Source organism: Crinia signifera, chromosome 4 (assembly GCF_055691185.1).
Source record: "Crinia signifera chromosome 4, ASM5569118v1, whole genome shotgun sequence".
NCBI classification, from domain to species: domain Eukaryota; kingdom Metazoa; phylum Chordata; class Amphibia; order Anura; family Myobatrachidae; genus Crinia; species Crinia signifera.
The window spans coordinates 10,108,315-10,180,403 of NC_139220.1; the positions used below are offsets into that span (position 1 = coordinate 10,108,315).

General features: G+C 50.4%; 3 protein-coding genes across 3 annotated transcripts in view; 2 read left to right on the top strand and 1 right to left on the bottom strand.

The window, feature by feature from the left end:
• Positions 1 to 30,255: 30,255 nt before the first annotated feature.
• On the top strand, positions 30,256 to 37,260 carry PTHLH (parathyroid hormone like hormone). Its single transcript, XM_083179554.1, has 5 exons — positions 30,256 to 30,518; positions 32,324 to 32,387; positions 33,208 to 33,316; positions 34,875 to 35,273; positions 36,745 to 37,260. The coding sequence occupies exons 3-5, from the start codon at positions 33,216 to 33,218 to the stop codon at positions 36,752 to 36,754; spliced, it is 510 nt and encodes a 169-aa protein (XP_083035680.1). The 5' UTR covers positions 30,256 to 30,518; positions 32,324 to 32,387; positions 33,208 to 33,215; the 3' UTR covers positions 36,755 to 37,260.
• An 11,875-nt stretch (positions 37,261 to 49,135) lies between these two features.
• On the bottom strand, positions 49,136 to 63,609 carry KLHL42 (kelch like family member 42). Its single transcript, XM_083181033.1, has 4 exons — positions 63,343 to 63,609; positions 62,157 to 63,027; positions 55,123 to 55,316; positions 49,136 to 51,136 (listed from the first exon to the last, which is right to left on the bottom strand). Exons 2-4 carry the CDS (start codon positions 62,990 to 62,992, stop codon positions 50,703 to 50,705), a joined length of 1,464 nt encoding a protein of 487 aa, XP_083037159.1. The 5' UTR covers positions 62,993 to 63,027; positions 63,343 to 63,609; the 3' UTR covers positions 49,136 to 50,702.
• A 6,352-nt stretch (positions 63,610 to 69,961) lies between these two features.
• MANSC4 (MANSC domain containing 4) overlaps positions 69,962 to 72,089 on the top strand; it is a 16,087-nt gene continuing 13,959 nt past the window's right edge. Inside the window, exon 1 of the mRNA XM_083179555.1 lies at positions 69,962 to 70,061. The gene's annotated coding sequence lies outside the window, so the exon portion shown is untranslated. The remainder of the gene's footprint in view (positions 70,062 to 72,089) is intronic.

Consider the following 72,089-nt stretch of genomic DNA (forward strand, 5'->3'; position numbering starts at 1 on the left):
CGCTTCGGGCGGGCTGCACTCGTCACACTATATTAAATCAACTCCATGCGTAGTTGAATAGAGGGGGTATGAAATCACCCATGGGTGACTATACAATTAAAAATCGGGTCTTTACAATGAAAAATCGCATAGCATGAATTGTATGCCACTATATTGCATGTGATGCGATGCAATGAAATACAATGAAAAAATCAGGCGCCCAGATATTACACAAGTACCCAGCCGCTCCCCATGTAATGATTCCCCAGTGTGTGCAGTCTGTGCGTAGCCCAGGACTTACTCAGCGGCTGTGATAGAATCAGGCTGATCGGGGGCGGAGCTGATGTCACATGACTTCCCCTCACACACCTGGCCACGCCTGCGTATTACCTGACACTTCCAGATAACAGCCGCTCACCATGTAATGATTCCCCAGTGTGTGCAGTCTGTGTGTAGCCCAGGACTTACTCAGCGGCTGTGATAGAATCAGGCTGATCGGGGGCGGAGCTGTCATCACATGACTTCCCCTCACACACCTGGCCACGCCTGCGTATTACCTGACACTCCCAGATAACAGCCGCTCACCATGTAATGATTCCCCAGTGTGTGCAGTCTGTGCGTAGCCCAGGACTTACTCAGCGGCTGCGATAGAATCAGGCTGATCGGAGGCGGAGCTGACGTCACATGACTTCCCCTCAGACACTCGGGAAAGCCTGCCATGGTCTGAATAACCCCCTATATCCCAGAACTCATACTGGTATATTTATCCAAATAGAGCTTTCCCCCATCTTCTGACTGGGGAGGGGATGCTGGGAGGCGCAAGGGCTGCTGGGAGACGCAGTTCTCCCAGAGGCCGGCTTCAGGGAAGTTTATACTTATACCGAGGGTCACACGCGCACACTCCCACACACACACACACCGCACATACTCACTGCTGCTGCGGAAGACCCAGCTCCCGGATAGACTGAATAGCAATATCGGGGTTCACGTGCGGGGAATCCCCATAGATTCTGCAGTTTACGTGGGATCAGTGGGTTGCGCAGGTAATCCCAGATTTTAGGCATAGGAAAAGCACTATACAATTGAATAGCTTTTCCCCGCACCGTGGCGGGTTAGCCGGCAATTAGCCAAATATGCCTGACTATGCAGGTGACCCTTTCTATGCACAGACATGACACAACGCGTTTGGGTGACGTAACCATGAACAAGAAGAACAAATGAATGGAGAAAATTTGGAGTCATTTTCCATCTGGTTCTTGTCAAACGCTGCTTAATAATATTTACGTCTGTGTAAGGATAATCCTTCAGGGACGACACCTTAAGTCTCACTTATACATTGTAGCAGTAATGCAGCGGTGACAATGACAAACTGATCAGGGTAAGAATGTATTACTTATCCTGTCCGCCACATACCTGAGGCCCATACGTCGCCGTGCACTGCACCAAAGGTCAAAATAATCTGTCGCCATTATCGCATTACTGAAACTGGGGGAAAGGCCAATGTGTTCTGGGGGGTCGAACCGCGGGAGAATGACGAACACGGGAACTGTAACGTAAAAACATTTACAGTAGTTGGCTTCTGCGCCAATCATTTCTGTCTTAGTCCACACATGCATGTGAGTGTATGGGTGAGAACGTGCCAACTGTTTGCGAATTGGGCTCTTTATGAACCAACCTGAATCACCCCACATACCACAGCCAGTACCCTCGTACACCAAGTAAATGCGCAGGTCTCGGAATAAAATGCATCCAAACCCGTTACAGACCCCAACACGACATAAAGATCTATTTATCAAGCGTTGATGACTCTTGTTTTCTGCAGAGAAAGATGTCATCACCGTCCTCCAAATTATCAACCGGGTTACCGCAGAGAAACCAAAAGGTTCTGTGGCGGAGCCGGTGTCTGAGGATTCCGCACCTCCACACTCAGATACGTCCAATGCAAAGTCTTGTCATTTATCACAGTGCGCTAAGCTCTGCCCATGGCAGACATGATATGTAAGAGATGTGCGCAACGCACTGACCACGCCAAACTGTATGCACAGTGCAAGAACAGTCACAAGTCTTAGCGGGCAGGCTTGCTTTTATCGGCTCATGTTGGAGATGATGGTGTATCTGTATTGGGAAAGCCTGTACACACTGATATATTAAAGGATTTAGGGCCACATTTATCAAGTAATATTTGCGGCTAAATCCCCAAAAAACAACCATTTTTGGGAGTTAACCACAAATATTAAGTATCTACCAAATGTATTAAAGGGGTACCGCAGCAGGAATCTCAGATTCCTGCTGCGATCCCCCCTGCAGCGCCGCCAGCTGCATCCCCCATAGGTTTCTATGGGGGATGCGAAGCTGCCCGATGTATCAACATCGGGCAGCCCGGCTTCGCACCCCTGGGCTATCGCCACTCTGGGATGGCGATAGCCCATTGTAGCCTATGGCTATACATCGCACTGCCCGTGCGGTCAGCAGGGTCACGCGAGGGGGGGGGGGTCAGCGCATAACCGAGCATGCGCAGACCCCCCCGGCTTCTGGGTCAGTGCTTCGCAGGGACGGGCTCCTTTTGGAGCCCTGTACCTGCGACCTTACATTGATAAATCCCAGCGGTATTGCACGATACCGCAATGCGATGTCACCGCGCCGGCATCGCTCTGTAATGATAAATGCGCCCCTAAGCCTTTACGTCTTGTTGGATAAGTTGAAGCTGTGCTATATACAGCAGATCCGCAGTATAATGTAACACAGTGTGATAAGTGACAACGCAAATATGATAATAACGACAACTAGACCTTTTTGGACCATTCACATTTCTTTTACACCACTTTAAAATTCCCAGGGTTTTTGCAAGTGAACGCACACCAGGAGTTTTGTCAGTGGAAATGTTGACCGGGTAAAAATTCCATGCAGGGTTTTTAGCGGGTTAAACCCGGGAAGGTTGGTGGGACAATACCTTGAAACAGGGGTTGTCCAACCCAAAGCGGGGCAGTTGGGAGGTATTGCACATCATTGTATGTAGTAGTTTAGCAGTATCATGAATTGGGGTGTGGGAATTAGGGAACCCACAGTGCCCCCTGATGCCGGCCTTTGCTCTGCTCCCTCCAGCACATTCCAATGGTTCCACCAACTGAACTATCAGGAGCTGATTGGCTGGTGCTTTATCTCTCTCCAAATCTTAACACGGACGCCAACGCAATATTGGTGCAAATGCTGTGTATGAATCGTCCCCCAAAATTGGGAAATGTAGTCAATATTTAGATCTCAAATAAATTGCACTTTATATACAGAGAGTGAGATCCCATTGTGCATTTAGCTCCTCTTGAGCACGAGGTATACTGACAGGGACAGACCCTCTAATTCCCGAAGTTCCTGTGAGAATTGGGGGGCGGAGGTAGACATCAGGGGGTGATCACTCCCGGGGTAATGAGAGAACGGGGGCAGCTCAGGACTGCAGCATGTACAAGAAGCAGAAGCCGCCTCTGACCTAATGCTCTGTGGCACGGCAGGAGAGGAATGGGGATATTACACAAGACACAACAGCCCCTTGGAATATCTCCTGCCAGATAGGGAATCGCTTACACTGCTGGGATCTGCTATCAGGGGCAGAGCTGCAATTGCTCACTTAAAGGGAAATTACCGAACAGGTTGTTAATGAAGCAGATTTTAAGGCTCCTATAGGATCAATCGTCACACACACATGAAAAAAGCAAACAAAATAAAGCATGTATATAAATGTGCAGCTGGGTAACACAAGGCTGCACTGCAGGGGGGCAGGTGTAACATGTGCAGAGAGAGATAGATTTCTTAATTGCAGCATTAAAATAAAGCTGTCGAACATCTGTGGGCTACAGGCAAAAGCAGCCAATATTTACCCTGAACAGAAAAATATAACCGTATAGGAGAATACACAGCTGGGCAAACAGATCTGAATAAGTTGCATAGTTTGTTCCAGACACAAAGGTACTTGTTTTTTTTATTTCTTTGCTTAACTTAAATCACTGTGTACCCCACATTCTAAGGCAGGGTTTTTCAATTCGTGGCGTACCAAACAAGATTTTAAAATTGCCACCATGAAACCCCCACAGGGAAAAACACATTAGCCCCCCACAGAAAAAGAAAAAAACATTGGCTCCTCTACGAAAAAAAAAGTTACCAAAAATAAAATACATTGGCCAAAAAAATAAAAAAAAGATCTCACATTGGTCCCCACATAAAAAAAAATACAATCAATCGCAATGTTCGATCAAAGAACACAAAAAGAGACCACATTGACCCCCAGATGAACACAGTACAGTGACATGGACAGTTAAATGATAAAAAACACAATGGGGGAAATTTACTAAGAATACGAATACAATTTTTCGTATTCGTATTCTCAATACGAATGAATATGACTGCATACGACTGCATACGGCTGTTTTAGCCGTACGCAAATTCGTGTTTCGGAGGGTAATTTACAAAGCAGTCAATTACGACTGCTTTGTAAACCCCGATGTCGTATTCATTCGCCGTATAAACGTCCGTTAATACGAATTTGTATCGGCAGACTGCACGGATCAGTCAGATCCCTGCAGGCTGCAGTGTAAAAAAATAGAAAAATAAATATATAAATATAAAAAACGGAGTGGGGTCCGTCCCCCCCCCCCCCCACGGCCGTAACCAGCACCAGGCTCAAAGAGCCGGGGCTGGTATGGGCTCAAGATAGGTAAGTATCAGTATGTGTGTGATTTATATGTATTAAACTTTTATTTTTCATCGGTGTCAGTGTGTGTTTTTTTTTTTACTATTTCTATTACTGTGGAACTACAAGTGCCAGCGGGCCCTTTAATGCCCCACATGCTGGGACTTGTGGTTCTCCAAGTCCCAGCATGTGGGGGATTCTTGCTGGGACTCATAGTTCCACAGTTTTAGACAATAGTTTTTAATTCTATTTTTTACACTTTAATCAGCCCGGTACCCAATGCCCAGGGGTACCGGGGACAGCACCAGGCTTCAGCCTGGCCAGGTAAGTCCTGGAGGGGGGGACCCCTTTATTGGGGGGTCCCCACTTACCCAGGCCCTCTGGCCATGCTGACTGGTCGGTAGGGATGAATGCTTTGGCCAGGGGGACTTGTATAAAAAAGTCTCCGCCCAGCTGTGGCATTACCCTGCTGGTTGGTTGGGCCTGGGGCTGGTTCTTAAAATACGAGGGACCCCTATTTATTTTTCCCCCGTATTTTGGGAACCAGTCCCGGCCCTGGAGCCTGGGGCTGGTTTTAAAAATTCAGCGAAGCCCTATCTGGTTGGTTTCCTGATTTTTTAGAACCAGCCCCAGCTCTTTGAGCCTGGTACTGGTTATGGCCTTGAGGGGGGACCCCACGCCGTTTTTTTAAATTGACTTATTTTTCTCTTTTTTTTTTACACTGAAGCCTGCACGGATCAGTCCTAAGGCCAAATACGTCAGGAAATTGAGGTCTCTTTTCCTGGCGTATTTGGCCGACAATTTTCGGCATTTTTCCGATAATTACCAGACGTATTTTAATACGGCCGCTTAGTAAATTAGGAATCACCATTCTTTTGAATGGTGATTAGTATTCGTATTTCCTGAAGACGTATACATTCGTATTTGTAAATAGAAATACAAATGTGCCATCAATACGAATACGAATATGCGCATTTTTGGCATAGTAAAATGCCGAAAATAGCTCCCTAGAAGAAGGCAGAAGCCGAAACGCGTTGGAGGATATACACTACTACCACATCTATACCTGTTAGCAACCAAGCTAGCAGCATCTGGAAGGATCCCACGTCGAAGCGGCCGGTGGGTGCACACACCGCCACGCAGCGGAGACCTGAGCGAAACTGAAGGATACCAAGTGTACCGGCAGTGGTGAGTATCGGAAGGAGGGTGAGCCAGGCAGGTCATACAGGGTCTTGTATAGGAGACCGAACGGTCACCGTGAAGGATCTCCATCCAGAAACGGTGAGCCGCTCCATCTCCAGACATGGAGCAGCGTCTGCCTCACTGCAGCCCGGTCAGCCGTGTTACGCACGGACCTGCCGGTGCCACGTAGTAGACGGGCGCAGCACCCAAGTCCAGGACCCTGCGATCCCAAGCCACCTCCCAAACGAGAAAAACCGCGACCGAACACGAACGCCAATCTACAGGTACCAGCATTAACCGGTAACTCAGTGACAGGAGGAATACAAATAGCGGGACGCCGCTTGACATTGTTCTAAAGCACAGACTAAGTACAAACACACCTTTTTTTCTTACCAAGGAACCCTGAATTTACTGCAATTATTGCAAAATATTGTGACAACTGTGTACACACCGTCCAATTTATTGGACAGATAACTGACGACACACTTGTGTTGATTTTTTCTGCATTTTTTTTTCATTTTCATTTTTTTGATTGATTTTTTTCATTTATTCTTTTCTTGTATTTATTCACCACGAGCAATTGTAAGAACCTTGAAGGAATACAATATTTCTGTCTTTCAAGTCAGGCGTTTGTATTGAAAAGGTCTATTGCCGCATACACATTTTCTATTAATTACAAATAAAGAACAACAATTTATTCATTTTAAAACAGACTGTAGAATTTTCATTAACGGAGCGCAGCACCACAAAATTATTCTCATATCTTGCCCATTTCTTAAACGGGATTAGTCACCCGTTTAGGTGCAGCTGCTAGTTAAAGATTATCAAAAAGATAGATTCAGTGCGCAGGTACAAACCCCTCGTTCTCTACCTAAAAAATTATATTTTACTATGAAAATACAGATTTTTTTAGGCGTATTTGCCTTAGTAAATTTCCCCCAATGTTTAATTAATGATTTTGTAACAGCCTGAGTTTGTGTGATCACAACCAAATGGATACAAGTCCTGTGATCCAGTGTTCTGGAGGCTGCATCTGCTGAGTTCCAGGTTGTTCAGTAAATATCCCAGTTTCAGTTAAACAGTGTGATGAGCAGGTGTATTTTTTAAAGACTATGTAGGCACAGAGCGAATATTGAACTTATGTGGGGAACCATTTTGATTTGTAATGTGTCTGGTAAAGGTGCAGAATAATGAGTCTCCTTGCCGGAAACCAAATTGGAAATAAAGATTGGCTATGAGTTTTGCTGCTGTCCTTCGTGTGCCTGGGCAGTGAACAGCCAGATGAGTGAGCCTTTCGAGAAGTCAGCCATCAATAGTTTTTGGAAAAAATAAAAGAGTAGGTCTGCTGTTGGCAAAGGTATTATGATTATCCCAGGAATCATTCAGGGAGTCTCTACCAATGAGAGCCTACAAAACAAATATAGAGTTAGAGATATAGATGGAAGATAAAAGATAAGCTGAAATCTGCTGTTGGCCGGAGCTGAGGCTGATGGTGATCCCAAAGGATACAAAGCTGACTGCCAATGAGAGCCCTGGAATTACAGTGGCGTGGGTTAGGCAGGGTATAGTGTAAACCTAAAATATAGGTTTTCTGAAGGTGGGCAGAGATAGTAGTTGCCCACGGTACCTGATCTTCACTGAAGGTTCCCCAAACAGGTACTGGTCAGGCCTTCTATGTAGTTGCTGCCAAGTTCGGATGAGACTGGGCTTGTCCCATAGAGTTTGAGGATGAGTCTCTTGCCACCGTATTGTGTCGAACAGATAACCGGTAGGCATTGATATCATAGGCTTAATGGCTCATAGTTATCCACAGAAATTTAAGATGACAGTGTAGATCGTATTCATGTAAAGGCTTGTTAATAACATGCTGTAAGTCACAGGTTCTCAAACTTGGTCCTCAGGACCGAGTTTGCTCCACCTGTGGCTCTTTTAAAATGTGCCAGTGAGTAATAAGTGCACTTGTGCACCTGCCGGGTGACCTGGAAAATGTAAACAGTGGGGCAGATGTATTTTGGCCCCCATTTATCATTGATCGCATTTATGATGCGATCTGGGCGGAATATTACCGCCCAGGATCGCATTGTAAAATGCGATCATATCACCTGGATGTATGATCTGCCAGGGCGCAGGAGCCCGTCCCTGCGATGCCTGGAGCCGGAAGTCGGGGGGTCTGCGCATGCGCGGTTATGCGCTGACCCCCCCCCCCCCCCCCCCGCGACCCCGCTGACCGCACTGCCGCTCGGGCAGTGCGATATGTAGCCATAGGCTACAATGGGCTATCGCCATATCAGAATGGCGATAGCCCAGGGCTGTGATGCCGGGCTGCCCAATGTTGATACATTGGCCAGCTTCGCATCCCTTATAGAAACCTATGGGGGATGCGGTCGGCGGCGCTGCAGGGGGGGGACCGCAGCAGGGATCGGAGATTCCTGCTGCGGTCCCCTTTAATACATTTAGGTGATACTTAATATTTGCGGTTAACCCCGGAAAACATCCGGTTTAGTGGCAAATATTGCTTGATAAATGGGCCCCTAAGCCTTAACAAGAGATAAATGCAAGTATGATAAGGAGAGATAAACGTCCAGCCAATCAGCTCCTTACTGACTTTTTTCAAACACAGCCTGTAACATGGCAGTTAGAAGGTGATTGGCTGGACATTTATCTCTCCTTATCACCCTTGCATTTATCTCTTGTTAAAGCTTAATACAGCTGCCCCAATGTCGGGTCCTGAGGGCTGAGTTTTAGAACCACTGCTGTAAGTTTAGTAACTCTGCAATCAGATGACGGTATGATTGGGGATGTGTACAATCAGCAGCATAACTAGATTTTCTGCGCCCCCCTGCCGACAATGCAGGAGGCGCCCCCCGGTAAGAAAAAACGGAGCGGAGGGGAGCTGCGCCGGGTCCCGGGCGGCTCTCCCGTTTACTGCTGCTAATGAAAAAGTGACACTTGGAAAATGGCTGCCCTCATACTGCAGACGAAAAACTGTCTGCGGTATGGGGGCAGCCATTTTCCAAGTGTCACCTTTTTGTATTAGAAGCGCTGCGGCTGCCGGGACTCGGGAGAGCTGGGACCCGGTGCAAATAAAACCACTGGCGGCAGAAGGCAACCAGTGAGTAACTATCGTCCCGCAGCCCCCCCCCCCCCCCCCCGGCGCCCACATACCCTCAGCGCCTCCCCGCCACCACGGGGGCTGTGGGACGATAGTTACGTCACTGTGTACAATGCACATAGGAGTTTGTATATATATATATATATATATATAGTGGGCTACTACTATCTCTGCCCACCTTCAGAGAACCTATACAGTTAAGCTCATAAGGTTACATACCCTAGCAGCAGAATTTGTGATTTTCTGGTCATTTGTCAGAGAATATGAATGATAACTTACAAACTTTTCTGTCACTCATGGTTAGTGGTTGGGTGAAGCCATTTATTGTCAAACAACTGTTTTACTCTTTTTAAATCATAATGACAGCAGAAACTGCCCAAATAACCCTGGTCAAAAGTTTACATACCCCAGTTCTTAATATATTGTATTCAGTGGTGTAGATACAGTAAGGCAGCCCCCGCTGCTGCTTGGAGGAGCAGGGGCTGCGTGGGCGCTGGGTGCCGGCACATCACTGAGTGAGTGTGTGACAGTGTGTATGTCAGTGAAAAAAAAAACCTCCCCACTCACGATCGTGGCTGCTGCCTGTTAGGCAGAGGCTGGTCCTGCTGTTCCTGTAGTTGGCAGCTGCTGTAGCTGGAGCTAAAAAAAATGGCTGCCCCCATAAAGGCTACAAAAAGATGGCCGCCGTCCTCCAATCAGCAGCCAAAGTTTCATTTCATAGAAACACTAGAGCCGGGTAGATAGAGGAAGAGGGGGCGGGGCCTAACGGAGGAGTGCTCAGTTCTGGCCAGAGGAGCTGAAGGAGGAAGTTTTGATGAACCCCAGGAGCCTGAGGCTGGGATGAGAGACACAGAGGTCAGGGGTGAAGATACTCCAGAGAGCAGAAGACCCTGCTGCATGCCTACTCCACCTTTACATTAATCAGGTAAGTGTCTTGGGGGAGGGGAGAGCTTATCTATCTATCTATCTATCTACAGCATCTATCTATCTGTCTGTCTGTCTGTCTATCTTCTATCTATCTATCTATCACACAATATATGTGTCTAGTCCTAACCATCCCTAATACTGCCTAACCCTAACCCCTGTACCTCACCACCTAACCCTCCCTTCCTGCAGCCTAACTCAAATTTTCCCCCACTTGCAGCCTAACCCTAACCTTCCCCACCCGCAGGCTAACCCTTAGTGCCCCCCAAGTGCCCAAACATAACACCCCCTTCCTCAACCTGACTCTAACCCGTCCCAGTATACTTACATTCGGCATCCCAGTAGTCGGCATCCTAATTAATGTTAAGATTCTGGTGCCGGGATGCCAGCATTGGTATGTTAAACGCCAGGATGCTGAACACTTCCCGGGGAATTCAATTAGGTGCCAAGAGGATTAACCCGGTGAATCTGTGTGACACTTGCACAGTTTATTGCAGTGGGGATCTTGCATAAAACTACTAGCAGACCCATAGGCAGCAAGCACTTTTATGCTCCTCCTCTCCCTGCCCAGCATCTACCCCCTCTCACTGCCCATTATCTGTCCCCCAACCCTCTCTGCCCAGGATCTGTCCTCCTCTTCCTGCCCATTATCTGTCCCCCAATACCTCTCTGTCCAGCACCTGTCCCCGCCTTCCCAGCATCTGTCTCCTCCCCACCCGCTCCCCATATCTGCACCACTCTCTCTCCACACATATGTACCATCCTCTCCCTGCCCAGCATCTATCCCCCTCTCGCTGCCCACCATCTGTTCCCCCCTCCTTGCCCTTCATTTCTCCCCCTCTCTGACCATATTTCCCCGAAACTTTTTTGGCAGGGGGGCGCAAAATTTCTAGTTACGCCACTGATTGTATTGCCCCCTTTAACATCAATGACAGCTTGAAGTCTTTTGTGGTAGTTGTGGATGGCTCTTTATTTCCTCAGATGGTAAAGCTGTCCAAAAAGCCTCCAGTTCCTGTAAATTCTTGGGCTGTCTTGCATGAATTGCACATCTTAGATCTCCCCAGAGTGGCTCAATGATATTGAGGTCAGGAGACTGAGATGGCCACTCCAGAACCTTCACTTTATTCTGCTGTGGCCAATGACAGGTCGGCTTTGCCTTGTGTTTTAGATCATTGTCATGTTGGAACGACCAAGTACATCCCATGAGCAGCTTCCGGGCTGATGAGTGCAAATTTTCCTCCAGTATTTTCTGATAACATGCTGCTTTCATTTTGCCATCAATTTTGACCAAGTTTCCTGTGCCTTTGTAGCTCAGACATCCCCAAAACAAATATAACGTTTATGGTTGTGGCCAAAAAGTTCTGGTCTCATCACTCCAAATTACTTTGTTCTAGAAGTTTTGAGGCTTGTCTCTCTGCTGCGCTGGATGAAAGATGCAAGGGTCGTTCAGGAGACCAGAAACTCACTGACCTTTTATACACACACACTGATTACAAGCAAACAGATCACATGTGAGGATGGTTACCAGGGCCGGCGTTACCATTAGGCCACTAGAGGGCGCACTTTGTTTAACCCAAGTAGGTCCGATTTTTGCAGTTTCCACTGGGCCTTAACTATAAGCAGCCGCCCGACCTCCTGCCCCTCAACAGCAGCAGCCGCCCACCTGCCTGACCTCACGCCCGTTACTAGCACAAAGCTGGGTTACCTGTCTGTGTCCACTGTCTATTAAAACTAATTTATATGCTGCGTCCACACTGTGCAGCTACTGGTGGTGAGTGGTGACTGATGACCTGCACAGTCCATCTCACCTTCCCAAAATACCACTGTATGTACGACGCAGCAGCATCCTGCCTGCACAACTCAGGGAGAGCACCCGCATGGGAGAGAAGCTGGAAGAGCAGCAGAGCAGAAGCAGCACGGTGCTGAGTGACTACTGTGTCACCCGCCCACCAGAAGAATGTGTGCATAATACAGGGCTGGCGCCACCACTAGGCAAATCTAGGCATTTGCCAGGGCGGCACTTCGCCCCTTGCCTCTCGCATGGAGGCTGCAGGGGTGTCCGTGCCGCCTACCTGCGGCACTGTGTGATCTGGCGGCGGGGTCCCTGCAGTGATGCGCGCTATCCGGCAGCCAGGCGGCGGCGCGGGAAGCGCTGCTGGTGCTGGGTTTGAAAACATTCCGCATGCTGATTGGCTGAGATTCAGCCAATCAGCGTGCGGCGAGTTTTCAAACCCATCAGCGCTTCCCGCGCCACCACCTGGCTGCCGGATAGCGCGCATCACTGCAGGGACCCCGCCGCCAGATCACACAGCGCCGCAGGTATGTCTTCTGTCACAGCCCAATAAAATGAGTACAGTGGGTACAGTTGTCTACCCTCCTAAATCCTCCAGGTTGAGAGGTGCCCTGGCTGGAGAGGAGAAGGGGATTTATATTGATGCATTGTATAATTGTATGGATGTATGTAGGAGAGAGGCAGTATGCACATGAGGGCGGTTGACCGACGTTTTGCCTAGGGTGTCAAGAAGCCTTGCACCGGCCCTGATGGTTACCTTTAGTAGCCATTCAAACCCGTTGAGTTATCATTCATATTCTCTGACAAATGGCCAGAAAATCACAAATTCTACTAGGGTATGTAAACTTATGAGCATAACTGTACTTTAGGCTTACACTATACTCAGCCTAAACCACACCACTGTAATTCCAGGGCTTTCATTGGCAGTCAGCTTTGTATCCTTCCCCCTGTGCTGGGATCACCACCAGCATCAGCTCCGGCCAACAGCAAATCTTCGTTTATCTTTTATCTTCCATCTATCTCTCTAACTCTATATTTGTTTTGTAGGCTCTCATTGGTAGAGACTCCCTGAATGATTCCTGGGCTGAATCTACTCAGCAGGAAGATCATAATACCTTTGCCAACAGCAGACCTACTCTTTTACCTTTTCCAAAAACTATTGACGACTGACTCCTCAAAAGGCTCCCTCATCCATCCGTTCACTGCCCAGGCACACGGAAGGACAGCAGCAGCCTGAGTCACAACTCTCTCTCTAGCCACTCTTCATCTTTATTTCTAATTTGGTCTCCGGCAAGTAGACTCATTTATTTGCACCTTTTCCAGACACATTATGCATCAAAATGGTTCCTCACATAAGTCCAATATTCGCTCTGTGCTAGTAGATTATGTTAAGACTCTGGGGGGTACCAGGAAACCTGAACTCCGTTGCCTCTAGCCATGGTCGGCGGACACGTGCGGTGCTAGGCTTCACCTATAACAACAAGAAATGTATCTATCATCTATAACAGCCGCATTCGACGGAGCTGGTTATGCCGGCTCCACCCCGATGCCGCCAGGTCTTTTTGGTAATACAACGCATCCACCAAGGCAAGGAGATGGCAAGAGGTGAAACTAACTAATGACCCACACAGGACGTGTGCCCCCAGAGTCTCCAGGGGAGCAACAATGCTCAAAAGGTGACACACTAATACAAACGACCAGGTGTAACAATACACAAGATGATACCAAAAAAGACTTATCTCTAAAGATGGTAACAGTGACCAGCACAGGAGTTCCTCCGAGCGGATAGGCAGGACAGCTGTAACACTGCGAGCAAATGCAGGCACAGGCACAAGGCCGGACTGGTACTCTGGGCACTGCTGACAGTCTTGGCTGGAACCAGGAACTCTCTAGCGAAGAACTCGGACACTGTAGCACCAGCAATGCAAGACTCAGCAGGAGAGTCTGCTGGGATCCACAGGACTGCAACAGGACTACGGCAGGATGCAGACAAGACTCAGACAGAACTCAAGCAGAACTCACTAGGAACCAGAATGCATTATGAAGGGCTCAGGTGATTAACACACCTGTGCACAAGCCAGCCCAACTCCCAGTAGGGATAACGAGGTCATTACCTCTCAGCCTTTTGAATAAATTAGTTCACAGGAGACTGGGCTGCAATGGCACAGACCCACCCCTGGAGGCCACCAGAGAGTCAAATACCAACACAGACAATCAGAACACAGAACAGACAAGACAAGAATGATCCATTAATAATGGCTCCTAACAGATTCTTTATAATATACACCTGCTCATCACACTGTTTAACTAAAACCGGGATATTTGCTCAACAACCCGGAACTCAGCAGACACAGCCTCCCGAACACAGGACTTCTATTCAGAGGCATTAACAAAATACCTCCCAACTTTTAAGCAGCAGGAGGAGGGAGGCGTGGCCTATACATGCGGCTCTCCCCCATTTTTCGCTGCTGTGGGGCATGAATAGACGCTGTGTTCATGCATACAGCATCAGTTCATGGTGACAGTGGGAACTACCAACTGCTTTCCACCTCGCCTGCCTTCCCTGGGCGGGATGCGGGAATGTCCTCAAAAACCAGGACGTTCGCACGGTAAACGGGACAGTTGGGAGGTATGCAACAGCTTGGCCGGGCCCCGCTAAATTAAAGAGGGGGCATGGCTACCAAGTGGAGGAGTGGCCTCCAGAGGTGCATGGCCACATCCCTGTGGAAAAAAATAAAAATAAACCAGCAGACCTGGGCCCGTGTACCACAGCAGTTTGAGCTGAGCTGGGGAGAGAGGCTGTGCTGCTGCAGCCTCTCTCCCCACTGTCTGGCTCCCTGCAAAGGGGTAGAGGGGAGTGGGCCGGGTAAAAACTACCCGCTCCCCACCCCCCCCCCCCATTTTCAACGGCCCTGCTTCTATCCATATGATTGTGATTGCACATACTAATTCTGTTACAAAATCATCCATTAAACATTGTGTTTTTATTATTATTTAACTGTCTGTCTATGTCACTGTTCGTTTGTACATAGACATTTATAGGTGTGAAATAACTTGCTAACTTTTTTTTTATATATTTATCAATAAAAGTTACATTTTAATAGACAATACGAAAGTCCCCCAAAACCAGAGTCTACTTTTCCCTTCTCGTGTGAGTACCACCAACCAGGTTATCTGTCATAACTGAGCCAAATCTATTACGTTGGTCCCTGATTATTTTCTCAAATGTATTGATCTTACGACCAATACATTGCGCCGACACAACAAGAACCTGTCCGACACTTGCGAACAACTCAGTGGCTGAAAAATACAGCTCTAGGATGCAATAGAGAAATGAAGATTTAGTCAATTTCCCACTACCCTCACTCGGGCACCGATGGAGACTGGCATCCTCCTCGGCCCCTACCTAATCGATCGATTCTGTTTGATCCAATTGGACATAATTTGAAGAAAAAAAAATGCAGTCAAATGTACCTGTGCGCAAATGGTATCGGGAATCGGGCCAACACCAGCCAGTAATGTACTGAGAGCGCCACTGTGTGATGTCAGGGGAACACTTTAGGACAGTGGTTCCCAAACTGTGTGCCGTAGCACCCAGGGGTGCCTTATTTTGGTGATCCCGGACCAATTTGAATTATTGATGGTCATTTTAATAGCTAAAACCAGTGCTTTCGGCTGCCAATCATACACTATTTGGACAATCAGAAGTGAGTCCTGTCCATCACCACTTAATAGAACCTAGGAGTAACATACACAATCGACTTACTTAGTTGAATATTTAATACATTTTTCAATAAGAAACACTTGACCTAGGGGTGACGTGAAAAAATCCTGATACGCTAGGACGCTGTGATACGAAAAGTTTAGGAACCACTGCTTTAGGATATAATAATAATGATAATAATAATAATAGTAATGATAATAATAATGATAATAATAATAGTAATGATAATAATATAGACCAATATGAACATTTGAGGCTGTCCGGCAATAGCGGAAGTCTGGTCTCTGGCCGCGCGCAGACGTTGGGAGATGACACGGACAGATAAAGCCCAATGATAAATGAATATAGCAGAGATATATACGGCTAGAAGGGAAAGAACAACAAGCACTGATAGATAATCCTAATACGGGACTCCAGCCTTCCCGTTACTGTAAAACGCTGCAATCTCTGATTTCCCCGTATTGTGCAACGTTCCCAAACTACATGTGGGCATCCACGTCATCACGGATCCAATTCTTAACTGTAAAATGGGTACGTGGTCCATGCACATTGGTTCTGAGGCTTATTCAGTCTGAAAAAGATTGGGAAGACTGGCATTGGAAGGGTTGTTGAGCGGAGGGTATAGTTGGCATGTCCAAAAATGTCCACAAAACAAAACACCCTAAATCTGAATTATAGCCGTCATTCATGGCTTAATGCCCAGTGTTCCCCTGCTGCCACTCCCTGCAGGCCCTTGGCCCTCCCCCCACCATGGCAACCACAGTCACACAGCATATTACACTTCCTTTCTGCCATAGAGACACAAACAAGAAGCTCCATGACCAGGGCCGGCGCCATCACTAGGCAGGTCTAGGCATTTGCCTAGGGCGCCGGCCACTGGAGGGCGGTAGTGAGCTGGCAAGCTCTACCACTGCATCAGCAGAGGAGCAGGACAGAGAGCTGGAGAAAGGAGCAGGAGCAGGTGTTCGGTAAGTGATTTCTCACTCCCTCTCCCCCCCCCCCCAGTAGCACAGCGGCCACATCGCGCACCACTTCATCCCCCCCCCCCCCCCCCACCGGCGGCTGGTAAGCCACATCGCGGACACACCTTCCGCCCTGCCTGGCAGACACACTGCGCACACACCCCCCCCCGGGTAGCCACACCGTGCGAAAACCACACCCCCTCCCCCGGCGGCTGGACACGTCACGCACCCCCCCCCCCCCGCCCCAGCAGTTGAGCGCCAGGGCACCCCTCCCGCCTGGGGCACTCCGGTGCTAGGCCCTGTCCATGACTCAAACATCAGGGCACGTTCTCCTGTAGAGTCAGAGACCATTCCATGGCTGCCCCATAAATCTCCCCCACACACACAGTGATATTGCAGGAGGAATACAGAGTTACAGAACGGCCTCCAGAGAAAAATACTTCAGCTCCTGTTTGATGCTAGAAGAACACGGGGAAGGTATGTAAATCCACTGCGGCATTAGATGGCTGCTTCTGCGATGGCCGCCTTAGGAAGACTGGAAATAAATCTTTTTTCTTTCAACTGTCAAAAGTTTTTAACAATCTTTACTTTAAAAAAAAAATAAAAAATTTACATTTTCTCTTACAGTACCTGGTTTTCTGTAGAGAGCGGTCCAACAAAGTGATGCGGGTAAATCTGAGTGCGCCAGTTTAGTGTTTACTCGATAAGTGATTTTATTGAAGCAATTTGGTGACTCAATCATTAACTCACGATACAATGGAGCAAAAATTTGTGGTAAGAGCCCATGTATTGGGGTGTGGCCAATCTGCAGAGGGGGTGTGGACAGCCACCACATTGGTGTAGCTAACCATCAAAGAATATATGGTCTGGGTAATGATAATAATATACACAACTTATTCATGTTATGACCCACAGTAATGCCCCTTATTCACATTACATCACTCAGTAGTACCCCTTATTTATGTTATGGCCCACAGTAATGCCTCTACTTGACATTACGTAATTCATCAGTGCCCATTATTCACATTATGACACTGAGCATTGCCCCTAATTTACGTTACAACAATTAGTAGTACCCCTTATACATGTTATGCCACGCAAGTATCCTTTTTACGCAGACCCCAAAGTTGTAGTGCCCCTTACATGTAATGCCCATAGTAGTAGTGCCGCTCATACACTCACAATAACAGTTCCCCTTACACATAATCAACCAGAATAACCCCCTTAATGCCCCTTATACACATAATGCCAATAGAAAAGCCCCTTATACAACCCTCTGCCTTTTTCCTTCCAGCATCTCACTGCCCGTGTTCTTCCAGCAGCTTCCCCATCTTTATGTTCCTTCAGCCACCTCTCACCCTGTCTTCAGCATACACAGAGCTTGCTCCTCTTACCGGCTCTTCTTTACTTCAGTGGCAGTGACGGCATGACATCACATACGCCGTGCCAGACAGGTGGTGTAACCCTATTCCTCCCACTTTAACCCCAATACCAGAAGCAAGCCCTGCCACCTATCCTTATTACGTAACTTTCCAGATACAGACTTGCCGGTTGCATCATGTACTGTATTATATATTATCCTTCCTGTTCCTTCTCCAGCGCACACTGTGTCTCCAGGAATCTTTCACCCCGTCCAAAGCGAAGGACAGAGATAAAGGAATGAAATATGTGTCATCAAGTGTATGTAAGTTATGTGTCTACTGGTTACGTGGTTCGGGACACGTGTTCCGTGACGTCACGCCAGCAGGCAGGCCACTGGTATGTGGCTGGTACTGCAGTAAACAAACAGCACTTTTCTGAGGTTTTGCAGCGTGTTCCGCTGTGATATATACCATACTGTAACTGTGACACAGGGCCCGCTCTATACGTGAACGCAGCCGCCTCTACAGTAAAAGGGGGGCAGAATAATTAATGGGGGACGTGCGGCCCAAAGACGTCTCATACTGGATGTTCTGCGGGACTCTGTGACCTTTTTATTGGTCTCTGTATTTCTTACTGACAGCCCCGGTCAAAAATGTAACAAATTGTTTACTGACAGTTGGCAGTGCCCGCTGCTTGCATTGGCACACCGTGCTCACACTGGCGCTGGTTGCTGGATCCAGTATTCGACTGTATATTTTTACAATTTATATAATAAATGCCTTAGTTTTATATTTGACTCCCGGCTCCGTGCTCACTGAGAGGCCTGTGTAGACCAGAGGTTCCCAAATGCGTTCCTCAAGGCACTCCAACTGTCCAGGTTTTAGGGATTTTCCTGTTTGTTCACAGATGGCATATTCAAACTGACTGAGCTAGTTAAGAAGTTGCCTGTGTCTAAGCATAAATATCCCCTTCCTTCACAGCGATGCCAGACGGGGTCCCGACAGTCGTTTCCCCGACTGTTAAAACACAGACAGACAGGGACGGTGCAAGGCACCGGAGCGCCCCAGGCAAGTCGGGGTGGGGGCGCCCCAGTGCCATGGTGTGTGTGTGTGTGTGTGTGGGGGGGGTCTTCTGGGAGGAAGGGGTGTCTATTCTGGTGTCTATTCCGGGATCTGACAGGAGCCTGCGCGGGTACCTGTCCTGCGACGCTTTGTGTATAAACCTGGCGGCGGGGGTCCCTGCAGTGAATAATAAATAACTAGCTCTATCCGGTGGTCGGGCGGGAAGCGCATCTGTTTTGAAAACACTGGCCGCACGCTGATTGGCTGAATCAGCGTGCGGCCAGTGTTTTCAAAATAGAAGCGCTTCCCGCGCCGCCGCATAGTGCTAGTTATTTATTATTCACTGCAGGGACCCCCGCTGCCGCCAGGTTTATACACAAAGCGTCGCATCCCGGAATAGACACCCCTTCCTCCCCAGACGGCACAACAGGTACCCCGTGGCATGGGGGGCGAAATGCCGCCCTCCAGTGGCCGGCGCCCTAGGCAAATGCCTAGACTTGCCTAGTGGTGGCGCCGGCCCTGCAGACAGACCGGTTCCCGACGGCCACTGGCTATTCTCCTTCGTGGGGGTCCACGGCCCCTATAGAGGGAGAATAGAATAGGTGGCAAGCATAGCGAGCCACCATGCCCGCAGCGTGGTGAGCGCAGCGAGCCCGCAAGGGGCTTTGTTGCGCTCGCCATGCTGTCCGTGTCCAGCCAGTCGAGGTTCGCGACTTCGGGCTAATGACTGTCGGAACACTATACCACACCCCTTCACCGATGCACTGCCTGTCCTGAGATGCCGAGATGTAATATATTTATATATACTATACTTGCTTACCCTCCCTGAATGGAGGCGAGGCTCTCGAAATTCGGGTCCCCATCCTGGCCCCACCCCAGAAGGGTGAACAATCCTCCCACATGCCCCCACATGCCCCAGGCCTCCTCCAATCCAAAAAATCCCACAATTTGCGGGTGTGTGTGGATGGGGGAGGGATTAAACTGATGCACATTGTGACTTTAAGCACCGCCCCCCTCCGTGTACCCCCCCCCCACGAATCACAGGATTTTTTTGCAATGAGGGCGGGGTTTGATGATGTAAGGCTCCGCCCCCCCCCCTAATGGCAGCAGAAAGCTCTATATTAAATGTCGGCAAGCATGATATATATATATATTTGTATAACGTCCCTGTATGGGTATATCATCCATCCCCGCACCACCTCAGTACACGCAGAGCCTGTGGCACAGATAGTTCCTGTCACTTCTGTCAACAATAACATACAATGGCCTATTTATAGGGACATGATACTGCATGAGCTGATAAATATAGGGACGGGGTCATACCTGGGAGCACCACGTGCGAGGACCCCACTAACCACATAGGCTTACACTTTATTTCTACGGTCTATGCTGTGAGGAGTTACGGCTGTACACACAAGATCACGCTTCAGCTCCTGTCATTCAAACGCCGCCTGTAAAATGGCAGAAGCTGATTGGTTAGTGCTTTATCTCCACCAATGTCAGGCTCTGTTCTACCCGGCAACACAAAATGGGCTCAACCTAACCTAGGAAGGGTGTGGGTCATATTAGGTAGATGTCTAGGTCAAAAGGTCGACCACTATTGGTTGACATTCAAAAAGTCGACACATAAAAAGGGTTACACCAGGAGCAGTGATGGAGCAGCGGGCGATGTTACACCAGGAGCAGTGACGGAGCAGCAGGGCGATGTTACACCAGGAGCAGTGACGGAGCAGCGGTGCGATGTTACACCAGGAGCAGTAACGGAGCAGCGGGGCGATGTTACACCAGGAGCAGTGACGGAGCAGTGGGGCGATGTTACACCCGGAGCAGTGACAGAGCAGCGGGGCGATGTTACACCAGGAGCAGTGACGGAACAGCTGGACGATGTTACACCAGGAGCAGTGACAGAGCAGCTGGGCGATGTTACACCAGGAGCAGTGACAGACCAGCGGGGCGATGTTACACCAGGAGCAGTGACGGAGCAGCAGGGCGATGTTACACCAGGAGCAGTGACGGAGCAGCGGGGCGATGTTACACCAGGAGCAGTGACGGAGCAGCAGGGCGATGTTACACCAGGAGCAGTGACGGAGCAGCGGGGCGATGGTACACCAGGAGCAGTGACGGAGCAGTGGGGCGATGTTACACCAGGAACAGTGACGGAGCAGCGGGCGATGTTACACCAGAATCAGTGACAGAGCAGCGGTGTGATGTTACACCAGGAGCAGCGGGCGATGTTACACCAGGAGCAGCGGGCGATGTTACACCAGGAGCAGTGACGGAGCAGTAGGGCGATGTTACACCAGGAGCAGTGATGAAGCAGTGGGGCGATGTTACACCAGGAGCAGTGACAGAGCAGCGGGGCGATGTTACACCAGGAGCAGTGGGCGATGTTACACCAGGAGCAGTGACGGAGCAGTGGGGCGATGTTACACCAGGAGCAGTGACGGAGCAGCGGGCAATGTTACACCAGAAGCAGTGACGGAGCAGCGGGGCGATGTTACACCAGGAGCAGTGACGGAGCAGCGGGGCGATGTTACACCAGGAGCAGTGACGGAGCAGCGGGCGATGTTACACCAGGAGCAGTGACAGAGCAGCGGGGCGATGTTACACCAGGAGCAGTGACGGAGCAGCGGGGCGATGTTACACCAGGAGCAGTGATGGAGCAGCGGTGCGATGTTACACCAGGAGCAGTGACGGAGCAGCGGGGCGATGTTACACCAGGAGCAGTGACGGAGCAACGTGGCGATGTTACACCAGAAGCAGTGATGGAGCAGCGGGCGATGTTACACCAGGAGCAGCGGGGCGATGTTACACCAGAAGCAGTGACGGAGCAGCGGGCGATGTTACACCCGGAGCAGTGACAGAGCAGCGGGGCGATGTTACACCAGAAGCAGTGACAGAGCAGCTGGGCGATGTTACACTAGGAGCAGTGACGAAGCAGCGGGGCAATGTTACACCCAGAGCAGTGACAGAGCAGCGGGGCGATGTTACACTAGGAGCAGTGACGGAGCAGCGGGGCAATGTTACACCCGGAGCAGTGACAGAGCAGCAGGGCGATGTTACACCAGTAGCAGTGACGGAGCAGCGGGGGCGATGTTACACCAGGAGCAGTGACAGAGCAGCGGGGCGATGTTACACCAGGAGCAGTGACGGAGCAGCGGGGTGATGTTACACCAGGAGCAGTGACGGAGCAGCTGGGCGATGTTACACCAGGAGCAGTGACGGAGCAGTGGGGCGATTTTACACCAGGAGCAGTGATGGAGCATCGGGGCGATGTTACACCAGGAGCAGTGACGGAGCAGCGGGGCGATGTTACACCAGGAGCAGTGACGGAGCAGCGGGGCGATGTTACACCAGGAGCAGTGACGGAGTAGTGGGCAATGTTACACCAGGAGCAGTGACGGAGCAGTGGGGCGATGTTACACCAGGAGCAGTGACGGAGTAGCGGGGCGATGTTACACCAGGAGCAGTGATGGAGCAGCAGTGCGATGTTACACCAGGAGCAGTGACGGAGCAGCGGTGCGATGTTACACCAGGAGCAGTGATGGAGCATCGGGGCGATGTTACACCAGGAGCAGTGACGGAGCAGCGGGGCGATGTTACACCAGGAGCAGTGACGGAGCAACGTGGCGATGTTACACCAGAAGCAGTGATGGAGCAGCGGGCGATGTTACACCAGGAGCAGCGGGGCGATGTTACACCAGAAGCAGTGACGGAGCAGCGGGCGATGTTACACCCGGAGCAGTGACAGAGCAGCGGGGCGATGTTACACCAGGAGCAGTGACAGAGCAGCTGGGCGATGTTACACTAGGAGCAGTGACGAAGCAGCGGGGCAATGTTACACCCAGAGCAGTGACAGAGCAGCGGGGCGATGTTACACTAGGAGCAGTGACGGAGCAGCGGAGCAATGTTACACCCGGAGCAGTGACAGAGCAGCAGGGCGATGTTACACCAGTAGCAGTGACGGAGCAGCGGGGGCGATGTTACACCAGGAGCAGTGACAGAGCAGCGGGGCGATGTTACACCAGGAGCAGTGACGGAGCAGCGGGGTGATGTTACACCAGGAGCAGTGACGGAGCAGCTGGGCGATGTTACACCAGGAGCAGTGACGGAGCAGTGGGGCGATGTTACACCAGGAGCAGTGATGGAGCATCGGGGCGATGTTACACCAGGAGCAGTGACGGAGCAGCGGGGCGATGTTACACCAGGAGCAGTGACGGAGCAGCGGGGCGATGTTACACCAGGAGCAGTGACGGAGTAGTGGGCGATGTTACACCAGGAGCAGTGACGGAGCAGTGGGGCGATGTTACACCAGGAGCAGTGACGGAGTAGCGGGGCGATGTTACACCAGGAGCAGTGATGGAGCAGCAGTGCGATGTTACACCAGGAGCAGTGACGGAGCAGCGGTGCGATGTTACACCAGGAGCAGTGATGGAGCATCGGGGCGATGTTACACCAGGAGCAGTGATGGAGCAGCGGGGCGATGTTACACCAGGAGCAGTGATGGAGCATCGGGGCGATGTTACACCAGGAGCAGTGACGGAGCAGCGGGGCGATGTTACACCAGGAGCAGTGACGGAGTAGCGGGGCGATGTTACACCAGGAGCAGTGATGGAGCAGCAGTGCGATGTTACACTAGGAGCAGTGACGGAGCAGCGGTGCGATGTTACACCAGGAGCAGTGACGGAGCAGCGGGGCGATGTTACACCAGGAGCAGTGACGGAGCAGCGGGGCGATGTTACACCAGGAGCAGTGACGGAGCAGTGGGGCGATGTTACACCAGAAGCAGTGGGCGATGTTACACCAGGAGCAGTCATGGAGCAGCGTGCGATGTTACACCCCGAGCAGTGACAGAGCAGTGGGGCGATGTTACACCAGGAGCAGTGATGGAGCAGCGGGGCGATGTTACACCAGGAGCAGTGACGGAGCAGCGGGGCGATGTTACACCTGGAGCAGTGACAGAGCAGCGGGGCGATGTTACACCAGGAGCAGTGACGGAGCAGCGGGGTGATGTTACACCCGGAGCAGTGACGGAGCAGCGGGGCGATGTTACACCAGGAGCAGTGACGGAGCAGCGGGGCGATGTTACACCAGGAGCAGTGACGGAGCAGCGGGGCGATGTTACACCAGGAGCAGTGACGGAGCAGCGGGGCGATGTTACACCAGGAGCAGTGACGGAGCAGCGGGGCGATGTTACACCAGGAGCAGTGACGGAGCAGTGGGGCGATGTTACACCAGAAGCAGTGACGGAGCAGCGGGGCGATTTTACACTAGGAGCAGTGACGGAGCAGCGGGGCGATGTTACACCAGGAGCAGTGACGGAGCAGCTGGGCGATGTTACACCAGAAGCAGTGACGGAGCAGTGGGCGACGTTACACTAGAAGCAGTGACGGAGCAGCGGGCGATGTTACACCAGAAGCAGTGACGGAGCAGCAGGGCAATGTTACACCCAGAGCAGTGACAGAGCAGCAGGGCGATGTTACACCAGTAGCAGTGACGGAGCAGCTGCGCAATGTTACACTAGGAGCAGTGACAGAGCAGCGGGGCGATGTTACACCAGGAGCAGTGACGGAGCAGTAGGGCGATGTTACACCAGGAGCAGTGACAGAGCAGCGGTGCGATGTTACACTAGGAGCAGTGACGGAGCAGCGGGGCGATGTTACACCAGGAGCAGTGACGGAGCAGCGGGGCGATGTTACACCAGGAGCAGTGACGGAGCAGTGGGGCGATGTTACACCAGGAGCAGTGGGCGATGTTACACCAGGAGCAGTCATGGAGCAGCGGGCGATGTTACACCCGGAGCAGTGACAGAGCAGCGGGGCAATGTTACACCAGGAGCAGTGACAGAGCAGCGGTGCGATGTTACACCAGGAGCAGTGACGGAGCAGCGGGGCGATGTTACACCAGGAGCAGTGACGGAGCAGCGGGGCGATGTTACACCAGGAGCAGTGACGGAGCAGTGGGGCGATGTTACACCCGGAGCAGTGACGGAGCAGCGGGGCGATGTTACACCTGGAGCAGTGACAGAGCAGCGGGGCGATGTTACACCAGGAGCAGTGACGAAGCAGCGGGGTGATGTTACACCAGGAGCAGTGACGGAGCAGCGGGGTGATGTTACACCCGGAGCAGTGATGGAGCAGCGGGGCGATGTTACACCAGGAGCAGTGACGGAGCAGCGGGGCGATGTTACACCAGGAGCAGTGACGGAGCAGCGGGGCGATGTTACACCAGGAGCAGTGACGGAGCAGCGGGGCGATGTTACACCAGGAGCAGTGGCGGAGCAGCGGGGCGATGTTACACCAGGAGCAGTGACGGAGCAGTGGGGCGATGTTACACCAGGAGCAGTGACGGAGCAGCGGGGCGATGTTACACCAGAAGCAGTGATGGAGCAGCGGGGCGATTTTACACCAGGAGCAGTGACGGAGCAGCGGGGCGATGTTACACCAGGAGCAGTGACGGAGCAGCTGGGTCGATGTTACACCAGAAGCAGTGACGGAGCAGTGGGCGACGTTACACCAGAAGCAGTGACGGAGCAGCGGGCGATGTTACACCAGAAGCAGTGACGGAGCAGCAGGGCAATGTTACACCCAGAGCAGTGACAGAGCAGCAGGGCGATGTTACACCAGTAGCAGTGACGGAGCAGCTGGGCAATGTTACACTAGGAGCAGTGACAGAGCAGCGGGGCGATGTTACACCAGGAGCAGTGACGGAGCAGCGGGGCGATGTTACACCAGGAGCAGTGACGGAGCAGCGGGGCGATGTTACACCAGGAGCAGTGACGGAGGAGCGGGGCGATGTTACACCAGGAGCAGTGGGCGATGTTACACCAGGAGCAGTCATGGAGCAGCGGGCGATGTTACACCCGGAGCAGTGACAGAGCAGCGGGGCAATGTTACACCAGGAGCAGTGACGGAGCAGCGGGGTGATGTTACACCAGGAGCAGTGACGGAGCAGCGGGGCGATGTTACACCCGGAGCAGTGACGGAGCAGTGGGGCGATGTTACACCCAGAGCAGTGACAGAGCAGCGGGGCGATGTTACACCAGGAGCAGTGACAGAGCAGCTGGGCGATGTTACACCAGGAGCAGTGACAGACCAGCGGGGCGATGTTACACCAGGAGCAGTGACGGAGCAGCGGGGCGATGTTACACCAGGAGCAGTGACGGAGCAGCTGGGCGATGTTACACCAGGAGCAGTGACGGAGCAGTGGGGCGATGTTACACCCGGAGCAGTGACAGAGCAGCGGGGCGATGTTACACCAGGAGCAGTGACGGAGCAGCGGGGTGATGTTACACCAGGAGCAGTGACGGAGTAGCGGGGCGATGTTACACCAGGAGCAGTGACGGAGTAGCGGGGCGATGTTACACCAGGAGCAGTGACTTGTGCGCGGACGGACATAAGACATTCTCTTCTGACAGTAATTGCTGAATAAAGGGGAAGAGCGTGGCTCATTACAGACTATAAAGGAACTGTTTGTGTTATCGGGTAACTATCCGTCACAAATATATATGTTACACGTTTCCATACACCTCAGGAGGACACGCACTGTCTGATACGGTATTTATATATACAGTACAGTGGAACATAAGCAATTCTCCTATCAGACAGGTCAGGGAGAGGAGCACCGTCTGTGTCCGGAAATCTGCCGACCACAACGGGGAAAACATACTTCAATGTATAAACGCAGGTATATCGGGGGTGTAAAAGTGACCCCGATTTAGTGCCAGTGCTTATATAGATCTCATGCACTACTATTTAAGGGGTGACCACAGGCCTGGTGACAGGGGAGGACAAAGGGGACACTTGTGACGGGCCCAGAGATTACAAGCCCCCCCCTAAACCCTAAGGTCTATATGTGTCTGTGTGTGTGTTCTAACTTCTATGGCCATTATTCTGGTTCACCCACAAAGGCAATTTCCTTCTCAAATGGACAAAACCATGTGCACTGCAGGTGGGGCAGATGTAACTTGTGCAGAGAGAGTTAGATTTGGGTGGGGTTTTACTTCAAAGTGAGATCTATATTGCAGTGTAAAAATAAAGCATTTAGCAGTAAGTTCCCTGCGCAGAAACAAAATAACACCCAAATCTAACATGTTACATCTGCCCCACCTGCAGTGCACATGGTTTTGTCCATTTGAGAAGGAATTTGTGTTTGCGAGTGAACCAGAATAAGGGCCTATGTATATTATATGTATATGCATACATAGAAAGACACCCCGATCCTCCTCCCACAAATCCTGTGTTTGTTCCCTCGTTGAGAACATGGGGAGTCTGAGAGACACAGGTGGATGGGGAAGACTGAGAGATATAGGTGTTTGGGGAAGCTGAGAGATACAGGGTGATGGTGTGAGACACAGGTACCTGGGAGAGGTGTGAGACACAGGTGGATGGGGAGGTTGAGCGACACAGTGTGATAGGGGAGACTGAGAGATAAAAGTGGATGGGGAGGCTGATAGACACAGGTGGATGGGGAGGCGGAGAGACAAAAGCAGATGGAGTAGACTGAGAGACACAGGTGGATGGGGAAGACTGAGAGATAAAAGTAGATGGGGAGGCTGATAGACACAGGTGGATGGGGAGGCGGAGAGACACAGGCAGATGGAGTAGACTGAGAGACACAGGTGGATGGGGGAACTGAGAGAATCAGGTGGATAGGGGGAACTGAGAGACACAGGTGGATGGGGAGGCGGAGAGATACAGGTGCATGAAGGAGGCTGAGAGACACAGGTGCATGAAGGAGGCTGATAGACACAGGTGGATGGGGAGGCGGAGAGACACAGGCAGATGGAGTAGACTGAGAGACACAGGTGGATGGGGGAACTGAGAGAATCAGGTGGATAGGGGGAACTGAGAGACACAGGTGGATGGGGAGGCGGAGAGATACAGGTGCATGAAGGAGGCTGAGAGACACAGGTGCATGAAGGAGGCTGGGAGACACAGGTGCATGAAGGAGGCTGAGAGACACAGGTGGATGGGGAGGCTGGGAGACACAGGTGCATGAAGGAGGTTGAGAGACACAGGGGGATGGGGGAGGCTGAAAGACACAGGTGGATGGGGGAGGTGGATATATACAAGGGGATGGGGGATGCTGAGAGACACAGGGGGATGGAGGAGGCTGAAAGACACAGGTGCATGAAGGAGGCTGAGAGACACAGGTGGATGGGGGAGGCTGAGAGACACAGGTGGATGGGGGAGGCTGAGAGACACAGGTGGATGGGGGAGGCTGAGAGACACAGGTGGATGGGGGAGGCTGAGAGACACAGGTGGATGGGGGAGGCTGAGAGACACAGGGGGATGGGGGAGGCTGAGAGACACAGGTGGATGGGGAGGCTGAGAGACACAGGTGGATTGGGGAGGCTGAGAGACACAGGTGGATGGGGAGGCTGAGAGACACAGGTGGATGGGGGAGGCTGAGAGACACAGGTGGATGGGGGAGGCTGAGATACACAGGTTCACACCATCGACGTTTGATCATTTCCAGCCCAGGCCAATAATCTGAAAATAATGGGAACCTAATATAAAGTTAAATACTAATATTTGACTTTTACTTGCAGGGAGAAGATGGCGCTACAGAACTTTCCATTATATTATATTATATAAAAGATTTCCTTTTATCTTCGCTGTCTGTTTGCTGCATGCATTATCAGAACATCCAGTTAAAGATTAAAATGTTCGCAATCAAGAACAGTGCATTTAGTGCTTGTTTTGTGTTGTTTTGTGTTAACCTTCTTACATTGGGGGCAGATGTATTAAGCCTTAACAAGAGATAAATGCCAGGGTGATAAGGAGAGATAAACGTCCAGCCAATCAGCTCCTTACTGACTTTTTACAAACACAACCCGTAACATGGCAGTTAGCAGGTGATTGGCTGTATGTTTATCCATCACCGTTGCATTTATCTCTTGTTAAGGCTTAATACATCTGCCCCATTGTTACTGTGCGGTATAAAGACATTATGTTGTAAATACAGATGTTTTTATCTTTTGAGTTTGAGTGCAATCCCTATTGTTGGAGGGAATCTTGTGCCAGCACAGTTTTCCCCCCTAATTCCTTGCAATGCATAAATCCACCCACAGCAGAAATCCGCTGTACTGTATCCTGCGTGTTTGAGGCGATCCTCAGATACCAGACTGACACCAGTGCAAAAGTCTCCGACACCTTCCCCGGTTACAATGGAAAGATCCCTACAGGAGGCAATTTATATGGATGGGAAATGTTCTTATAAGGCAATGTCACTAATACAGGGATGTAACCCTCCGTATCATAAGACACCTTTGTTGAAGTACATTTTAAAAGGGAACAACATCATCAAGGGATCCGAGTCCCTACAATCACACACCTTTGTCTAAGTAAGTAAGTGACATTTATATTATTAGGGAATGTCCCATGCAGGGCGGCACAGTTGCCACAGTGGTTAGCATTACTGCCTCACAGCACTGAGGTCTGGAGGTCACTTCCCAACAAACCTGTTACTGTGTTGAGTTTGTATGTTCTCCCCACATTTAAGTGGATTTCAGCCAGCCAAAAATGGGTGTGGATCAATAGTTCGACCATGCATTAAGTCGACCAATGAAGGCCGACAGGCCTTACGATGACACACTCAAAAGGTCGATTTCACTTTTTTTATGTCCCGAATGTCAACACCGTCGACATGGAGACCGTATTGGCGCACTGCGTCCCCTCACTGTGCTTGCATATTCTCCCTCCATGCCCTAGGGGATGGTAGGGCGGGAAATACCGCCTGTCGGCACGTGTTGGCTCAAAGAAACAATGAAAACACCATGTTGACCTGTTGACTGTCCACCTTCCCAATGTCGACCTAATGCTTGTGTCGACCTAATGCATTTCAACCTAGTGACCATATACCGCCAAAAAAATGACAGCTGGATTAGTTTCTGACCAGGAATAATTTCCCCCACGTTATATGTGTGTCCACGCGGTCGGGAATATAGACTGTGTAAGCTCAGCTGCGCCAGGGGCCGATGCGCCGGGCTGTACAGCGCTGCGTAATATGTGTGCGCTATATAAATGGCTGGTAATAGGTAAGCATGTAATTTCCCTCATAATACAAATCCGCCATATCCTAAGTGAGGCCATGTTCCTATAATAGGCGCCTGTGGGGATGTATAACCCTTCTTGTATATGGTTAGGCTCCTGAGCAGGCGTGTGGTACCGTGGTTATATAGTTGGTCTTATAAACACAAGCTTGTGGTTCCTTTCTATCCCCAGCCACTTTGCTGTGTGACCACTGCTGTGCCACAGGCAGCAGGTTTGTGGGAAGTTCTGCAAAGGGTTTGTGGTGGCACGGATGGAAGAAGAGGGGGGGGGGGGGGGGGGGGGGAGCACAGAATAATAATAACCCACACACACACACAACACTTACCTCCTAATTATTATAGAAAGGAGGGTGACAGGTGAGCGCACACTCCTCCCAGGGCTTCTGGTATTGGCCATGCACTGAGATGTGAGGAGTACAGCAAGGAGGGGGGGCTCGCATGTCCCAGCATCAATGAACCAACATGACTGTTTAGCAGAAAAGGGGAATGTGGTTTATGATGTCACAGTTTTGTCTTTATTAAGAGCTCAGTGAGAAGGAATCCAGTTCCCCTCATACCCAGCCAAAGGACACAGCTCCTTTCCTGCAACCCTGCTCTCCTACATCACATTAGTCCTGGGATTACTACTCCAAGGCTCCAGACAGGAGGTTGGGCAGCCAGGGAGCGGAGGCAAGATACAGAGCAGGGTGAGTGCTAGCTGAGTGCTGCTGGGGGACACTGGGGTGAGCTGCTGGGAAGGGGCAAAGTCTTGCTTACAATGCTGCAGATGGGATGGCAGCACTTTGCAACTTTGTAAAGAAGTTTGCAAGAACTTTCATTCAGTAATTCATGGGGATATCAGCAATTCTGTATGGAGAAGAGAGTAAGCTGTGTGCACAAGTAGGATCTTATAGACATATGTTGGTATGTTAGTGGGGGGGGGGGTATATACCTGTTATACAATAAGATGTACACTTTTTTTTACTTGTATTGTTATTGCAGAGCCTGGTACATACTTTTGTTATTGTGATTACTGACTGTGTACTCTGTGCCTCTGCTTTCATGGGATATATATATATACGGCAAATTAATATTGTTGTTTCTATATATATATATATATATATATATATATATATATATATATATATATATATTTACTGTATTATATATATATATATATCGATATATATGTATAGATAATTTTTTGTGAATATATATATATATTAACTGTATATGTATGAATTATATATATATATATATTGAAGTATTTCATTTTTTTATTTAATATATATTGATTGTATATTTGTACTTTAAATATTATATGAATTAATGTGTGTGTGTATCTATCTATCTATCTATCTATCTATCTATCTATCTATCTATCTATCTATCTATCTATCTATCTATGTATAATATATATATATATATATGTATGTATATATATATGTATATATATATAACAGCTATGTTGTGCATTCCCAGTGCTGTCACTGCTGGGAATAGCTGTCATATTTCAGCAACTCTCTTCTGTCTGTCAGTCAGTCACTACCGCCGCCGCCGCTGCTGCTGCTGTAGTGTATTTGGGGTCAGGATCCGAGTTGGGCTCCCTGCACCTCTCACCTCCCACAAACCTCAGCCTGATTCTGTTCCATATGGAGCTGGCGTCCAGAAGCCACAAGTTTTCCAAGCGAGAACAATCTCAGTTTCTCAGGCATACAGTAGATTATGGAAGTATTCCTCTGTACTCCCCCACACGCAGGGGGATATATAATGTTACTTGGGCAATTTTTAGCTTTTTTACACATATTTAACTGTGAAATGGATTTGGAGGCTGTTGTAGAAGCGTCTGGCATTGGGTGGTGCAGACTCTCCCACTCCGGCGCAGCTGATTAGGGGGAAAAAAAGTTTCTTTTAGGGAATTTGGGGAATAACAATACATTTGTGGTGCGAGAACAATTGGCCGGCTGTCCCGGGTGGTGGTCATGGTGAGGGTAGGGGGGGGGGGGGGGGGGCTGAATTTATAGCAATATACTGAGTAACCACATAAAAGCCTTGGCATCTGGCTATGCCACCTTGGACTCTTCTGGGCATTTGGGTGGCTGCATTGTTACCCACCTGCACCCACCTGGACAGGACCAAGGTTATATTGGGAAGATACAGATTCCACCAGTCTGTGGGAATGAAGTTCTCTTTGTTAAATATCATGTCTCTATACAATTGGGTGAAACAACATGGGACAAGAGCGCCCCCTGTTGGCACACGATAAAACCTTATTATCAGAGTACTGGCACCCGCGCCCATGAAATGCCCAACATATAAGGCTGTTCCTGGCAATGCCCTTGACACTTCTAAAATATGCCCCACTATATGCCAGTGGGGCGGTGTGCCAGGTGGGCATCCTTGGCATGGGCTGGGGATTATATGCTGTGTGATTCTGAGACGCCCGTTGGGAATGGGCACTGACTGGTAGTAATACCCCTCATCCTAATACAGTCTCTTTCTGTATTCCCAGGGTTTGCCTATTTATTCTGCACACGGTTGTCTTACGGATTGCGGGCACTGGTCACATTCACCAGGTAAGTGGCCGCTGCATCTACAACCTACCCGTATATATGTTCCCCCCACCTCTGTGTTTTGTTCAGAACTTGCTGTATAGGATATATTACTGTATACCGGTATACACGATATGCCCCTAACTGTACAACAGATTCCGATGCCACTCGTCCCCCCCCCCCTCCCCCCGTTGTATCTGATACACCCAGGCTGGTTATATACATGCTGAGATAAAGTGGCCAGAGATAAAATTGCAGCAAAACAGCTCCTAACTGCCATGTTACAGGCCGTGGGGCAGATTTAATAAGCTAGGCGATGTGATAAAGTGGCTCGTACTTTATCGCCTGCCAATCTGCCCCAACTGTCATTTTTTCAAACCCAGCCTTTAACTTGACAGTTAGGAGTGAATTTGCCGGTGATAAAGTCCCAGCCACTTTATTACTTCACTTAATAAATCTGACCCTCTGTTTGAAAATGACAGTTAGGAGCTGGTCATCCACTTCCAAAGATTAGTAAATAGATCCCTCAGTTACAATACATTTATGTAACTGCTTCAATGCCTCATCACCCTATACAGCAATGTGCCAGCCTGCAGGACCTTATACATGGGGACAGTCATTGGGATATTAACTTTGGGGGGTCTTCTATAAGCGTACGGCTGATCTGAGCAGGGGCATCCGGGGGTCCCAGTTATCTCCAGCAGTGATTTGAGGTCTCAGGGTCCCACTTTCCCTCTTGAGATGATATATTTTGGGTTGTTCTTGAAGTGGTGCCTCTCAGCAGCACTCGGTGCCTCCTGGTGCCTCCCTGTGTGTAATCCGCTCTCTGTCCCTCCCTCTCCAGGTCTCAGGATGTTACGGACCCTTCTCCCACATTGCAGTTTGGCGGTCTTCATCTTAAGTTGTTCCATCCCAGCCCAGGGGAGACCGACGGAGGGGCTCAGCGGCAGAGTGTAAGAGACTGGCTCTGTCCTCATTAACTCACCAGTGTATGTGTATATATACAGTATAATGTACGTGTGCATGTGAATATATATATATATAGACAGTAGCCTGCGTGACGAAGAACGCCTTATATGTCAGCGCGTACATACTCGGGAAGTGCGTGACATCATTGCGCTACAGTGCTCATGCTCTGTGGAATATGTGTGTGCTATATAAATAACTGGTAATAAATAATTGTACATATATATATTTTAGCCTGTACTGACAAGCGCAGCCCATCAACGCTTCCCCTTGCCCCCTATGTGAGTGCGTTAGAGGTTAATCTCGTCAGACAACCCTAACGTAACACATAGAAGGTAATAAGGAGCGCAGTCATGTGCACACTTGCAGCTACTCCGGGAGGTGTGTAATTATATATCTGCACGGGAGAAGACCTCTCGCTGACATTATGGAGAGCTGTACCCCCAGGCACAGTGCAGAAATAAATGATGTATTGTGTTCCCAGCCTGTCTTCCAGGCAACGTGCAGAGGAGGGGGGGGGCTGTGGGGACCTGTAAGGAGATCAGACACCCCCAGCAGCGCTGCAAGTGGACAGCCGGCCGGGGAGTACTGAAATCTTCTCTCTCCCCATACGAGACCCTGTAACAATCTAGGACATGCTGGGACTTGTAGTTCCACAACAGCTCCGGCGCACGTCTGTAGGTTGTCTACCTCGGATTCGGAGTAAAGGGACGAGTCAGGGAGTCAGTGATCATGGTGTGTGTCCGTGTGGGTATGTGCAGGGGTGTGAAGTGTACTGAGGTCAGGCGTAGCTCTGTAAACACAGCGGATGAGACCGGGCTGTGTTGCGTCTGCTGACATTGGCCCGGAACCCTGTCTGCGCCTTGGACTCATCGCTGTGGGGACTTTTTGCTCCCGCGTGGGTTTTTTTACAGCACAGCGGGGTGTCAGCGTCAGATGTGGAAACACTTGAAATCCTCCGATGTATCTGTATCATCCCCGGTGTCTGTTATTTCATTCACCGCTTCACAGAGCTGCCCTGGAAGTTCCACAAAATCAGCTTGGAACGCCGGCGAGGCCTGTAGTAAATCTCACATGTCTGGGTAGCCTTCTCATAACGTGACATTAGGGGCCTGATTCAGGTTCTGGCGCAAAGCACATTTGGTTTGCTAAGGGACATAACCATGCTGCGCTGCAGGGAGGCAGATGTAACATGCAGAGCAGAGAGTTAGATTTGTGTGAGTTATTTTGTTTCTGTGCAGGGTAAATACTGACTGCTTTAGTTTTACACTGCAATTTAGATTTCAGTTTGAGACACACCCCACCCAAATCAGGTGATCTTGCAAATATAACTCCACCCACGATATATGTATAGTTTGTGTGTATATACGCCGCCGCATGCTCCGCCAACCGCTGTCTCTCCGCTGCTGGAGTGACGAGTTGCAGCAGACCCCCGCAGGGGACTCTGGGACTAGTATACTCCGCAGGGGATGTGACGCTCGTCTCTGATATCAATGTGTCCGCCGGACTCTTCCGCTATTGACATCTTGTGTTCTCCTCCCTTAGACGAAGGGCCGTCTCCGAACACCAGCTCCTCCATGATAAGGGTCGGTCTCTGCAGGAGCTCCGGCGCAGAATCTTCCTGCAGAACCTCATAGAGGGGGTGAACACGGCAGAAATACGCGCAGCGCCCGAGGAGCTGCCACGTCCCATCCCCAGCGTCAAGAACTTTAACACCCTGCGCCTGGTGGGCGAGGAGGAAGGAACCACCAGTCACCTGACGCAGGAGACGCATAAAGCCATCAATTTCAAAGACCCGGCACCCAAGATCCCCGGCAAGAAGAAGAAGGGGAAGCCAGGCAAGCGGAAGGAGCAGGACAAGCGGAAGAGGCGGGAAAGGTCAGCGCTAGAAAGGTTGCAGGACCCGCCCGGATCCGACCTTTGGTGGGAGGAGCTCGGCATCAGGTCAGTACAGAGTGACGCGTTGTTGGGGTTCGATAGGTTTCTTGTATTGTGTGCCGTTGTCTGTGCCGGCCAATCAGCTAATAGCATACCCTCCAACATGACCCATTCCATTAGGTACAAAATGCTCTGTTCCTGGACTTTCCTGTCAGTGGCAGTTGCAGAGGTGAGGCTGCAGCACAGTCCAATATCAAAAAGGGGAGCCACACCTATAGCCACTCCAAACATCACTGTCCTGGACTCACTGGCAGTTGATGTGACCCCCCCCCCCCCCCCCCCCCCCTCTTTGAATTTTGGACTGTGCTGGAGTCCAACCTCTGTAACTGCCACTGGCAGGGAAGTCCAGGAACAGAGCATTTTGTACTTAATGGAATGGGCCATGTTGGAAAATATTGTTTATATTGCAAGTTGTATTTTGAAATTCATATTGATGCCGGCCACCGATGTCCATCATCCTAGAAATCGATAGACAGTATCGGATTGGTTGCTATGAGAAACATCACCTGTTTTGTATTTTTAGACGCTGTAGTATATGTCCCCCCCACAGTGCTAGAATTTCTTTCCGTGGGTCTCCCGCTATATATAGACTCGGCAGGAATAATGGAAACCACAGCCGCCCCTATAGAAGGGAAGGTTATTACAGTGGCCAGTCATGGTGCGATGATCTTGTAACCTAAATGTTGCATTCATCCTCCCCCTCTTCGCCGCGCGTGGGCTGACATTCTCTGCGACTTTCCAAACGAGCTGCAAATTTTATAGCAAGATGGTGAAATTTAAGTGCATCCTGGATGAGTGTCTTCTGGCAGACGCGTACAGTATAATACAGTTATTTATCCACCGAGCCTAATACAGCGAGATGCAAATTCTGGTGAGAAACGTTGGATTTCAAGACATTCCGTCTCCCCCCAAATATGCGCGAGCGCCACTTTCTCACCTCCCTATAATGGAAGACGCTCGCTGGGCCTCCTACTCACTCACAGGCTTGTGGCGGTTTATTTTCACAAGGCTTAAGCTGGGAACTTATAGTTTGCCCTCGTATAACTCAAGGAGACGTCTGCCCAGTCTGCCAACGTCTCCGCCGGCACTTTCATGTTACCGTTAATGTGTAAATGCCACAAGCCGTGTTCGGAGCGATCCAGCTGAATAGAAAAAAAAGGGGCTTATTTACTAAACGAGGACCCAGTTTCAGATTGAAAGCTAAATGCTTACAGTACGGTTTAGAAGATAAAAGCAAACGTTTAATTGTTATTGAATGAGGCCCCTAGGCAGGGCAGCCGACGGGAGGGAACCTCCGGGACTCTAGTCCCGGGACCGGCCAGCATCCACCATACAATACGAAATGCAAATGTCTCCGCAGCTCTGATTGGGCGGCTGTTGCCACAAATGCGACATTAGTTTAGTTGACGCAAATGAACAGTTTACACGTATTTCGAACAGTTAAACTGACATTTTCTACTTTTATCTCTCTCCACAGTACGCAATGAGAACTCAACTGGAGCTTCCACTTCTATTGAAGAGAATTATTTTTTAAAAAAGAGAGCAAGCGGGGAGCGCAGCGGAGATTATGCTGGACTCACACAGTTGTTATGTATTTATTTCTTGTAAATACTCCCCCCGGAACCCACGAGCGCTGTCCTCCCCCCGCCGTCTGTAATACTGCACAGCCGCGCCCCCCTCCCCTTTGCGGCCCTCCCATCCCTTATTTATTGGTTGAATTATGTATTTATTGTGTTTTTATTTTTTTTAATCCTTGTGCTGCTGGCCAATCCCATTACATGTTGCACTTTATGTCCAGAACTCGCCAAGATATTTTTGTGTTTTTTTGTTTTGTTTTGTTTTTTAACTTTATTTTTTTTATATTGAATTGAACATATTTTATTATATTATATATTGTTTTTTTTTTCTCTCTTTTTTGTGCATGTTTGAAATGTGGCGACTGGTGGAATTTGTACAGAATGTGTAATAAATCCAGTGTCCAAAGTAAGCAAAAGCTCTGTCTGGTTGTGAACCCCAGGTGATCGGGGCCAGATTTACTAACCACATTCTCATAAACACTTATGTATTAAAGGCAAAGTATTCTCCATTTCTGGGAATAGCCGTGGCATAGACCAGGGGTAGCCAACTCCAGTCCTCGAGAGCTACCAACAGTTCATGTTTTCCAGAACACCTAGCAGGTGCACAGGTGCACTCATTACTCCACAGCTGGAGCTAATTACTTCATTTGTGATTCTGTGAGGAGATCTAGAAAACATCCCCTGGCATAGACGGACGCACTGGCTGTAGTCAATGAGATACGTGTGTGCATATGTGTATATATATATTAGTGCTGGATGTGTTAACGCAGCAGCGCTATACCAGCGATTACTTGTTTTAACGTGGGGGAGGGGGGGGAGGAGGCACAGAGACTCTGACAGCATTACAGAGACCCGGCGCCCCTCCAAAAATGGCCGCCGCCACAGAGAAGACACGCTAGAAGTACTTCTGCACCTCTAGCGGCTGTCTCCTTTGCAGTGGTGGACATCTTTGGAGGGGTGCAGGGTCTCTAATGCTGTCAGAGACTCTGCGCCTCTGCAGGGCCGATACACACCCCCACCCCCCTCCCCACGATTAAAAGATTAAACTCCCCCTGGGAAATAAGCATTTAATTCCCTTTGGCAACAAGCATGTAATCCCCCTGGCAATGAGCATGGAACACCCTATGGCAATGAGGGGCCCCGTCCGGCACCCCTGCAGCCAGCGGAAAGCTAAAAAAAGGACCAGGAAATAGCAGTAATGCATGACGACACATCTTAGTATTCATTTAAGAGATGTGACTTAACCCTTTGAGTGCCAGCGTGCTGTGAGCAATGTGCAAAATATCCTCTAAAAATGCCGACATGTTTAACAAAACTTCAATTAATCGACTTCAGCTCATTTGCCGGCAATAACGAAAGTGATTCATATTCCTTGACTGCGACCCTGGCATTTCTAGCGGCTATTTTGCTCATCTCTCACAGCGGGTGCCGGACGACTCGCCGACAATCGGGATTCCGCCAGTCATTACCCCGACGTCGGAATCCCGACTGCTCCCTCGTGGGGGTCCACGACCCCCATAGAGGGAGAATAAAATAGGTGTGCCCGCAGCGAGTCCGCAAGGGGCTTTGTTGCGCTCCCCCCGCTGTACAGTCAGGATTCCGACGTCGGGCTAATGACTGTCGGAATCCCAACTGTCGGTGTGTTAAACCACACCCCTTACAGCAACTCAAAGGGTTAAAAAGTAACACATGTGCGCTCTCCCATTGATCCTGTCCTGAACAGTAGGTATCCCCAGTATAACACATTTAGTGGTGTATTGGGGAAAGGATTCATAGTGCCCATTGTAAAAAAAAATTTTCATACCACTCAGGTTTTGCATGATAATGCCGTCCACCTGTTCTACCAATGACGGCTAAAGCAGGGGGGCAGGTGGGGCCCCCAGCATTTAAGGTGCCCACACACTAGAAAGATCAGCAATCTTAAAATGTGCGCATAAATTAGCCTGCAAGCGCACATCTTCACCAAAGACTTCTCTTAAGATCCCGTGTGCGTTCCTATGGATCTTTTGCTAAAATTCTGATCTTTCATGCAGCATGTAAGCAACAGATCCCCGGGAGCAAAAATCAGCAAAAAGTGTTCTATTGTGTGGGCACCTTTACAGCCCCATCCCCATGCTGCATTGGTAGTGACACCCCCTTGACATAGGCGTAACTAGAATGTTGTGGGCCCCATAGCTAAATTTTGAGAGGGCCCCCCCCCCTGCCTATTGTCACTACATTGCCCCCTAGGGTGGGAAGAAGAAAGAGTGAGACACAAACGGGGTCAGGAAAGAGAAATAGTGAGAGAGGAACAAGAAAGAGAGAGAGGAGGAATCAGAGTGAGAGAAAGTAGAGGGGGGCAAGAGAGAGAAAAGGAGGAGTGCGAGCAGGAGTGAAAGAAAGAGGAGAGCAAGAGTGAGTCAGAAGTGGGGTTGTCAGTGAGAGATAAGAGGGTTTCAGAAAAATGGGTGTGTCAGGGAGAGAAAGAGGAAGAGTGAGAGAAAGAGGAAGAGAGGAGAGAAGAGGAAGAGAGGAGAGGAAGAGTGAGAGAAAGAGGAAGAGAGGAGAGGAGAGGAAGAGTGAGAGAAAGAGGAAGAGTGAGAGAAAGAGGAAGAGAGGAGAGAAGAGGAAGAGAGGAGAGAAGAGAATAGGGTCAGTGATAGTTCAAGAGACGGGGTTGAGACAGACATCATCTTTTCACTTCTAATACCATTCCCCTTCCAGGTACACTATGTAACTTGCACTGTCCCCCTTCAGTGCAAGCAGCGATTTGTACCTGTAGCAGTGGTGGTCAGTGGCCTCGAGAGTGCCAGGTCTATGGGTCTCTCCATCTAAGCATTGGGTCATCGTCTTTGGTTCTCCTTCATGTGGAAGCCAGGTCTCCAGATCTCCTACACGTAGGCGTCGGCCGGGTCTTTGGTTCTCCTTCATGTGGAAGCCAGGTCTCCGGATCTCCTACCCGTAGGCGCCGGCCAGATCTCTGGTTCTCCTGCATGTGGAAGCCAGGTCTCCGGATCTCCTATACATAGGTGCCGGATGGATCTCTGGTCCTCCTGCATGTGGAAGCCAGGTCTCCGGATCTCCTACACGTAGGCGCCGGACAGATCTCTGGTTCTCCTGCATGTGGATGCCAGGTCTCCGGATCTCCTACACGTAGTCGCCGGCCAGATCTCTGGTTCTCCTGCATGTGGAAGCCAGGTCTCCGGATCTCCTACACGTAGGCGCCGGTCGGGTCTCTAGTTCTCCTGCATGTGGAAGCCAGGTCTCCGGATCTCCTACACGTAGGCGCCGGCCGGGTCTCTGGTTCTCCTGCATGTGGAATCCAGGTCTCCGGATCTCCTACACGTAGACGCCGACCGGGTCTCTGGTTCTCCTGCATGTGGAAGCCAGGTCTCCGGATCTCCTACACGTAGGCGCCGGCCGGATCTCTGGTTTTCCTGCATGTGGAAGCCAGGTCTCCGGATCTCCTACACGTAGGCGCCGGACGGATCTCTGGTTCTCCTGCATGTGGAAGCCAGGTCTCCGGATCTCCTTCACGTAGGTGCTTATCATGGCGTCAGTGTCAGCAACCGCACAGTTTTCCGCTGGGGCTAGATCCTGCTGCCGAGCTCAGCGGCTCCAGAAACGGGTACGAGAGGCTGGATCAGCTGATCCTCCGCTATCTTCATTGGACAACCACCGCTGTGCTGACGGGTTGTTGAGAGGGAGAGTGGGGGTTTTCACAGCGTCTGCCTGTGTGGAACTTACATTTGACGATAAATTCTAAAGGGTGCAGGGGATGTCCTGCTGGGCCTCAGGCCCCCCAAGTGGCCGTGCCCCATAGCAGCTGCATCCCCTGCACCCTCTATAGTTACGCCACTGCCCCTTGACATAGGAGGGGGGGTATGATGACACGATTGAGAGAACAGAGCTGCTTGTTATTACAGGTAGTTCATGAGAGAGTGCCCCTAGTGGTGATAGGATTATAGACAACCAGATGCTAGCTATAAAGGAGGAAATTTACTAAGATGGTATGTTGCTATGGGCAACCAATCAGATACTCGCACAGCCGCTATGGGCAACATCACATCCAGTGGCGTAAGAATAGCCCTGCAGACCCCGCAGTAGTTGGGAGGCGTGGTGGAAGTGTGGGCGCCGGGGGTCTGCGGGGCTATTGTAACGCCGCCGCATCTGTGCTGCAGCCGGGACCCCCAATTTACATGTCTGCAAATGCGGTCCTAACTCCCGGCTCCCCTCCTGGCTTCTGCTGCTACGTAAACGGACCATCATAAAATGTCTGCCCCCATACAGCAGAAAATTCTCTGAAACTGTCTGCTGTATGGGGGCGGACATTTTGTGATGGCCCGATTTCGCGAGGAGGGATGCCGGAAGTGGGACCGCACCACAGACAAGATCTGCCGGTGCTGCTATAGATGAGCGCAGAGGGGTGAGGGGGTTGTTAACTTTTATGGGTGGTAAGATAGTTACGCCACCGATCACTTCTTCTATAGAACTCCCATTTTAAGGCTCCCACACAAGGGGCCTTATTTTGGTTCATTCTTTCTGACAAAATCCTTCTTAGATGGACAAAACCATGTTCACTGCAGGGGGGGCAGATGTAACATGTGCAGAGAGAATTAGATTTGGGTGAGTAATTTTGTTTCTGTGCAGGGAAAATACAGACTGCTTTATTTTTACACTGCAATATAGATCTCACTTTGAAGTAAAACCCCACCCAAGTCTAATTCTCTCTGCACATGTTACATCTGCCCCACCTGCAATGCACATGGTTTTGCCAATCTAAGAAGGATTTTGTCAGAAAGAATTAACCAAAATAAGGCCCAAGGTGCGCTATGTGCGGAGTGCATTTTGTAATAGATCGCATCTAGTTCAAATCGCCTGCGATATGCTAAAACCACACGCTATTTAAACTACATGCGAGCTTCGCACCGCGTACGGGCACCATTAGTAAATTTACCTCACATCTATACTTTATGTATTAAATAATCACAAAAACAGCTATAAGAGCCCCAGTCGCAATTTAAGGAAAACCTCTCTCTCTGACAGAAACCTCTTACAGATGTTATACAGAAATGTTCCGATCTATGACGACAATTAAATCTCTGGAAAACACTGGAAATCTGCTTTCGTGGTCAATTTTTGCTGTAAGCAGGTAAAGGGTTAAATATAAATAATAATAAAAATGCAGTGTACACTATTGCTAAAAGGACGGTTTATGAACGTGGGACAGACTCTCACAGAAATATGGAAGCGTGCAATAACTTTTGTCTAATCCACCCAGTGCAGCTCATACATTTTACAATGAATCTAAAAAATATGGTTTGGTTCAGGTTTGGGGACGCTGTTCTCTGCTCCCAATAAGACGCACGTTCCTCGTGGTGACTATCCCGGGTCCTCTAAGCTGTTTGTTAACTGCTTGCTCACCGTGGCCCACCCAGCCGGCGTGGAGCGGGAGCCCCTGTAAGTTCAGCACATAAAGATGTTTTCGCAGGTGTTTGTGCCATTGAGAGGACTGTGGAGGCCTGTTTAATAGACGGAAAGCCTGGAGTTTCCCCCTGAAAGGGAAAACTTTACACACAGTGAAGGATTTTGCCTCCAGATTGAGATCGGCGCTGGGACGTTAATTAGCAAAATGAGTCTTATCTCAGTTGGTCCGACAGCAATGTGGCCACAGAATTTCCTTGGGAAGGTTCCGGGGTTTCCAGATCAGAATTAACATGGTCCAATAACAGAGTTTCTGTCCAGCCTTTTACATGTGAGCGGGTAATGTCTATTAGCAGTGACATGCGTCGGAAATAAACATTTCTAGGAGACGAGAGACTTCAACAGAGTAACTCTTTATATGGGGTTCCAGATCCCCCGCATAAACCCAGTACGCACGCAGGGAGAGAGAACACGTTACAGGCTGACTCTGAGTCACACGGATCTCTGTTCATGGACACAAACTGCGAGTTTTACACGTAGCGCATGCGCAGATAGGAGTATATGCATCTTCGCGCATATTTGTATGTATACCATTGTGAGTTGGACGCAACTTGGCCGGATCTGGCCGTTTCAAGGCGGGAATTGGGGCGGTGATGAACCACCGCGTGGGACGTCCCTGACTTGTGGGAGTGTCATTGCACTGTTGTGGGTGTTTACCTAAGGTAGTAATTCAGTTTACCAGCGGTCTCCGCGGCTACAACCACTTAGCATGTGACTCGGAACTTGCTCCATAGGCTGCAGCATGTTACTTGCGTGTTCTATGTGTGCAGAGTACACGTGGGGCCATGTTGAACCCAAGTCAGTTTGCAGATTGGGTCTGACACGGAGCAAAGAGACGGGATGGGCGGCCCCAATAATGGCGTTTCTGTATAAAACAAATAGGGCTGTGTATAGCTGGGTACACACCGCGCCATGTGCGTACACAGCGACATCGCCGCGGGCGTGGGAACCGGCATTGCAAATGCATACACACTTCCATTCCACTGGGTCCCGGCAGTTACTGGATACGGGCCCTGTGCTAGTTCCTGACTCCCGGTAGTTACTGGATACGGGCCCTGTGCTAGTTCCTGACTCCCGGTAGTTACTGGATACGGGCCCTGTGCTAGTTCCTGACTCCCGGTAGTTACTGGATACGGGCCCTGTGCTAGTTCCCGGCTCCCAGCAGTTACTGGATACGGGCCCTGTGCTAGTTCCCGGCTCCCGGCAGTTGCTGTATACGGGCCCTGTGCTAGTTCCCGGCTCCCGGCAGTTGCTGTATACGGGCCCTGTGCTAGTTCCTGGCTCCCGGCAGTTACTGAATACGGGCCCTGTGCTAGTTCCTGGCTGCCAGCAGTTACTGGATACGGGCCCTGTGCTAGTTCCCGGCTACCGGCAGTTACTGGATACGGCCCTGTGCTAGTTCCCGGCTCCCAGCAGTTGCTGTATACGGGCCCTGTGCTAGTTCCTGGCTCCCGGCAGTTACTGAATACGGGCCCTGTGCTAGTTCCCGGCTCCGGGCAGTTACTGGATACGGGCCCTGTGCTAGTTCCCGGCTCCCAGCAGTTGCTGTATACGGGCCCTGTGCTAGTTCCTGGCTCCCGGCAGTTACTGAATACGGGCCCTGTGCTAGTTCCCGGCTCCAGGCAGTTACTGGATACGGGCCCTGTGCTAGTTCCTGGGTCACAGCAGTTACTGGATACGGGCCCTGTGCTAGTTCCTGGCTCCCGGCAGTTACTGGATACGGGCCCTGTGCTAGTTCCTGGCTCCCGGCAGTTACTGGATACGGGCCCTGTGCTAGTTCCTGGGTCACAGCAGTTACTGGATACGGGCCCTGTGCTAGTTCCTGGCGCCTGGCAATTACTGGATACGGGCCCTGTGCTAGTTCCTGGCTCCCGGCAGTTACTGGATACGGGCCCTATGCTAGTTCCTGGGTCACAGCAGTTACTGGATACGGGCCCTGTGCTAGTTCCTGGCGCCCAGCAGTTACTGGATACGGGCCCTGTGCTAGTTCCTGGCTCCGGGCAGTTACTGGATACGGGCCCTGTGCTAGTTCCTGGCTCCCGGCAGTTACTGGATACGGGCCCTGTGCTAGTTCCTGGCGCCTGGCAATTACTGGATACGGGCCCTGTGCTAGTTCCTGGCTCCCGGCAGTTACTGGATACGGGCCCTATGCTAGTTCCTGGGTCACAGCAGTTACTGGATACGGGCCCTGTGCTAGTTCCTGGCGCCCAGCAGTTACTGGATACGGGCCCTGTGCTAGTTCCCGACTCCCAGCCGTTACTGGATACGGGCCCTGTGCTAGTTCCTGGCGCCCAGCAGTTACTGGATACGGGCCCTGTGCTAGTTACTGGATACGGGCCCTGTGCTAGTTCCTGGCTCCCGGCAGTTACTGGATACGGGCCCTGTGCTAGTTCCTGGCGCCCAGCAGTTACTGGATACGGGTCCTGTGCTAGTTCCCGGCTCCGGGCAGTTACTGGATACGGGCCCTGTGCTAGTTCCTGGCTCCGGGTAGTTACTGGATACGGGCCCTGTGCTAGTTCCCAGCTCCCGGCAGTTGCTGTATACGGGCCCTGTGCTAGTTCCTGGCTCCGGGCAGTTACCGGATACGGGCCCTGTGCTAGTTCCTGGCACCCAGCAGTTACTGGATACGGGCCCTGTGCTAGTTCCTGGCTCCCGGCAGTTACTGGATACGGGCCCTGTGCTAGTTCCTGGCTCCCGGCAGTTACTGGATACAGGCCCTGTGCTAGTTCCTGGCTCCCGGCAGTTACTGGATACAGGCCCTGTGCTATTTCCTGGCTCCCAGCAGTTACTGGATACGGGCCCTGTGCTAGTTCCTGGCTCCCGGCAGTTACTGGATACGGGCCCTGTGCTAGTTCCTGGGTCACAGCAGTTTCTGGATACGGGCCCTGTGCTAGTTCCTGGCTCCCAGCAGTTACTGGATATGGGCCCTGTGCTAGTTACTGGATACGGGCCCTGTGCTAGTTCCTGGGTCACAGCAGTTACTGGATACGGGCCCTGTGCTAGTTCCTGGGTACGGGCCCTGTGCTAGTTCCTGGATACGGGCCCTGTGCTAGTTCCTGGCTCCCATCTGTACAATGTTTTCCTACTGTACATGATAAGTATATTATAACTCACACTTCGCTACACATATACCAACCTCTATGGGTGGGGTAGGGCCCTCAATAGCTATCCCACACCATACTTGCCTACCTGACCCTCTCCATGCGTGAGGAAATGCTCTGTTTCTGGACTTCCCTGGTAGTGTATGATTGCCATCACCTGTGGGGAGCTAGGTAAAGGTGTTTCCCCACAGGTGATGGCACTCATACATTACCAGGGAAGTCCAGGAGCAGAGCATTTTCTCCCATATAGAGAGAGTCAGGTAGGCAACTAGGTTGCACACCCTGGGCAGGGGATGCGGTCATTTGGTCTACTGCATTATGGTCGAAAGTCATTAGGTCGAATCCATTAGGTCGACATGCTAAAAGGTCGACATGACTCTAGGTCGACATGGGAAAAGGTCGACATGATTCTAGGTCGAAAGGTCATTAGTTCGACAGGTCATTAGTTCGACAAGGTCATTAGTTCGACATTGTCTATGTCGACATTCACAAGGTCGACATGGAGTTTTTCACTGTTTTTTGAGCCAACATGTGCCGACAGGCGGTATTTCATGCCCTACCATCCACTAGGGCGTGGTGGGAGAATAAAATAGTGTGCCGAGCGTAGCGAGGCACCGTGCCCGACGCATTGCGAGCGCAGCGAGCGATGCGAGGGGATGCAGTGCACTTTAAACTGTGTCCATGTCGACTGTGTTGACATTCAGGTAAAAAAACAGTGAAAAACCCCATGTCGACCTTGTGAATGTCGACATAGACAATGTCGAACTAATGACCTTGTCGAACTAATGACCTGTCGAACTAATGACCTTTCGACCTAGAATCATGTCGACCTTTTCCCATGTCGACCTAGAGTCATGTCGACCTTTTAGCATGTCGACCTAATGGATTCGACCTAATGACTTTCGACCATAATGCAATAGACCAAATGATCCCAACCCCTGGGCAGTATTCAATATAAAATATCGCTGTGTGCAGTGAATCCTGTTTAGGATTCGCTGCACTCTCGCTGTGTTCCGGAGGGCTGGCTGCCACTCGCTCTCCCTGTATTCAATGTCGGAGGGGCGAGTTGCCCCTCGCGGCTAATCTTAACCCCTGCAGGGAGCCGTGGGACTGGACGGTGGCAGGCAGGGAGATTGAAGTCTCCCTGCCTGCCCCAGAACTTTTGTGGAGGGCAGGAGGGCTCCCCGGGACCCAGGCAGCACAAGCTGACCCCCCCCCCCCAGAGCCAGCAGGGGACCGGGTATATTCACTGCGCCCGATCGTGCATATGTAATGATCGGGTGCAGTGAATATATGAATATCTAATGAGCGGCTCGGCTCCCGGCCCCCTGCTGGCTGCTCTGTGTAAAAAAAAATATATATATATATTTTTTTTTATTAAATATATATTCATGTGCTATAAGCACATGAATAAAAATAGCATGCCCCTTCACAGAATAAAATTCCTGATTTTTTTCACCAAAATTAAAGCATAAAAACTTTTATTTTAATAGTTCACATTCCACTTCTCCATGAAAAGATGGAGAATTGCTACACGGAGAGACACAGCAAAAATCACTCAGAAAGACGGCGAGAAGTGCACGTTGAATAGGGATGCTCACTTTTTGAGAGCAAAAGTCTCCGTCCAACGCGAGAAAAGCACAAACTCGCCATAAAACGCGGCAAATTGTTCTCATTGAATACTGCCGCCTGAAACAGCTACAGTCCCATCCCTTCATTATGAGGCTCAAGGTCTCCTAATCAAGGCTGTGATCTTAAGCTATATATGCAGATTTTACATGCAGGTGTCTGTACTTATACAGGTTCTCACGCTCGGTGCTCAGGACTCCCCATGTTTTAGGTTTTACAGGTACCCAGGGATTATTTTTCAAATACGACAGTTGGTCATGCACAGGTGACCTGGAAAACATGGCCAGTGTGGGGTCCTGAGGACTGAGTTTGAAAACCACTGCACTGTTTTAATCACTTCTGTATTCTAATAATGTTCTCAGCAGCTAACATCGCCACCTGCTGCTGCAAAGCAAAACTGCTTTATGGTGTAACGGATGTAGTAACAACCAGAGTTCATAGACCAACAACAATTATGATGTCAGTTTTTAAAAAAAAGAACATAGTTGAGTTAAATGGGTCAGTAAATACTCGGACATACCAGGATGATTACGGTAAATGTACATCTAGCATGTATCGTATGTGTCCATTAAGGTATCTTTTATAGGAGAATCACCTCATGTCAATTATCCCTCCAATAAAGAATAACGTATATGAATGTTTACATGTACATGCAGGGAATCCTCATATGAAGGTTTCTTTCTGATACAGACCACACGTTGAAAGAAACCTTTACATGTAAGCATTTGTATAAGTTATTCTTTCTTGGAGACATAATTGACACAAGGTGATCTTCCTATAACAGATACCTCGATGGGCACCCAAAGGACCTAAAGCTGTCGTCCTGAAGAGGACGTCTAAAATATGGATTCATATATCATATATATTCAACCATCCACGTATGCAAACACATTTACTAAGGATTTTATCTCCACAGTAGGGCACCACGTCCACCCATATATTGTAATATTAAGGCTGCGTTTCAGTCACCCTTCCCTATTACCTCCAAAAAAAATGGTTCCCTATCTGTATATTTACTATGTATCGATTTTTGGTGATTTCCACCAATATTAAATCAATAAAAATCAATGTTTAGTAAATAAACCCATCACCTTGTGAATAAATCCTCACTGGGACCATCGGGCCAAGGCCATCACGGCATCTGCGCAGCGCGAATTAAGACACATGTGTATCTATCCCCGAATCCGGCAGCGCTTACCGCTGCTATCAGGCTGATGAAATAATTAAGTTGTTCGTAGAGCGCTGGCGCCCTCCGGTGGCTCAAGGTGTCTGCACAACTCATGTGTGCTGCAGGTGGGGCTGATGTAACGTGTGCAGAGAGAGTTAGATTTGGGTGTTTTATTGTTTCTGTGCAGGGTAAATACTGGCTGATTTATTTTTACACTTTTACAATACAGGTATCAGTTTGAAGTAAAAACCCCACTCAAACCTAACTCTCTCTGCACATGTTACATCAGCCCCACCTGCAGTGCACATGGTTTTGTCCATTAGAGAGTGACTGTGCCTTTCCGAGTGAATCAGAATAACCCCCTACATAGGTTTATCTTATCACATATAGGGTCCTGATTCTGAGTTGCAGTTTGTGGGTTCTGCCTTACCGAAATTTGCCAACGCTCCTATTGTTGGTAGGTATTGGTAGATCAGATCCTAGGCGATACATAATAAACATAAAATACTCATACTCACACGCAGACATGCTCGGTGCCTCCGCTTACATTGTGGCTGCTCACCGTATTATCCAATCAGGGCTCCCGCTATATTTCCGGCGTGTGGCGATCTGTACTTCCTGAAGCAGCGCGGATGGTGCATCTCCGCTTCTCCAGCCACCGTGTCGCTGCGTATGTTAACCTAGCGAACAGGTGGCCGGAGATGGCCCAATGCGGGGCAGGTGTCTGACGTCACATGATATACGCGAACATACGCAGCCTAGCCACACACCTGCGTGTGCAGGGCGACGCCCAAAAAACGCTAGGTGTTCCCCTGCATGCAAAAAACCCGACCATCGGGGACGCACCGGAATTCGGCCTGTTACGAACGGGTATGAATCGTTCCCATAGTTCCTAGAGAGAGACTGGGAGACTGAGCACGGAGCTTGCACTCTAAACATCTTATTTATTGTCCTTCAATAATAATTCACAATCGGTCCGTGTACAAATAATAATAACAACTCATCTTTAATGTGAACATTCGTCATCTATCACCAATATCACATTATACGCTCTGGGTTCCACAGAAAGACTTGCTGGTAGGTAATGTTTAAAAAGAGCCCAAATACCGCACCTATGCTTCTACGATTCGGTGAGGAGATCCAGAAAACATGAGGTGTTTGGTGACTGTGAGAACCTGTACCATAGAGATTTAAATTGCTGTCGGGCCCTTGCCAAGGGGGCGCTTACTAAAGGTAAGTAGGAAAGTGGGCGTGCTCCCCATAGCAGCAACCAATCAGATTGAAGCTTCCATTTGCTAGCCTGAATCTGATTTTATTTTTATTTTTTATTTTATTTTTCGATTTAGTGGATCTCAGAAGTGATTTGCCGACACGTCCTGTGCGTACACAACTATACTGTAACCCGGGCCCCCCTCTGTCAGGGGGCCCCCTGGCTGGAGCCATCTAGCCCTGTGGCTCAGCCTATTGGAGTTTCATTTGTGTCACATCTTGGGTAGGTGGCTGAATGTTCTGGTGGGTAATATGAACAGTGCACTGTAAACACATATAACCTACCGCTGCCTACACGTGCGTAAACACCAGGCGGGAACAACGCGCACTGGCCTGCAACGGGAGCGACTCTTATCACGGGGGAGACTTCAGTCCGCGGGGTCTGTAAGAGCTGCTGATTGGTCAGTGTGGGCACCGCACCCTTATCTCGCCATTCCGCACTGTTATAGCCAGGGGCGTAGCGCCAATTTTTGCACCCCCCCGCCGGATAATATCGGCGCCCCCTCCCTCCATAAATATAGCGCTGTTCTTACCCTGCCTCCCCCACCGCGTCTATATTCAGCCGGGAGTTGGGACTGCATCTCCCGGCGCCTGGCTCTAGGGATGGCCATCGACCATCGATGATTCGAAATCATCGATGGTTCATGGCCGATGTCTAATACTTTTGCCATCGATGGGGGAGTACCAGATGGTTTCCCTCCATCGATGGAATAGCAAACCCGCAAAGCCCCGCCCCCGTGTTTTGATTGGCCCAGAGGCCAATCAATCAAACACAATGGATGACCATCGATATGTAAAAATATCGATGGTCATCCATTGCATAGTTAAGCACTATCGATGGCCAGTTGCCAAATTGCCATCGATGGCAATGGCAAAGATGGCCATCCCTACCTAGCTCCTTGAGTAAAATGTCCATTACAAAATGGCCGCCTCCTTACAGCAGACCGTTTGTAAGGATGCTAGAGGAGGCCGCCGCTGCCTCCTCTAGCATCTTAAAAAACGGTCTGCTCTAAGGAGGCGGCCATTTTGTTATGTACATTTGACTCTAAGGAGCCAGGCGCCGGGACGCATATTAGTAGATATGTGGTCCCAACTCCGGGGCGGGGGAGGCAGGGGCACAGTAAGTAGATGGTCGGAGGGCAGTGGCTGGTGCCAGCACCTGGCGCCCACGCAGAACCCGCTCCCCCAAGCAGCAGCGGGGGCTGCCTTACGATAGCTACGCCCCTGGTTATAGCGAGTGAGGTAGGTACATGGAGAACAGCTGCATGTTGTAGCCCTGAGACGGGGGGCCGCGGACGTATTCGCAGACCCCAGTGAATACGCAGTACTTGAGGAAGACGCGGTGCCTACCTACGGTGCTGTGGCTGATGTCGCGGCTCAGGATGTAAATGCCGTCGTTGTGCAGCGCGCAGCTGACGCTGAGGCCGGATTTCGACGTGTTGACCTTCAGGCAGTTCCACGCCCTGGTCCTGGTGTCATAGGAGTGCAGGCTGAGTGAGTCCTCGCTCTGTCCGGATTGGCTGTCTCTTGTGATCCCACCCACTAAGAACAAGTTCTCCTCAATAGACACCATCTGCTGCTTCCTCACGTGCTGTCGGCAAATGTCGAACACGGACCACTCGTCAGCCAGGGGACAGTAACGCAGCACGCTCAGATTGCGACCTGTAGGGGGGGGGCACAAGGTTTGGTAGATGTTACAATTATGTGTTGCGCATAACCGAAACGCGTCAGCTCCTAGGATAAATTCTTACACCAGACTGGTCACTAGAACATGGCACAGGCATTCATGGGAAACCTCCCAGCCTCCCTCCTCCGTCCTGCCTCTCCACATCCTCCCTCCTCCGTCCAGCCTCTCCACATCCTCCCTCCTCCGTCCAGCCTCTCCACATCCTCCCTCCTCCGTCCAGCCTCTCCACATCCTCCCTCCTCCGTCCAGTCCCTGCCCATCCTCCCTCCTCCGTCCAGCCTCTCCACATCCACCCTCCTCCGTCCAGCCTCTCCACATCCTCCCTCCTCCGTTCATCCGTCCAGCCTCTCCACATCCTCCCTCCTCCGTCCAGCCTCTCCACATCCTCCCTCCTCCGTCCAGCCTCTCCACATCCTCCCTCCTAGGTCCAGCCTCTCCACATCCTCCCTCCTCCGTCCAGCCTCTCCACGTCCTCCCTCCTCCGTCCAGCCTCTCCACGTCCTCCCTCCTCCGTCCAGCCTCTCCACGTCCTCCCTCCTCCGTCCAGCCTCTCCACGTCCTCCCTCCTCCGTCCAGCCTCTCCACGTCCTCCCTCCTCCGTCCAGCCTCTCCACGTCCTCCCTCCTCCGTCCAGCCTCTCCACGTCCTCCCTCCTCCGTCCAGCCTCTCCACTTCCTCCCTCCTCCGTCCAGCCTCTCCACTTCCTCCCTCCTCCGTCCAGCCTCTCCACATCCTCCCTCCTCCGTCCAGCCTCTTCACATCCTCCCTCCTCCGTCCAGCCTCTCCACATCCTCCCTCCTCCGTCCAGCCTCTCCACATCCTCCCTCCTCCGTCCAGCCTCTCCACATCCTCCCTCCTCCGTCCAGCCTCTCCACATCCTCCCTCCTCCGTCCAGCCTCTCCACATCCTCCCTCCTCCGTCCAGCCTCTCCACATCCTCCCTCCTCCGTCCAGCCTCTCCACATCCTCCCTCCTCCGTCCAGCCTCTCCACATCCTCCCTTCTCCGTCCAGCCTCTCCACATCCTCCCTCCTCCGTCCAGCCTCTCCACATCCTCCCTCCTCCGTCCAGCCTCTCCACATCCTCCCTCCTCCGTCCAGCCTCTCCACATCCTCCCTCCTCCGTCCAGCCTCTCCACATCCTCCCTCCTCCGTCCAGCCTCTCCACATCCACCCTCCTCCGTCCAGCCTCTCCACATCCTCCATCCTCCGTCCAGCCTCTTCACATCCTCCCTCCTCCGTCCAGCCTCTCCACATCCACCCTCCTCCGTCCAGCCTCTCCACATCCACCCTCCTCCGTCCTGCCTCTACACATCCACCCTCCTCTGTCCTGCCTCTCCACGTCCTCCCTCCTCCGTCCAGCCTCTCCACATCCTCCCTCCTCCATCCAGCCTCTCCACATCCTTCCTCCTCCGTCCAGTCCCTGCCCATCCTCCCTCCAGCCTCTCCACATCCACCCTCCTCCGTCCCGCCTCTCCACATCCTCCGTCCAGCCTCTCCACATCCTCCGTCCAGCCTCTCCACATCCTCCGTCCAGCCTCTCCACATCCACCCTCCTCCGTCCAGCCTCTCCATATCCTCCCTCCTCCGTCCATCCTCTCCATATCCTCCCTCCTCCGTCCATCCTCTCCACATCCACCCTCCTCCGTCCAGCCTCTCCACATCCTCCCTCCTCCGTCCAGCCTCTCCACATCCTCCCTACTCCGTCCAGCCTCTCCACGTCCTCCCTCCTCCGTCCAGCCTCTCCACATCCTCCCTCCTCCGTCCAGCCTCTCCACATCCTTCCTCCTCCGTCCAGTCCCTGCCCATCCTCCCTCCAGCCTCTCCACATCCACCCTCCTCCGTCCCGCCTCTCCACATCCTCCGTCCAGCCTCTCCACATCCTCCGTCCAGCCTCTCCACATCCTCCGTCCAGCCTCTCCACATCCACCCTCCTCCGTCCATCCTCTCCATATCCTCCCTCCTCCGTCCATCCTCTCCACATCCACCCTCCTCCGTCCAGCCTCTCCACATCCTCCCTCCTCCGTCCAGCCTCTCCACATCCTCCCTACTCCGTCCAGCCTCTCCACGTCCTCCCTCCTCCGTCCAGCCTCTCCACGTCCTCCCTCCTCCGTCCAGCCTCTCCACATCCTCCCAACTCCGTCCAGCCTCTCCACATCCTCCCTACTCCGTCCAGCCTCTCCACATCCTCCCTACTCCGTCCAGCCTCTCCACATCCTCCCTACTCCGTCCAGCCTCTCCACATCCTCCCTACTCCGTCCAGCCTCTCCACATCCTCCCTACTCCGTCCAGCCTCTCCACATCCTCCCTACTCCGTCCAGCCTCTCCACATCCTCCCTACTCCGTCCATCCTCTCCACATCCTCCCTACTCCGTCCAGCCTCTCCACATCCTCCCTACTCCGTCCAGCCTCTCCACATCCTCCCTACTCCGTCCTGCCTCTCCACATCCTCCCTACTCCGTCCAGCCTCTCCACATCCTCCCTACTCCGTCCAGCCTCTCCACATCCTCCTCCGTCCAGCCTCTCCACATCCTCCCTCCTCCATCCCACAAATAGGGCTACAAGCACCCAGCCACCGCTGCCGGATCCCCACAGTCTGGACCCCGGAACCAGCTGACCCGACCCGCAGGATGGAAGCAAGCCGGGCCGCCGTACGTACGCCGATTTTCCCTTGCACGCACGTGAATAGATGTTTCGCATAAATCATTCAATGCTCTGTGCTAACGGGCTGGTGACTATACAAGTCGCCACGTCCGTTCGCAAATGGAGCCTGCGCAGTAGCAAAACATCGCTGTCCTGTGCGAACGTGCAGGGGAGCGATCAGACTAGAATGAGGGATAAGGTGCGTACACACGGGGGGAGATATATTGCTAGCAATATATTGCTTGCAATATATTGCTGAGCAATATATTGCTGAGCAATATATTGCTCAGTGTCTCTTTTTCAACAAGCGACCAGAGATGGTCACTGTTGAAAACGACCCTCTGCCGGGGGAGCCGCAGAGGTAATTAGCTGGTCGCAGGAGCAAGCTCCTGCGACCAGCGATTACAATGGGGCAGAAAACGAGAGCGCGCACCCGGCGATTTATCGCCGGGGCACACTCTCAATCACTGGCGATATGGTCGCCTGCGACCATATTCCCAGCGATTATAGCCCCTATCTCCCCCGTGTGTACACAGCATTAGATGTAGTCCTATGACAGGTCCGGCAGCACCAACATCACTGCCTGATGGTATAAAGGCTTGGCTAGAAAGGACAGAGGAAAAGTAATGGATGTAGTACACGATGCCTAGAGGAGGGTGTGGATCATATTGTCGACCACACTTAGGTCGACAGTCATTAGGTCAACACCGTTGGGTCAACAGGTGGGAAGGTCGACAGGTGTCTAGGTTGACTAAGGTGAAGGTCGACAGGTGGCAAGGTCGACATGGGACAAGGTCAACTTGGGTTTAGGTCGAAATAGCGTTAGGTCGACATGTTTTTTTTTTTACCCGAATGCCGACACAGTCGACATGGACACAGTTAGAAGTCAACCGCATCGCTCGCTTCGCTCACTATGCTTCGGGCACGGTGCCACACTGCACTCGGCACACTATTTTATTCTCCCACCATGCCCTAGTGGATGGTAGGGCATGAAATACCGCCTGTCGGCACATGTCGGCTCAAAAAACAGTAAAAAAAAACATGTCGACCTAACCCATGTCGACCTAAACCCATGTCGACCTTGCCACCTGTCGACCTTCACCTATGTCGACCTTCCCACCTGTCGACCCAATGCTGTCGACCTAAGAGTGGCCGACAATACGACCGTATCCCCTAGAGGGCATGTACAATGTGGCCAATTCAGACCGATTCAGGGGCGTCATCAATTCTGTCGATGCCGACAGTCGCTGACATGTAAGAATGTCGCCATCACATCATCAGATACAAACATACTGTATGAAGAGCGCAACATGTTACTGACCCCGTGGGGTGTATCCTCCGATCACGTAGATCTTCCCCAGGCTCTCGCAGGCCGAGAACTCCACCAACGTGTCCGGGAGCGGGGCCACGAGGGTCCACGTATTCTGCGCAGGGTTGTAAGACTCCATGGTCTGCAACGATTGGCCGCCGACGGCATAGAGAGCTCCGCCCACCGCGAGCAGGCGGAAGTTACACCTGTGAAGATCCGTAAAATTTAAAAATATAAATAATGTATAAGCAAAGCATCTAAATTCATGGGCCTAATTCATGTTCGGACGCAACGGACGATTGCCGTGCAAGGCAGCGACCGCGCATGTGCCGAAATCACAATGGGCATGCGCGAATGTTATGCCGCAATCTTGCCGCAATGATGATGTCATGGAGAAACGGATTAACAGGAAGTGACTGTGTGAAGCTGTATCTGCTGACAGTTGGGAGCGCGTACATGCAATAACATGGCCCCTGAGTCGCCACTGCCCTGTCCAGTCTGTGCGGCTGTAGGACAATCCTTAATGTTGATGTTCCTTGTTTTTGCAAATAGGGCCTGATTCAGACTCGATAGCTAATTAGAGAAGTCGCAAATCAAGCGATTATCGAATGATAATAAATAATAAATAATAATAAAATGATGCTTTAAGGGAGGGTCTCTGACGTCAGCGCTGCCCCCGATCAGCCGGTCTCGGTCGCAGATTAGTAGAAGACTTAGGCCGACTCATATTTGCGCAGACAGCAGATCTTATCGATGGTTCGGCAATTGGAAATGGATTTGTGAGTGGATCGCAATCTGCGTATTGTGTGTGGGCGGCGGCTATCTACTTCTCAGATTAGCGAAGGAGTATGAATCAGGCCTGGCGTCCGCAGCAGTGCACAAACTTGCGAACGAGCTTACGAAGCCCTGGATGCCGACATTCGCAGTTCTGTAGCCTAGAAAATCGCATATGAATACAAACATGAATTAGGCCCCTGTGTACGCAGAAATGCGCATATAGGGGGTCATTCTGATCTAATCGGGCCGTTGTGAATTTGAACGGGGACCGATGTTGAAGATCTGCGAATATGCACATGTTCTCTGCGGATGCCCTCGGAGACTTGCAGCAGGGGGAGCAGGGTGTCCGCAGCGGGGGTGGGGGGGCTATTCTCGGAGTAGGACGCCACTAAATTAAGTCACTTGTGAGTGACTCAGATTACGAGCTCTTCAGATTCATTCGATGGTGCACCGCGTCCCCTCGCATCGCTCGCTGCGCCCGGCACACTGTTTTATTCTCCCACCGCGCCCTAATGGAAGGTAGTGCATGAAATACCGCCTGTCGGCTCAAAAAACAGTGAAAAAACCCATGTCGACCTTTTCACTGTCAACCTAACACATGTGTCGACCTAGACACCTGTCAACCTTAAACCATGTTGACCTAATGACTGTTGACCATCATTAGGTCGACCCAATGATCAGAACCAAATCAAAGCGTACCCTTCCGCTGCATACACTAGTCCTGAGGCTGGTTCTCCGACCCCCTGCTATCTAGCCACCACCTCTTCTGTCTCCCCTTCCTACTAGATTGTAAGCGGGATGCAGTTTAAATCCCGGCGGTCGGGATCCCGGTGTTCAAAATCCCGACGCCGGAATCCCGAACGCCGAAATCCCGACACTTTCTCCCCCCGTGGGTGTCCACGACACCCTCGGAGGGAGAATAAATTAGTGTACAGAGCGTAGCGAGGCACCGGGCCCGCTGCGTGGCAAGCGCAGCGAGCCCGCAAGGGGGGCCGATCCACGTCCTCCCCTTGTCGGGATTTCGGCGTTCGGGATTCTGGCGTCAGGATTTTGAACGCCGGGATCCCGACCGCCGGCTTTTCATGCTGAATCCTTGTAAGCTCCTCAGAGCAGGGCCCTCTTCCCTCCTGTTGTCAAAGGGATACGCGCATTGGGTCACCACAGAGCCGGCCTTAGGCATAGGCAAACTAGGCAATTGCCTAGGGCATTTGGAATGCCTAGGGGCATCAGCAGCTTCTGCTGATTAAAATGATATGCAGCATGCCTATATAATGTGCGTGAGTGAGGCTGTATCTGCATATGAAATAGTGTATTCATGGAAATCACTGTAACATAGCATTCCGTATGCAGGTACAGCCACAGTCGCACACAGAATATAGGCATGCTGCATATCATTTTAATCATCGGAAGCTCCTTGTGTGTCCTGGTCACATAACAATGCAAATAAGACGAATTTTCAGCAAAAAAGGCCCCCAACGTTAGCAGAACTGGCCAGGAGCTGCATGGCCTATTGAGGCAAGATATATGAGGAAACATCTGTATCCAAGCAGAGGCAGAGATCACAGTGTTAGCGGCTGTGCGAGTGCTGTCTGTGGGTGGGTTGGTTGTGCAATAGTGTTCGCATAAGTGTAAGGGGCATTATGTGTGTCATGTATAAATGCATTAATAATGTGCGACATATGTGTAACAGGCATTATGTGTGTCATGTGTATAAGGGCATTAATAATGTGCAACATATGTGTAACAGGCATTATGTGTGTCATTTGTATAAGGGCATTAATAATGTGCAACATATGTGTAAGGGGCATTATGTGTGTCATTATGTGTATGAAGGGCATTAATAAAGGTTGGCATAATGTGTAAGGGGCATTAATATCAGGGGTGCGGAGAGAAAGGGGTAGGGGGTACAAATTACCCAGGCCAAAGTCTGATGGAAGGGCCCAGTGACAGCAGCAGCTGCAGTTCTTCTCCTCTGCCCAGCACACACTGCTTTGTGCTGGGTTGCAGTGTGCCATGGAGGTGCTTAAAATACAATATTTTCTCAGGATTTTTTTCTAAGGGTATCCCGTGAATAATGTGAGGAGTAATGTACATAAGGTAAAGTGGTACTACTGTGTGATGTAACGTAAATAAGGGACACCATTGCATTATATAATGTGAATAAAGATGAACTACTGTGTGGCATAATTTGAATTGGGGGTACTATTGGGTACTATTGGGTGGCCATGCTCCTTCCCAGCAAGAACACACCCCTGTTTGGGCTGCGCACCGAATGTGTGCGCTGTTTCTATTTAAAATATTGCGGGTAGGAGCACCAAAATGATGACTGCTATGATGAGGGTTGATGGTGCTGGGAAAGGGGAGCAGGGTCAGAGGCGGAACTAGTGGCGTTGCTAGGGGGCACCAGCCAAAATCTTTCCTAGGGCATCATTTAGGCTAGGGCCGGCTCTGGGTCACCAGCAAGTTGTTAGACAGTCATTAGGTTGACACCTTTAGGTCGACATGCATTTAGGTCGACTTGTGTCTACGTCGACATGCAGGAAGGTCGACATGAGGGTTTTCACAGGTTTTTTTGAGCCGACAGGCGGTATTTCATGCCCTACCATCCACTAGGGTTTGGTGGGAGAATAAAATAGTGCGAGGCACCGAGCCATGCGAGGGGACGCGGTGCACTTTATCCTGTGTCTATGTTGACTGTCAACATTCGGGTCAAAAAACAGGGAAAAACCGCATGTCGACCTTTTAACTATGGACCTTATGACCCTGTCAACCTAGACTCATGTCGACCTAATGACTGTCTAACAACTTTCTGGTGACCAACTGTACCACACCCTTGTCAAAGCCCTCTTCTCTTGGGTGTGGACCGTATTGTCGACATCACTTAGGTCGACAGTCATTAGGTCGACACCGTTGGGTCGACAGGTGTCAAAGTCGACATGGTTTTAGGTCGACACATCATTAGATCGACAGCTCGGATGGTCAACATGTTTTTTTTTTTACTGTTTTTTGGCCAGAATGTCGACATGGACACAGTTGGAAGTCAACCGCAGCCCCTCACATCGCTCACTACGCTCGCGATGCTTCGGGCACGGTGCCTCGCTGCGCTCGGCACACTATTTTATTCTCCCACCTCACCCCAGTGGATGGTAGGGCATAAAATACCGCCTGTCGGCACATGTCGGCTCAAAAAACAGTAAAAAAAACCATGTCGACCTAATGCTGTGTAGACCTAAAACCATGTAGACCTTGACACCTGTCGACGCAGGGCCGGCCTTAGGCATAGGCAGACTAGGCAATTGCCTAGGGCATTTGGAATGCCTATGGGCATCAGCAGCTTCTGCTGATTAAAATGATATGCAGCATGCCTATATTCTGTGTGTGAATGAGGCTGTATCTGCATATGAAATAGTGTATTCATGGAAATCACTGTAACATTGCATTCCGTATGCAGGTACAGCCACAGTCGCACACAGAATATAGGCATGCCACATATCATTTTACTCATCGGAAGCTCCTTGTGTATACTGGTCACATAACAATTCAAATAAGATGAATTTTCAGTAAAAAAGGCCCCCAACGTTAGCAGAACTGGCCAGGAGCTGCATGGCCTATTGAGACAAGATGTATGAGGAAACATCTGTATCCAAGCAGAGGCAGAGATCACAGTGTTAGCGGCTGTGTGAGTGCTGTCTGCGGGTGGGTTGGTTGTGCAATAGTGTTCAGCATATGTGTAAGGGGCATTATGTGTGTCATGTATAACTGCATTAATAATGTGCGACATATGTGTAACAGGCATTATGTGTGTCATGTATAAATGTGTTAATAATGTGCGACATATGTGTAACAGGCATAATGTGTGTCATGTGTATAAGGGCATTAATCATGTGCAACATATGTGTAAGGGGCATTATGTGTGTCATTTTGTGTATGAAGGGCATTAATAAAGGTTGGCATAATGTGTAAGGGGCATTATGGTTATAAGGATATTAATAATGTGTGCCATGTGTAAGGACATTACTGTGTAGTATTATCAGGGGTGCCGAGAGAAAGGGGTAGAGGGTACAAATTTCCCAGGCCAAAGTCTGATGGGAGGGCCCAGTGGGGGCCCCTTCCCCCTAAGTGGCAGCAGCAGCTGCAGTTCTTCTCCTCTGCCCAGCACACACTGCTTTGTGCTGGGTTGCAGTGTGGCCATGGAGGTGATTAAAATGCAATATTTTCTCAGGATTTATTTCTAAGGGTATAATGTGAATAATGTCAGGAGTAATGTACATGAGGTAAAGTGGTACTACTGTGTGATGTAACGTGAATAAGGGACACCATCGCATGATATAATGTGAATAAAGTTGCACTACTGTGTGGCATAATGTGAATTGGGGGTACTATTGTGTGGCCATGCCCCTTCCCAGCAAGAACACACCCCTGTTTGTCCTGCGCACCGAATGTGTGCGCTGTTTCTATTTTAAATATTGCAGGTAGGAGCACCAAAATGATGACTGCTATGATGAGGGTTGATGGTGCTGGAAAAGGGGAGCAGGGTCAGAGGCGGAACTAGTGGCGGTGCTGGGGGGCACCAGCCAAAATCTTGCCTAGGGCGTCATTTAGGCTAGGGCCGGCTCTGTGTCGACGCAACAGTGTCGACCTAATGACTGTCAACCTAAGTGGTGTAGACAATACGACCGTATCCTCTTCTCTTCACATGTCACTCACAGCTCTCCTATACTCAAACACTCAGGGGGAATTTTACTAAAGGAAATTTGTAAAAAATAGGTGTATTTGTATTCAGAAGTTCACTTATTTTTGACATTTACTATCCCGAAAATACAGCAATCCGTATTCGTATTGATAGCACATCATTACAAATACGAATTGCCATATTTTCGGCATAGTAAATGTCAAAAATAAGTGTATTTCTGGATACAAATACACCTATTTCTTTTACAAATTTCCTTTAGTAAATTTCCCCCTCAGTGACCATCCTCGTCCACATACTCATCTCCATCATTGGCCTCAAGCCTCTAGTTGTATGTTGATTGGGTCCTCACTACTTACATTTAAGCTGTAATGTGTATTGATCTGTGGCGCTCTTTACCTGTACTCTATTTCTGTTATTTATTCAATGTTATGCCAAGTTTTGTCTACCTGTCCTGTTCCTTTGTACGGCGCTGCGAAACGCTTGTGGCGCCTTATAAATACAATTATAACAACAACATTTGAGTAAGAAAAAAAAAAAAAAAGAATATTTGTCGTTTCCCCAGAAACGGTTACTGATAGGACAGCGCGATGAGTACCTACATCCTGGCACTGACCTTCCCCCCCACCCCCCACCCCTGGGTTTGGGTGTCCCATTACCACATGGCACGTTGCAGATCCTGGAACACCATGTATGGGAGCAGTGTATTATAATATAACAACATCTGGAATCCTCCGTTCCCGCCCGCCCCCAGCAAGGAGAGGGGAGATGTGCTGAGCACCAAATAAGGTGAGCGGGGCAGAGGACGGGGATGCACAGAGCGCAGCTTCCAAATCTGGCCCGCACTGAACCCTCAGGCCATCTATTAACCCCTTCCCTGCTGCATCCGGGGAATCTGACAGGTTGGCTTCTAGAAAACCAGACACGGACAGTAAATAACCGCTCGCTCTCCGGGTCGTCAAGTAACAGATGAATGAAAACTAAGATTTAAAAACTAAACAAAATTCAACCAATACCGTCGTACGCTATAAACATATACGTTGTTACGCTATCTATGTGCTTTACTGCCGTCTTGCGGATTTATGATTTGAAATCATTTTGTTCCTTGACAGTGCTAGTGACATCACTAAGGCATGTGGTACCGAGGGTGAAATTTAATAGGATGAGAGATTCAGAAAGTGAGAGATTTGGTAAGAAATCTCCAGGGTTTTTTTAAAGCGGCAATCATTTACACTGCAAAATCATACTGGTTTTGCAGTAAAAATGATTGCCGCTTTAAAAAAAAAAACATCTTTCACTTTCCCAATCTCTCATCCTATTAAATTTCCCCCTTTGTGTCTCGCGCCTCGGGGATGTGCCTAGTTCTTGGTGAATTGATAGGCTGATGAATGTCGGTTCAGCCCACAAAATGGCTGCCTCCGTCATGTGTGTGGGGTGACAGGCCTACAAAATAAACCCACTTCCGCAGCCTATGCCCATCACCCGACTTTCGCTCAAGATGGAAACGATTCTGGAAACAATAATGACCGCAGTCAGAGCGAATGTTTCACGGATTACGGGTGAAGGGGGGCGGTTATACCTTTTCTGGTTCATGGCGGGCTCTTCGTTCCAGCATCCGGTGCTTGGGTTATAGGAGTGGACAGCGCTGACCTCCTGCCCGTTCTCCCGGGTCCCACCAGCCACAAAGAGATAGTTGTTTAATATTGCGGCCCCGTACCCTTGCACCCTCAGCATACTCTGTGGGACCTCTCCGGGCATTACCTGCCAGCTGGCACCGCCCTCCAGGTAACGCAGGAGCACCCAAGAGTCGGGCCCTTGCTGAGAGAGAACCAGCAGGGCTGGCACCCCTCGTAGTCTCTCCTGCAAGACGCGGTCCTTCAGGGACTCTGGGCTGTCCTGGTAATCCGGCCTCTGCACCATGGGGTGGTAATGAGTGGCCACATAATGGAGACACGCAGTGGCCAGGTCCCACTGGCCATGCAGCTGGGACACATCCAGGAGCTCCAGACACGTGTCGGGTGACAGCGAGGACTGTAGAAGAGACAGGAGGCCTTGGACCTGCAGGTAGCAGGCTGCCTCCACCAGCGCCTGCAGTGGACCTTGCTCGTCGGCTGGGTGGCCAAAGTCTGACTCCTCCTCCTCATCCGGAAGACAATCTGTGGTCAGCACCTTGAGTCCACATCGTGGCTCCTCTTTGAGGGCGCTCTCTGGAAGAGCACCGCCGGTGATGTGGCGGAGGACCCCCTCCAGACCCTCGCGGCTGAGACCATGTAAAGTGACGACTTGGCCGCTGCTTTCACGCATCCCCGAGCGGAAGAGAGCCTGGAAGAAGCCGCTCTGGGCCACCAGCTGGTCCCGGGGTACGCTGTAACATCTGGAGCCCAGGAGGATCTGTACGGTCTGCAGTGAGGACATTACACCGGCCTCCTCCTGAGTAGGACATCACACACCTGGTAATGGAAGAGGACAGACATGGCCGTCACATAGTACCCATTATATACCCATGCGTAATCACGTGCAACAGAGTAAGATGGGCTGAGAGCGCGGTGCCAACACACGGCGCTGCCTTATCAATAATAATGATATGGGTACTTCCAATAGTACAGTGATAGGGATCTCAGTCACACAGAGCAAAACATTGCATGCAATAATACAGCTAGCAGTGATTGCAGAGCCAGCCCTGATCCTGCTGCAGCACTGTGCACTGTGCAGCTCTCACACCACCCCCGAGAGCAGGCTGCAGCCCTCACACTCAGCTCACATACCTTATGTATTATATAGTGAGACGTCTCCTCTCTTCCTGTATCACCGGCTCTCTCACTGCACAGTCCTGCATCCGCTTCCTGATAGCTGCATCCAGTGCAGGGACGGCCATGTGTATACACACACACCCAGTGCAGGGACGGCCATGTGTATATACACACCCAGTGCAGCTGCTTCCCTCCCACCTCATCTGTATATACACACCCCATCTGTATACACACACAGAGCTGCTGCCTCCCTCCCACCTCATCTGTATACACCCAGTGCTGCTGCCTCTCTCCCACCTCATCTGTATATACACACCCAGTGCAGCTGCCTCCCTCCCACCTCATCTGTATATACACACCCAGTGCTGCTGCCTCCCTCCCACCTCATCTCTGTATACACACACACCCCATCTGTATATACACACCCAGTGCAGCTGCCTCCCTCCCACCTCATCTGTATATACACACCCAGTGCTGCTGCCTCCCTCCCACCTCATCTCTGTATACATACACACCCCATCTGTATATACACACCCAGTGCTGCTGCCTCCCTCCCACCTCATCTCTGTATACATACACACCCCATCTGTATATACACACCCAGTGCTGCTGCCTCCCTCCCACCTCATCTCTGTATACATACACACCCCATCTGTATATACACACCCAGTGCTGCTGCCTCTCTCCCACCTCATCTGTGTATACACACCCAGTGCAGCTGCCTCCCTCCCACCTCATCTGTATATACACACCCAGTGCTGCTGCCTCCCTCCCACCTCATCTCTGTATACATACACACCACATCTGTATATACACACCCAGTGCTGCTGCCTCCCTCCCACCCCATCTGTATATACACCCAGTGCTGCTGCCTCCATCCCACCTCATCTCTGTATACATACACACCCCATCTGTATATACACACCCAGTGCAGCTTCCTCCCTCCCACCCCATCTGTATATACACCCAGTGCTGCTGCCTCCCTCCCACCCCATCTGTATATACACACCCAGTGCTGCTGCCTCCCTCCCACCCCATCTGTATATACACACTCCATCTGTACATATACACCCCATCTGTATATAAACACCCAGTACATCTGACTCCCTCCCACCTCATCTGTATCTACACACCCCATCTGCACTGCACACACACCCTCTGTGCTCCACAGTAACACCCACCTGTATACACACATCCTCTGTGCTCCACAGGAACACCCATCTGTATACACACATCCTCTGTGCTCCACAGGAACACCCATCTGTACACACACCCTCTGTGCTCCACAGTAACACCCATCTGTACACACACATCCTCTGTGCTGCACAGTAACACCCACCTGTATACACACATCCTCTGTGCTCCACAGGAACACCCATCTGTACACACACACCCTCTGTGCTCCACAGGAACACCCATCTGTACACACACACCCTCTGTGCTCCACAGGAACACCTATCTACACACACACCCTCTGTGCTACAGAGTAACACTCATCTGTATACATACACCCTCTGTCATCCACAGGATCACCCATCTGTATACACACATCCTCTGTGCTCCACAGTTCTCATGATCCGTATTTCGCTGCTGTGCTTACCGGCAGCCAAACAAGGCCAACCGTGAAGCCTCACATGGATAAGATTCCCATGCAGATCTGTCCCCTTGTCCAGTAGACTCCAGTAGGGTGCTGTGGAAGAGAAAAAAATACTCACCAAAATCCATTGTAGATCGATCCTCTTTGTTCCATGTAATCATCAGGGTTAAAAAAAACGCATGACCCAATTCAGTCGGACTTCAGAGACGGATCAGGATTCTGGCAGCCAGGAGTATGCTAACCCTCTTCCCCTCCCCAATCACAGCCTAACTTTAACCTTTCACCCTCCCCCCCCCCCCCCCCCTGTAGCCTAACGATAACCATCTAGCACCTAAACCTAACACTCTCCCCATCCAGACTCAGGTAAAAAATGCCCCCCCCCCCCCTCCCCTCCCCTCTTAGTGCCACTGCCCATGGCAAGAGATCACTGATAATGAGCGAGAAGTTTCAAAGCTATCCATAATGTGTGGCATACCAAGGTGTCAGGGGCATAATATAACACAAGAGACATTACTGTGTGGTGCATAATGTGTAAGGAGAATTACTATAAGAAGGACAAATGAAAAATAATGTATGGGGCATGAATCAGGAGTGCAAATGTTTAATAGTAATGTGCATGGGGGGGGGGGGGGGGGGTTGTGGTTTGCACTGGGAATTGTCTAGAAATGTCCCTGACCACACCATTCAAAAAAAGTTTGGACTTCTGGAAGAAGGGCCAGATGTCATTGGAATTTTTTTTTAAGGGCCAACATCTTTAAACCAGCTTCGGACCATCTTCCAACCCCCCTCCCCCCCTCAAGCCAAAAACTGAGAGACTTCGTTCCATCAACCTACCGGATAAAAGTCCTTGTGTAGAGGTGGAGCAGATCCTCCTCTACATGAAGTGCAATGAGAATGTCAGCGTAGCATGACCTGCGAGGCCAGTCCCGAGCCCCTAGGGTTACCATCACCCATTGATCCTTCATGACCATGAGTACCCAAGGAAATACTGGGGTCAGAGGAAACAGATACGCTACATTCAAGTCCCATATATCCGTCATGGCAGCCACAGTGAAAGCCAGCAGGTCCCGGAATCTTGAACAAAACTGTAGAACCTTGAAGTTGTGTTAAGAGACCATGAGGTCCACCTGCAGAAGGCCCAACTTTCCAACTAACTGGTGGAAGAGCTCTGGATAAACAGATCACTACCCTGGATATAACACGGTTCTGCTGAGGAAGACCACTTCTCAATTCTCCATTCCTGGGATGAACACAGTTGATACCATCAGAACAAAGGTATATACCAAGGAAAGTGTTTGGGCAGCCAGTCTGGGGCTAAATCAGATGTGTATCAAGCTGCGCCCCATTACCGATTATCAACATGCCCATTTTGAAGAACAGTGCCAGATGCTGACCCAGCTCCGCCCCCAAAAACGATTCAATATGTCAATCATACCACTGCTGGCAGGAGGCTGACAGTGACATCACAAGATCCATCGCGTTTGCGTACAAATATGAATAAGATTGTACATGGGCCTTATTCTGGTTGACTCTGGTTGACTGGTTGACGGATCCGGTTATGTCAGCTGCCCACCCTCTGCACGTGCGTCACGACCGCATTACCATATGTACGCCTAGCGTTTTCTTGGGAATACTCATGAAACGCTGGGCGTATGCATAGGCTAATGCCCCTGGCCGGCACCCCATGCCCCCCGCTCGGAAGGCGTATGCACATGTGCAGAAATGCTGCTGCACATGCGCATACGCAAAATATCGGTCCCCATGCGAATGAGCGGCCGCAGCGAATAAACCAGAATAAGGCCCATAGGAATGTGACTTTTTCCCCATTTATCCGAAAGGAATGCTGTAGTGCTGCTTGTGCCCAGTAGGTGGCAGTAAGGAATCAAACCATCTTACTCTTGGTATAACACATTCCAGGCACTTAGGGTGGGATGTAACCTGCTGCAGGTGACCGGAGAATGTGCGATCTTGGAATTATTATACTGTGTGTCCTGGAAAACCAGGACATATGGAAACCGTCCCTCTGCATGGACCTGTGTGGCTATGTAGCGAGACATGGGGTGATGCCACCACGTGTCGGGTAATTATAGGACTGTCTTGGTCTCAGGTGATGATTTGCTGGGTGTTACACAGATGCTGCAGTGAAGACATTGAAGGGTTAGGCCCGGTCTCATACACCATCACTGCGAGTCTCAGTTCATTGAGCACTAGAATACCAAGCGTGGGAACAGTGGAGCGAGGAAGCCGCAACACAATGGGAAGTGGAAACTGGATCAGGAAGACTTTGGGGAAAGTCAATGAGTCCGTAACACAGCAAAATGCTTCCATGTGTCATCTGGGAGCCAGAGATGAGATACACAGAGGCGGACATGACAATACAGACTGGAGCAGGGGGAGTAATGGCAGACGCAGGAATGTCCTGGCCCATAGACAGCATTGTAATACATGGGGGATGTGAATACCTCTTTATACTCCTGGTGATAATACCAATATAAAGCACAGTAACTGCGTATAATCACTGTCCTGTAATCACTTTACTGCACAAGTGCCAGAATGTGATCGCCATCATTCCTGAAAGGTGCTTAACGAACTGTAAAGTAGGCGGGGATATGACACAAGTGATTTAGTGTTCCTGAAAGGTGCTTAACGAACTGTAAAGTAGGCGGGGATATGACACAAGTGATTTAGTGTTCCTGAAAGGTGCTTAACGAACTGTAAAGTAGGCGGGGATATGACACAAGTGATTTAGTGTTCCTGAAAGGTGCTTAACGAACTGTAAAGTAGGCGGGGATATGACATGAGTGATTTAGTGTTCCTGAAAGGTGCTTAACGAACTTTAAAGTAGGCGGGGATATGACACGAGTGATCTAGTGTTCCTGAAGGGTGCAGAGTGACAGAAACGGGGGGCGAGATGCAAAGTCACACCCCCTTGTAGCAAGGCCACACACCCTTTTGACGGTCTCACTAGCCTACTGTCAGTTGGTGGGAGTGATGTCTTCCAGTAGTGTGAGCCACACAGGGAGAGCACACGAGCTGTGCTATAGCAAACCCTACACCTCATCCTATACCCGGTACATCATACCCTACATCCCATCCTATACCCAGGACATCATACCCTGCACCTCATCCTATAACCCATACATCATACCCTACACCTCATCCTATACCCGGTACATCATACCCTACACCCCATCCTATACCCCGTACATCATACCCTACTCCCCATCCTATACCCGGTACATCATACCCTACACCCCATCCTATACCTGGTACATCATACCCTACACCCCATCCTATACCCGGTACATCATACCCTACATCCCATCCTATACCCCGTACATCATACCCTGCACCTCATCCTATAACCCATACATCATACCCTACACCCCATCCTATACCCGGTACATCATACCCTACACCCCATCCTATACCTGGTACATCATACCCTACACCCCATCCTATACCCGGTACATCATACCCTACATCCCATCCTATACCCAGGACATCATACCCTGCACCTCATCCTATAACCCATACATTATACCCTACACCTCATCCTATACCCGGTACATCATACCCTACATCCCATCCTATACCCAGGACATCATACCCTGCACCTCATCCTATAACCCATACATCATACCCTACACCTCATCCTATACCCCGTACATCATACCCTACTCCCCATCCTATACCCGGTACATCATACCCTACACCCCATCCTATACCTGGTACATCATACCCTACACCCCATCCTATACCCGGTACATCATACCCTACACCCCATCCTATACCCGGTACATCATACCCTACACCCCATCCTATACCCCGTACATCATACCCTACACCCCATCCTATACCCCGTACATCATACCCTACATCCCATCCTATACCCGGTACATCATACCCTACACCCCATCCTATACCCAGTACATCATACCCTACTTACACCCCATCCTATACCCTGTACATCATACCCTACACCCCATCCTATACCCCGTACATCATACCCTACACCCCATCCTATACCCCGTACATCATACCCTACACCCCATCCTATACCCCGTACATCATACCCTACACCCCATCCTATACCCAGTACATCATACCCTACACCCCATCCTATACCCAATACATCATACCACACACCCCATCCTATACCCGGTACATCATACCCTACACCCCATCCTATACCCAGTACATCATACCCTACACCCCATCCTATACCCAATACATCATACCACACACCCCATCCTATACCCGGTACATCATACCCTACACCCCTTATCCTATACCCCGTACATCACACCCCACACCCCACCCCATCCTATAACCTCTTTCCTCGTTTACCATCGCAATATTGATGGCATTAACCATATTAGTCCATGGCCTACATATTCTACAATATACCTGGAGAGGGATTGTCCAGATCCCTCCCCGATGACAACCACTGGTGTATGCACTGTGTAATCACCACACACATGAAGTAAAGCGTTCCCTTGTGCAATCACTATAGTGTACACATTGCTAGGATGGGCACCTATGTGAGAAACTCTCCCTGGATGTGATGTTTAGTACATCTGAGCAGAAGATAAGTTATTATTGTCTGAACAGCAGAAATAAGAAATTATATTTATTGGATCTAACCTCAGTAAACAGTAAATGGGTCACTTAAAGTTTTATTTTTCACCAAAAAGGTTGTGGCGCCCCTGTTTGTCTGCGCACCTCCCCGTCCTGATACCCTGTGTGACCGCTGTGTCCTCCTGGGTGACGTTATACCTTGTGTCCAGGTATCCACTCTCTCAGCACAAATCCCAGTATATTCCTGTCTTGCGTCTCTGTATGAGGTAACTGACCAGCCCCCCCCCCCCCGTTACAGTTGCATTAGGAGATTAATATAATATAGGGATTCGCTGCAGAAGAGAAGTTTCAGATTCCTTACTTTGACTTCTTTGAAACTTCCAACCAATAAGCCGGCTGCCCCCCAGCCCCCCTCCTGCTACACCCTCCCCAACCCAGGGGACAGGTCTGTGTGACGGTGGGAAGGAGGAGACGGATGGGGGAACTCTGGAGACAGCAGAGGCGAGGGGAGACTGCCTCAGCCCAGGAGCACCATGCACCAGCTCTCAGCAAACAGGTGAGGCATCAGCAATGACACCTTCCTTCTACTCACACCTGTCCTCCTGTGCCCGAGCTATACACACCTGTCCTCCTGTGCCCGGGCTATACACACCTGTCCTCCTGTGCCTGAGCTATACACACCTGTCCTCCTGTGCCTGAGCTATACACACCTGTACTCCTGTGCCCGAGCTATACACACCTGTACACCTGTGCCCGGGCTATACACACCTGTCCTCCTGTGCCTGAGCTATACACACCTGTACTCCTGTGCCCGAGCTATACACACCTGTACACCTGTGCCCGAGCTATACACACCTGTCCTCCTGTGACTGAGCTATACACACCTGTCCTCCTGTGCCTGAGCTATACACACCTGTACTCCTGTGCCCGAGCTATACACACCTGTACACCTGTGCCCGGGCTATACACACCTGTACTCCTGTCTGACAAAGGTGAGGCATCAGCAATGACACCTTCCTTCTACACACACCTGTACACAGGTGCCCGAGCTATACACACCTGTAATCCTGTGCCCGAGCTATACACACCTGTGCCCAAGCTATACACACCTGTACTCCTGTCTGACACAGGTAAGGCATCATCAGCAATGGCACCTTCCTTCTACACACACCTGTACACCTGTGCCCGAGCTATACACACCTGTACTCCTGTGCCCGAGCTATACACACCTGTGCCCAAGCTATACAAACCTGTGCCCGAGCTAAACACACCTGTACCCGAGCTATACACACCTGTACTCCTGTCTGACACAGGTAAGGCATCAGCAATGACACTTTCCTTCTACTAACACCTGTACACCTGTGCCCGAGCTATACACACCTGTACTCCTGTGCCCGAGCTATACACACCTGTACTCCTGTCTGATACATGTGCCTGAGATATACACACCTGTACTCCTGTCTGACACATGTGCCTGAGATATACACACCTTTACTCCTGTCTGACAAAGGTGATACATCAGCAATATCACCTTCACACATCTCCGACAGGTGTCTGGTCAATCCACTTCTACCTGCCGCAGCTCCATCTCGAAACAGCCACCAGGGCAAGAGACTCCCCACACATTTCCCACCGTCTGACAAAGGTGACAGAGCTACACACACCTGTACTCCTGTCTGATACATGTGCCTGAGCTATACACACCTGTACTCCTGTCTGATGCATGTGCCTAAAATACACACACACACCTGTACTCCTGTCTGTTGCCGGTGCAGGAGCTATACACACCTGTACTCCTATGTGATGCATGTGACGGAGCTATACACAACTGTACTCCTGTGTGATGCATGTGCCTGAGATATACACACCTGTACTCCTGTCTGATGCATGTGCCTGAGATATACACACCTGTACTCCTGTGTGATGCATGTGCCTGAGATATACACACCTGTACTCCTGTCTGATACATGTGCCTGAGATATACACACCTGTACTCCTGTCTGATACATGTGCCTGAGATATACACACCTGTACTGCGGTCTGATACATGTGCCTGAGCTATACACACCTGTACTCCTGTCTGATACATGTGCCTGAGATATACACACCTGTACTCCTGTCTGATGCATGTGCCTGAGATATACACAACTGTACTCCTGTCTGATACATGTGCCTGAGATATACACACCTGTACTCCTGTCTGATGCTGGTGCATGAGATATACACACCTGTACTCCTGTCTGATAAATGTGCCTGAGATATACACACCTGTACTCCTGTCTGATGCATGATATATACACACCTGTACTCCTGTCTGATGCTGGTGCATGAGATATACACACCTGTACTGCTGTCTGGTGCATGTGCCCGGGATATACACACCTGTACTCCTGTGTGATGCATGTGCCTGAGATATACACACCTGTACTCCTGTCTGATACATGTGCCTGAGATATACACACCTGTACTCCTGTCTGATACATGTGCCTGAGATATACACACCTGTACTCCTGTCTGATGCTGGTGCATGAGATATACACACCTGTACTCCTGTCTGACACATGTGCCTGAGATACACACACCT

Excerpts from the sequence above, each read along its gene's own strand:
- PTHLH (XM_083179554.1), top strand. The coding sequence starts at position 33,216 with ATGTTACGGACCCTTCTCCCACATTGCAGTTTGGCGGTCTTCATCTTA. Across the intron at positions 33,317-34,874 it reads GAGGGGCTCAGCGGCAGAGT|ACGAAGGGCCGTCTCCGAAC; the intron begins GTAAGAGACTGG and ends CTCCTCCCTTAG.
- KLHL42 (XM_083181033.1), bottom strand. The coding sequence starts at position 62,992 with ATGTCCTCACTGCAGACCGTACAGATCCTCCTGGGCTCCAGATGTTAC. Across the intron at positions 55,317-62,156 it reads CCCGCCATGAACCAGAAAAG|GTGTAACTTCCGCCTGCTCG; the intron begins GTATAACCGCCC and ends GGATCTTCACAG. Across the intron at positions 51,137-55,122 it reads CGGAGGATACACCCCACGGG|GTCGCAATCTGAGCGTGCTG; the intron begins GTCAGTAACATG and ends CCCCCCCTACAG.